Here is a 70,492-nt window from a genome sequence, read left to right on the forward strand (position 1 = left end):
CCCAGCAATTTTAATTCAAGCTTCTCTTTACTGTTTTCAGGGAATGGCCTTGAAAATGATTCTCATTATTAATAACATTTATGTTCAATTATATAAACCTATTTTTCAAGACTCAGAAAAATCTAAATTGCACCTCAACAACATGTGATTATATCCAGGCATTTTCACAACTTGCCTCTCGAAGCACCAGAGGAAAGAGGGTAATTTCTCAGCCTTCTTGGAACAGTGCACTGGTGCCAAGAAGCCTCAAGCAAAAGCTGAGCCCAGCACCCTGCCCCAGTGACAGCCTTATCTGATGCAAGAAGTCACTTGTGTTTTATCAGACTCAGGCTCCTTTAAGTTTAGCCCCTTGCAAATCAAACATGAATTCATTCTTGTGGTTCTTGACTAAAAAGGTTGGATCATGAGTGTTTCCATTTGGCCTTTCATAGATCTTACAAGTCAGTGTGTATTGTTCACAAAATAATGACTTTTCTAAAGACTTTCTGATGTGGGAATGCTATAAAAAGTTAAACTGCCCAAGATGAGCAGGATTGTGCCCTGCTCCTTAAAGGACTCCCAGAGGCCCCCTTTACTGGGGCGGTGCGCTAGGGCAAGAAGTCTTGCAGAAACTTCTGGATGGCCTCAGCTCTGCAGGAGCCCAATCTTCCAATAGAGGCAGATGTGGTTTTACCCCCATTCCTTGGTGGCACAAACATGACTTCCCAGGGCCACGAGAGTACAAACCCAGATTCTACCACTTGACTCATCAGGTCCCCTCAGAGGGGGTATTGAGCCTACCTGAGTTTGTTTTCTTACCTGAATCTGGCTGAAAGGGGAAAAAAAAAATCGCATACCAGCTATTGCTCAAACACTACCACATTCCAGACATAGTCAATCTCTAAGGGAACAGAAACAGTCTTCCTCCCTCAAGTAGCTCATGCTAAAGAAGTAAAACATATAGCTTGCCAGAGAGTAGTATGTGTGAACCAGTGAGGAGCATTTTAGTTAGGAGACCAGTAAATACTTCAAAGAGAAGGTGAGTTGTGAATAAAGATGTGAAGAAGATGAAGGAATGAGTCCTGAGGACATGTGGGGGAAGAGCCTTCCCAGCTGAGGCAACAGTAAGTGCAAAGGCCCTGTGGTGCAAGCAAGCCTATGCAGGAAAAAGAGTATCACTACAGCAGAGAGAAGGAGGGGAAGTAAGAGGAGATGAGATCAGAGAGGCAATAAAGGTGGTAAGACTGTCTAGGAAAAAAGTTATCGAACTATAGCCCAGGGTCACATGTAACCTGCTACCTGTTTTTGTACATAGTTTTATTGGAGCCACAGCCACGCCCTTTGGTTTATATGTGGTCTATGGATGCTTTCAAAATACAAGAGCAGGGCTAAGTAGTTGCAACACAGACCATTTAGCCCACTAGGCCAAAATATTTACTATCTGTCCCTTTATAGAAAATATGAATCTCTGACTTAAATAAATAGGGTTTTTTTTTTTTTTCCATGACAAGTCTAGAGTAGGTAGTACAGGCATGGTACAGGAGCCTCATGATGTAAATAAGACCCAGACTCTTTTTATCTTTATGGTCCACCAGCCTTAGCATATGGACATATTTTACCATGATCTCAACATAGCTGCCAGTGCTCCATAAATTACACATGGTATCCACATTTGAGAGAGAAAGACAAGTGAAAGGGGTATTCTGTTCCTTCCACCAGGAAAGCAAAAGTTGACTTCATCCCCACCCCCAGCACACTTTTCCTTATCTCTTCACTCCAAAGTGGGTCTTCTGGTCCTTCTAGCTTCAAAGGAAACTGGGAAAGCCATGAAAAGGATTAAGATTGACTGTGATGGCGGCTTTCAAACTTTTTTGACCATAGCCCACAGTGACAAACACATTTCATGTCAGCCTAATGCATGTAACTGAAATATAAATAATGCAAACAAAAATTTCATAAGACATAACTTATATTTACTTTGTGTGCTGTAAACTGATATTTTCTCTTCCATTTTTAAAAATACAAGTCGCATCATCTACTAAATTAATTTCATGACCCACTGTTGGGTTGTTCCAAGTGCCCTATGAAAAAAATGCAGCTGGTCATGATCCATCACTAGGGGCTGGCATGGTGCTACTCCAAACAAGTTACTGGCTCTCTCTCTTTCTCAACTTTTTTCCTTTTATTTTTTTCTAAAGATTTTATTTATTTATTTGAGAGAGAATGAGACTGAGCAGGGGAGAGGATCAGAGGGAGATGGAGAAGCAGACTCCCGGCTTAGCAGGGAGCCCAACTCAGGGCGCTATCCCAGGATCCCGAGATCATGACCCAAGCCCAAGGCAGGTGCTTAACTGACTGAGCCACCCAGGCACCCCAGCTTTTTTCCTTTTCTGTTCCTTTCCTTCTTTCCTCTCTTTTTTCCAAAAAAGAAAAATGGATAATGGATTGGAAACAAACAATATCCACAACACCCACTGTAAGTGAACTGGAGACCAAATACAGTCTCATTGAATACTGAAGGAAAAGGTGATCCTCCTTCTGAGGACCCTGATGATGGACACTCATGTTCCACGCAAAATCCCGGTGAAAACACCCATTCCCTGGAGTTGTGGAGGGGATCCTGTGGGGTCTCTGACATGTTGCACTAGCACAGTGCATGACACACAGTAGGAGTGCAAGGCATATCAGGTTGCTTCCTCAAACGCAATCATCACTGCAGGCTAGCCCCAGCCCCGGTCATTCCCTCACCATCAACTAGATCAGAGAGAATGATTCATTCTAAAGTGCTGGAAAGCCCCAGGGAAATAGTATGTTACCCTAGAGCTATGCTTATTTATCCTATTGAGCATAGGCTGAATACTCAGAGGTCAAGGGCTATGTTGAATTTTGCCCGTTGTTTTTTAAAAACTCAAAGAAGAACCAGTTATTGGCTTCCGCTTTGATGACCAGACCCTTGGGTTGTGCAGAAGTGGGGGTCCCTGATCACAGGGAAGCCCGGAGCTGGCCAAGGATGGGGCATTCTCCACAGATTCATGCAAAGTTGAAGAATCTCTGGTCATCTTTAGCGTCCTCATTTTTGCAGGTGGGGAAACTGAGGCCCAGAGCAATTGTACCATGGCAAGGTCATGCAGGAAATAGACAGCAGAGCCCAATCTCTTGACCCCAAATCCTGCAGCCTCGACAGCAACGATTAGCACAGCCCCTCTCCTCTCAAGAGGGCTCCGGAGACCCATAAACTCAAATCCCAGGCTGATTTTACTTGCCATTTTCTAAAAGGTGTGTCTCAGGTTCTAAAATGGCCATCTGTTTCTACAAAGATTAAGAACCACAGATCAAATGACACTAAAATGATTTGTGTTGAGAGTAGAGGAGAAGAGGTCTGGAGGTCAGGACTAGGGATGGTGACGTAAAACAAACTGCAAAGGGTTCCCTCAGCCCCTCCCGCATCCCCCGCGCACCCGTCACCCCCGCGGCCCAGAAATGCTGCACCGTCCTGAGGCCTGGGGACCTCCGTCCTCTCCGTCCGGGCGCAGGGAATCCTCGGCGGGCGGGGAGCGGAGGAGACGTTTACGTCCCTGTACCAGCGGCCCCGATTTCTTAAACGGGGTGGCGCTCCGGGGGCCACGCCAGCCAAACCGCAGCAACACGCGGGTGGCCCCAGAGGGGAAAAGAGGACAAAGCTCCGGCTGCCACCAGCGGTTCTGGCGCCACGCAGGAGCCTCGGTTGGAAAGCCGAGGGTCTTAGGCCCCCACAGGTCCCGGAGACCGCCCACACCCCGGGCCTCGCCGCAGAGTCGGGGCTGCTGGCTGCGAGCGTCCCCGGCGCCCTCGTCGCGGTGCGGGACACCCCTCGCGCGGCCCCGCCCACCGTTCCCGCCGCCCCAGCGCACCCCCAGGCCCACCCTCCGGGGTGCCCGGCGCGGGGCGGGGCGGGGCGGGGCGGGGCGGGATGGAGGGCGGCGCGGTCGGCCGCAGCGACGCGAGGGGCGGGGCGGGGCAGATGGGGCGGGGCGGGGCAGATGGGGCGGGGCGGGGCAGATGGGGCGGGGCGGGGCAGATGGGGCGGGGCAGATGGGGCGGGGCGGGGCAGATGGGGCGGGGCGGGGCGGGGCAGATGGGGCGGGGCGGGGCAGATGGGGCGGGGCGGGGCAGATGGGGCGGGGCAGATGGGGCGGGGCGGGGCAGATGGGGCGGGCCATCGGCCAGCGCCCGGCGAAGGGCGGGACGGGACGGGGCGGGGCGGGCCCCACGCGCCCGCCCCCTGGGACTCGAGGCTCCGGGCGCTGCAGACCCGGCTCGGGTGCCGCGCGGCGAGGGCGCGGCGAGGGCACGGCGCGGGCAGCGGCTTCCGGACTGCGCGATGGGCCGAGGGTGAGTGATGCACAGGCCGGAGTGGGGGGCCACAGAGCACTGCCCCCGAGCCCGCCCGCAGCCGTGGGCTCTGGAGCCTGGGCACCGGTGCCCCTTCCCCGCCCCCCTGCCAGCCTGGCGCAGCCCCGGCCTCAGGCCCATTCCTGAGAGTGGGCGCTGCGCCAGGCACCTTCTCCAGGGAAAAGGCACTACGGGGACTCAAACCCGGGCGCCGTAGGTGGGAGGGGCCGCAGGCTACACCTTGGCTCACCTCGTCTCTTCTCTTAGGCAATATCCTAGGAGCATTGATCTTAGTTGAGGCGGGAGAGGCTCAAAGAGGCTCTGGCACAACTCTCAGATTTCACAGATGGAAGACCGGCGCCCGCCGAGATAATAGCAGAAGGAGGGGCTCGCCTCACCGGCTATTGATAGAAGATTTGCCTGGTTCTCCCACCTGTGCCAAGGGCCTCAGCACAAGATGGCACCCACTTCCCACAGCCCTAATACTTTCATTATCCTCATTTTCAGACGAGAAAACAGGCTTACAGAGTTATAGAGTTGCCCTGTTTCAGCCAGATGAGTCAGTGAGGGAGCCAGGATTTGAACTTAGACTTTCTGGTGCCAGGTCTCATTCATTTCACCCCTTGACTTCAGAGCTCACCCTGCCAGCCATCCTGTTCTCCCCCACCACATGCTCCTGACTGATTCTGGAGAGATGCTACCGTGTTTTTACAGTCTGACACAGGCCTGGGGGAGGGAGGGCCTCCTCCCTCCCAACCCCTCCTTCCCACCGCCCTCAGTGCAAGGCCAGTGCTAGCTGGTGTTTTCTTAAAACACTGTAAGGAGAGCTTTAGTAACCTTGCTTCATAAGCAAATTAAATAAAGTTGCAGTAAATGGGGCTGAGAATCTGGAATTTGAACCCAAGCAGGTTAGACTTCAAAGCCACATGCTTGCACTGGCAGGAGAAACCCTTGCTAGCTTCTCTGTAGTTTGCTAAGGGTACAATCAAGCTTTGTTGCCAGTAGCTGTGATGAAAAAACAAAAACAAGCAAACGAACAAAAAACTGCAATGAATTGGTAGAACTAACAGGTGAATGCAGGTCTGCCTTCCACCTGCTCCCCTGTATAATTCCTGAGCAGCTGCCACCAGGGTCAGAAGTGCTGGAGGAAGGAAGCAGGGAGGAAGAGACTGGGGAAGGGAGAGGAGAGGAAGGAGGAGGAGAACACATTAAAATGGAACACATGAAATTTAGATTAAAAAAAATTCTGGCTGGAAGTTGTTATGGCATGTGTTTCAGTACGTTGTCAGTGGTGAAGTGTATTTCCAGTAGTTCTTGTCATAATTCTCTCTGTGTGTGGTGCGGGTGGTTCCAGACTTGACAGTGAAAGTGAGGTTGAGGCCACCTGTTAGCCCCTGTGAAAATGGGAGGGAAGGCCCTGTTTCCACCCTGAGACTCTAGTGGGTAGCCTGGAGGTGGAGAAACAGTGAAAGTCCAGGGTCCCCCTCGGTCTGGGTCAGCTGGACAGTGACAAACAACGTGAGCAGAACTCAGCCAGTCACAGTGCAGATCCTGTAAATGCAAAGCCTCCCGGGAAGACTCTGACCAGGAGGTCAGCCAGAAGGCACTCTGGCCTAGGCCCCTGGGGACCTGGGCCCTGGCTTTGAGAGTAAACTCAGCCATATGTCCTTGCTCATGGTCACTCCAGCTGGGAAGATGGCCCTTTTCTGTGAGTCTCACATCCCCATATCCCGGTATCCCTTCTGACCTCCCCACCTTGTGACCAATCATGGGAGCTTTGATTTATTTTTTTAAGATGTTATTATTTATTCCCAAGAGACACACAGAGAGAGGCAAGAGACATAGAGGGAGAAGGAGGCTCCTTGCAGGGAGCCCGATGCGGGACTCGACCCTAGGACCCCAGGATCATGACCCGAGCCAGAGACAGACGCTCAACCACTGAGTCACTTAGGCATCCCAGGAGCTCCAGTTTATTGTGGGTGAACTCCATATGAGACCCATGTTACAGCAGCCAGAAATTTACCAAATGAGGAATCTGAGGTTCAGAGAGAGAAAGGGACTTTGCTTAAGGTCACACAGCTGAAGAATCAGGGAGCAGAGCTTTAAGTCCGGAGCTTTGGAGAAGCTGGGTTGTCATCTGGTCACAGAGAACATTGAAGGAAATATTTTGGAACTGTTTTAAAGTAAATTAAGATCAGATAGGAAGTGGCTGCTGCTTTTGTGAAAGGGGAACTTGCAGTTTGCTCAGTTTTCTTTTCTGGCTGTCTGACCTTCTTCCCCAGGAGGCACTACTGAGGGAGAGATTTGGAACCCTTTCCCCTTGCCCTGCCTGTCTTTGGGAGGTGGGAGCAGGGAGGTCGTGCAGCCTCATAGCTACAGAGCCAAGGAGAGACCTAAAGACACTCTGGGCCAGCAGCCAGTACAATCCCCGCTAAATTGAGGCCCAAGGGATGGCACAACATGCTGAAGTCACACACCAGGTGGATGCTGCAACAAAATCCACACCCAGACTTCTCTCTGGGATGCCCTTTTGCCTCCTCCATCTCACTGTGATACGTTCCAGCAGAAATTCTTAACCTGGGATCTGAGGATCCAGGGATATGTGCACAGGAGCTTCCTGAGGCCCCTGCAGTGGTGTGCAGATTTGATATGTACATACTTGCACATTCATGCACATATGTAAATTTTCCTGGGGAGTGTGTGTTACACTTTAAAGAGATTCCAAAGGGCTCTGTGGCCAAAAAGATTTAGAGCCACACTACGTCTCACAGAAAACCACTACCAGCAAGTCAAGCGCTTGGCACACAGGCCTGGTACAGTGGACAGCAGAAGTGGGGGCAGCCACAGAGAGCACCTGGCACAGCTCTGCAGCATCTGGCATGGAGCACCAGGAGGGCTTGCCCCCAGACCACCCCTACCTCAGGATATTGGTCAGTCTGAGCACCTGTTGGGCCCAAAAAGCATGGCTGAGAGGATTCCCCTTTGCACAGATCCCCTCTTCCACAGATGAGAGGTGAGCCTGGTTTGGGCAAGAGGGCCCCCCGGCCCAAGGGGTATCTGAGAGAGGGAGCAGAAGGACAGGAAATGTCTTTCTGGCCTCAGGTTGCCATGCCTTGAAAGCAAGAGCAAAAACCAGAAATCCTCCCACCGGGGCCTGGGTGAGGTGCTGCCTTCGAGCTCAGGCTGAGAAGAAGATGCCAGGAAAGCCAGCCTGCTCCAGTGCAGATGGCCAAGCTCTTCTGAGGACAGGCAACAGTGTTGGGGAGGCCCTGTGGTTAGGACCCCAGGACCACGGAGGTGGGGAGTATGGAGTATGCAGTCTAGGTGAGCTAGGGTCCATGAGCCAGCCCAGAAGGCAGTGAGTGAAGGTGGCTAGCAGCGGTGTGGCCACCTCTCCTGCTTTCCCTCTGCCACCATCACCTCCATCTGGACTGTGCACAGTGTCCTCTGGGTTCTCCTTCCTAGTCGGGCTGAGGCAGGAAGGGGTGTGGCTGACCCAGAGGGCAGATGGTGGTGGCTCTTGGAACTGGAGGGGGGGGGCAGGGACAGCAGTGTGGAGGGGCAGAGGGAACAGCTGTTGAGTCCCTGCCTGCCATCCACATCCCCACAACTAGCTTTCTCAGCGAAAACGTGTTTCTAAGTGTCAGCCTGTTCCAGTCAGGCCTCCTCTCAGAGGCAGCTGGCAGCAGCAGCAGGCACAGCAGGTCCTTCCCTGGCCAGGCTCCTGCCATTTGCTGGCTGACAGGTGCTGGCGGGGGAGGGGCGTTGCTTGTAATGCTCCTTGTTTTCAATGCCTCCCCCCTCCCCGCCCAGCTGCCCTTTGGAGATCGTGGTCCTGGGCTGCTGAACAGGGAACTTAGGCTTCTCAGGAATGCAAGGCAGTGTCCCTCCCTGCACCTGCTGCCTCTCTCTGAGCCTCCTGCCTCCTTTCAGTCTGATTGCAGCCTGGGCCCGATGCTCCCAGCTGCGCCCCACACCTCTGTCCTCCTTTCATTTGCTTCTCTCATCACTTTATTTACACGTTTGATTTTAATCATGCCTAAGGAAGAAGATAGGAATCCTAAAGTATTAGAACAGAGGTTACCAAGCCCTCAAATCTCGCAGACATTCCCAGAACATTTTAATGTGGATATTGATGCATTTGCCAATTTTGCCAAGTTAGGACAATGACCATCTATTTTTGTCATCATTTTATGAAAAAAAAAAAAGACATTTTAAGAGGAAAAAGTAGGCACCACAGCTTCTCAAAAGAAAAGGTTCTCAGATGCGCTCAGTTTGGCTTCTTGAAAATCCCACTTCCCTAGCCTTTTTCTCCTTTCCCCCCAGGGCCAGCAGGAATTGGGCTGGAGTGGTGACTGAAGAGACACAAAGCTGCATTCTTTTGTGATCACGGGCTCCATGACCACGAACAAGGAAAAGATGGGCCAAGCCTAGCAGTTAAAGGCTTCCCTGTCCTTTGTCCCAAATCAAAGGCCAGGAACAATAGCAGGGGCAGGCTACAGTGCCAGCTGTCCTCAGCAGCCCCTCTGCATAGGTGGCAGAGCAGCCACTGACGTGGAAAGCAAAAACAGTTCACTGCCTGTTCATTGGGGACAGGTAACCATGGCTGGCACATCGCCCTGGGGCTCCTTCTCTGGAGACAAGGAGCCCTGGCTGCAGTCTCAGTCCTCTGGTCAGGAACAGAGCCTCCTGCAGCCCTGGGAAAAAAAGTGGAGGCCTGAGCTGTGTGTGCTGGGGCCTGGAGGGAGGGGAGCAGGCCAGGACGGAGGGCTGGCCTCCCAGAGCCAAAGAGCTTGGCCTGCTCAGCTGCATCTGTCCCTCTGGTTGTTCAGCTGCGCCTGGGTAGCTGTCCGGCTTCAGCCTGTCCTCTCCCCAAATCCCGCTTCAACCAAAGTAGCCTTGTTTTAATCTCTGCATTGGGCTTCTGTCTTTAAAAACAAGATTATGATTTTTATTAAAGGTTGAACATCACTCCGTTAGAGATTCTCCAAGGCCCTGTCCAGGGTCCAAGGAGAGTGAAGGTTGAAGGAGCAGTTTCAGGAACGTGGTGTGAACAGAGAGGAATCTATGTTTGCTTTCTTCCTGGGGGCAGGGGGGTGTCTCGCTCTTGTTCTCTCTGTCTCTGTGTCTGTCTCTCTGTCTCTCTCTTTCTCTCATTCAGCAGTTATCTCTAGGGAGCCCCGGAGGTGCCATGTACCTCACTTTAGAACTCTAAAGACATAAGGATTATCAAGATGAATGAAAATGATCTCAGAGTTCAGTCTGGTAAAGGAGGCACGAATACACAATGTTCATACTTGGAATAGAATTCTGTGAGTGACCCCCAAGTGAGCTCTGGAACTCAGAGAGGTAGAGATGTTGTCTACCTGGTGTGGAAGGATGTACATGGGAGAATCAGAGAGGCAGATGATGAACATCAAGAAACATAGGAATATGTGCTTCTCTCAAAGAAGAGGCTGTTTTTCCAGGGGACCCAGCTTCCTACCGCATCGGGCTCAGACCCAGTCCAGCAAGTTGGAAGAGACCCCCTTTTGTGAAGCAGCTTCTTCATTGCCTTCCTGCAGCCTTGCTTACTCACCTCCTGCCCTCCCCAGGGTGATATGCCCCATTATCTGTCCCTGCCAAGCTAAACTGTTTACCCTCTGGGCCACCTTCCCTTTTCTCCTTTCACTTGAACATATATGATTCCAGATTGTTGTTTTCCTCCTGACCCCTTCTCCCAGCTGATGCCATTTAACTCCAGCTGGAGCGACTCAGCATGTTGTTCATGTCCTTCTAAAAAGCAGATTCTGGAAGGTCAGTGCAGGGAAGGTCTCATGTGTTACTTAGTACTGTGATTTGAAAGTAATATTATCCAGAGTCCTAGGCAAAGCCTTGGATGGGGCTCCCCACCACCTATCTCACTGTCAACCCAAGCAGCCCCTTCTAATCTGATTTGCACAGATATTCAATTTGAACAAAGAATTCTACAGCTGAGAAAATTGGAGATCAATATTCCCATTGTACAGATGGGAAAATGAAGGCACAGAGAGGAAAAGGCAGTCAACTGAAGCCATGAGGGTCTGTTTAGCAGCTGAGACACCAGCAGCTTTTCCCAGCATGGGTTTATTTGTCTTTCCCAGTTGGTATCCACAGTGGGTTGGCAGAGGACTCTAGTCCACAGAGGAACCTAGGCTGACTATCTGGAAGCTGCAGCAATTGGGACATGTGCCTTTCTGGATCACCATGGCAGGGAACAAGGTTACACGCTGCCCAAATACACCAACCTGAGAGTGACACCCAACACTTCTTGTGTGTAATATGTGACATATTAGTCATGTGGCCTGACAGGGAGCTAAGTGATGTGAGTGGGGGAACACGGGGTTCCAGGGACAATCAATGTCTCGGCCACAGTGTCCGACTTTAAATAGTGAAATAGAGCTCATACAAACCCAGATTTATGAAATAAATGAAAATAGCAGAAAAGCTGACCGTCCAGAGAAGGAATATGTCCCCCAGTTCCCCAGGGACTCCACTGACCAGTGCCTCAGCTTAGTCACTTCCCTGACCCCCGGAGACTTTTACATGTTTTATTCCAGCTAGATAGGCACAAGTGTGGGAAAGTTGACTTTGGAGGATCCCATGAGGCTTCTCAAATTCATCCAATAACTTAACAGTCATCTATGGACCTCCTGCTGTGTGTAAGGCTCAGGGTTGGGATTGGAAACGAGGTGAGCCGGAAAAGTACTGTTCATCGTGTGGAGGCCTGCAGCTTCACCCTCACACCGCCCGCCTCCCTACTCTCCCACCCTCCTATCAGCTCCCTCATACCCAGGTCAGGTCCTGCAGACCCAGCATAGCCAGGAGCCCAGAGCAGGTGCTGGACTGGAAGGAGCCTCTCCCGATACTGGAGGAGGTAGCTGCTCTGGCAAGGGTTTCCTGGCGGAGCTAGCATCAGAGTATAGGACAAGGAGGAGGCTGTTTTCTGTCCAGAAAACAGCAACCGTAGAGACCCAAAAGGAGGACAAAGCGGCAAGCCTGTTAGGAGAAATAGGGGCAGCTCCGAGAGGCTCGAAGTCAGAGCAGGAAGTGAGGAGGAGTGGGAGAGAAGCTGGCTACAGAGAGAGAGAGAAAAATAACATCTGCTGTTACTTCTGGGTAAATACAGCCCTTCCCACAATGAGTCTGTGTAAAGCCAGACACAGTTGTGCCATGGACGCACAGAAGCAGTGTTGCAAGGGAAACCCAGGTACTTTTCTTGGGCTGAAGCCAGCTCTGCATGGAAGTGTTTGAGGAACTAGCCAAAGAGGGAGTCTGGCAGATCACTTTTTCCCCCTGGAGCCTGAGGAGCTAAGGAACTGAAACTCGATTTTGAAATCCTGCTGCCTGACAGTGAGGCCCCACTCTAGGGCCCCTGTGGCACATAGCCCTGTGCCCTGTAGCTATAGGGCTATATTACTGCAGCTGCATCTGGGGGCCTGACCACCCTCTAGGGCATGTCTTGCCTCACTCTAGACCCAGGCAAAGCGGAGGTATTTATAGGATGATTCTGAGGTCACTGAGAAGCCCACCTCCCTTAGTTCATTCCCCTTTTCCGTGTTTTCCTGCTTCCAGAAGCAAATGCTTATTCAGGCCTGATGCCACCATGGAAGGCAGGCTTGTCTTATTCGTGGGTGGTTTAAGACAAGCTGGAAGAGAGGGTGCTCAGCTGGTCATAGTCAGGGCCCACGGGGATGCTCTGAGGACACTAATACCACAGCAGTTGAATCTGACCTGGAGCCCCCAGGAACATCTGCACACACCTGGTGGTGGGGAAGACCTGACTGGGCCAGGATCATTGTGAATGACAAGCTGTGGATCCTGTCTGTGACAGTTCTCAATGTGATGGAATCCCTCAGAGTCTTAGCCACCACTTGAGAGGAGAGATGAGGCCAAGATTGGGGTAAGGGGTGTGGAGAGAGAGAGAGAGAGAAGCTGTGGCTCACTGCCCAACACACAGCATGCCTCAAGAAGAGAGTTCTTGGCCAGAGTAAGTTGGAGAGAGAGAGAAGCTGAGATCTGTGCAGAAGATGGCCATAGGCACTAGTGCATTTCCCTGGAAGGTTTTGAGAAACTCCACAAAGATTTCCGGGCTGTGAATTCATGGTTTCATGTGTGAATCGAGGGAAGAGACCACCCCATTGCATAGATGAGAAAAAGAAGGCTGGAGGGTTTAAGGCACTGCGCAAGACCAATATAGGGAAGAGGTTCAGAGACCAGAATCTTTTTTTTTTTATTGGAGTTCAATTTGCCAACATTTAGCATAACACCCAGTGCTCATCCCACCAAGTGGCCCCCTCAGTGCCCATCACCCAGTCACCCCAACCCCCTGCCCACCTCCCCTTCCACTACCCCTTGTTCATTTTCCACAGTTAGGTGTCTCTCATGTTCTGTCACCCTCACTGATATTTTCAGTTTCTCTCCTTTCCCTTTATTCCCTTTCACTATTATTTATATTCCCCAAACGAATGAGACCATATAATGTTTGTCCTTCTCCGATTGACTTATTTCACTCAGCATAATACCCTCCAGTTCCATCCATGTCGAAGCAAATGGTGGGTATTTGTCGTTTCTAATGGCTGAGGAATATTCCATTGTATACATAGACCACATCTTCTTTATCCATTCATCTTTCGATGGACACCGAGGCTCCTTCCACAGTTTGGCTATTGTGGACATTGCTGCTAGAAACATCGGGGTGCAGGTGTCCCGGCATTTCATTGCATCTGAATCATTGGGGTTAATCCCCAACAGTGCAATTGCTGGGTCGTAGGGCAGGTCTATTTTTAACTCTTTGAGGAACCTCCACACAGTTTTCCAGAGTGGCTGCACCAGTTCACATTCCCTTTTCTCCGCATCCTCTCCAACATTTTTTGTTTCCTGCCTTGTTAATTTTCCCCATTCTTACTGGTGTGAGGTGGTATCTCATTGTGGTTTTGATTTGTATTTTCCTGATGGCAAGTGATGCGGAGCATTTTCTCACGTGCTTGTTGGCCATGTCTGTGTCTTCCTCTGTGAGATTTCTGTTCATGGCTTTTGCCCATTTCATGATTGGATTGTTTCTTTGCTGTTGAGTTTCATAAGTTCTTTATAGATCTTGGATACTAGCCTTTCATCTGATATGTCATTTAAATATCTTCTCCCATTCTGTAGGTTGTCTTTTAGTTTTGTTGACTGTTTCTTTTGCTGTGCAGAAGCTTTTTATCTTGATGAAGTCCCAATAATTCATTTTTGCTTTTGTTTCTCTTGCCTTCATGGATGTATCTTGCAAGAAGTTGCTGTGGCCAAGTTCAAAAAGGGTGTTGCCTGTGTTCTCCTCTAGGATTTGATGGAATCTTGTCAGAGACCAGAATCTAAGACCTAAATGCTTGTGTTCACATAGCGACTTTGCCGCTGATTCGCTAAGAATCTTGGTCAAAGTACTCAACCTCTGTCCCTGTTTTCTCATCCATAAAATGGGACTAGGATGGTGCTTACCTCGCGCTGATGTTGTTAAGAGGTAATAAGATAATTCAGAGAGAATGCTCAATGCAGTCTCCAGCACATAGTGACCACAGTACCAATGAGCCCATCACTAGGAGCCCATCACTAGTCAGATGCGCCAACTCCAAAGGCACTGATGGGGCCACCAGCCTGGGCTCAGTGGAATTGGTGGAGAAAGGCCCAGGGTGCTTTGGGGGTTGGGAGGCAGAAACCATTACTCAGGGTTTCCTGGCTGGGGGAAGAGAGCCTGTGTCTGAAACATTTACAAGATTGATCCAGATCTCCAGGGCTTATGAGATTCTGAGAGGGGAGCTGATAGGGCTGGTACTGGGTACCAGTTGGCACTTCAGTTCTCACCCTCTCCCCTCCTCCAGGGGAGCTTGACTGCCCCAGGTGGGTATGGGGCCCATTAATTCCTCTGAGCCTGGTCTTTCAGCTGTGGCCACCTTCTGCCAAGGAGTGGAGGGAGAAGGGGCATAGGTGGGTTGGGAGGTGGCAGGTAAGGCTGAAGCCACAGGCGGGCACACCAGGGCTCTGGGTACTGCACTGGCTAGTGCTTCTCCAGGCTCACCTGTCTGTCTGTCTATCCGTCCTCCTCTTCCCAGCAGGTAACTTCCCAGTCTGCAGGCAAGAAGGGAAGATGAAGGAAGATTGTCCACCCAGTTCTCATGTCCCCATCAGTGACAGCAAGTCCATCCTAAAGTAAGCCTTTGTATACAGGGAGGGGATCTTCTTGTGGCACTCCCCGCCATGGACAGACTTTGGGTGGAGGGCTTCAGGACACCTTTTATAGATATGACGATGTGATGGAGGCACTTCTTTTTGAAGCCTGTCTCCTTGGAGATCAAGGATCTCTTTGGGGTGTGGGTTTGACCCCTGCCTCCCCAGGCCCACAAAGACAGGAAAGTATGGCAATGCCTGTTGTGACTCTGCACAGATGGCATTTAATTTATTCAAAAACTAGAGCAATTCTAACATTTTTATTGTGTTAAACAGTTCAGGGTTTCGGGAAAAAAAGAAAAACCTCAAAATAGGGTTGGAGTTTTTACTGAAAAGTATTTTATTGACATAATGATTTTCAGCTTTGCTGAAATTTATTTTGTTAATTTTTCTTAATTCTTAATTACTATTATTAATATTTTAATTTATTTACTCTGTTTTACTATAAAAATGTTTGGAATACTTTTTCAAACTTATTTCTGAACTAAAGAAAAGTATATTTTTTTATTTTATCTTGCTTTTCGAGTCCTGAATCCAAATCTTTTATAAACTTGGCAGCTCCTATCTGCCACCTTGAGGACAAGCCAGCCTCCTACCTTTTGCTGACCTCTTTCCTGGGACCTCCTAGTGGAGACCTGAGAAAACAGACAGCATTCTGTTCACAGTACTGCCCATACCATCATTTTCCTTGTTTAAATTTTATATTAAGAATAATGTTAAACATAACTTTGGAAAAGTCATAATAATAACCATAACATGATTACGTACTTGTAAGTATGTAAATGCTGAACATAAACTTGTTAGGATATATATATATATGTTTATGTTCAGCATTTACATACTTATAAGCACTACAAACATGCAACATTGAGTCATGCTTTGTTAATGCCATAATATTCATGGAATCACAAGTGAACCACTTCCCCTGTCAGTTGCCATCATCCCCACATTGGGCAGCACACCAGAGCACCACCACAGGTTTTGCTCATCTATACCCTGGGTGGCTCCAGTGAAGGCCCTGCCTGAAGAGGTTCTAGAGCAGCACTGTCTAGAAAAGGAGACATGAGTCCCTATGGCTGCCAAGCACATGACTTATGGTTGGAGAAGTGTGGTTAATATATAAATATTTTGAAGAATTTATTTATTTTGAGAGAGAGAGAGAGAGACAGCACAAGCAGTGCAAAGGGGCAGAGAGAGAGGAAGAGCAGACTCCCTGCAGAGCAGGGAGCCCGATTTGGGGCTTGATCCCAAGACCCCAAGACCCTGGGGTCATGACCTGAGCTGAAGACAGATGCTTAATTGATTGAGCCACTCAGGTACCCGAGGTGTACTTAATATAAAAGGAAGGTAGCAAACACTTATTGCAAAATAAAATAATGAACAAGGTCTCATTAATATTTTTTATATTGATTACCTGTGGACATGATAATATTTTAAATATATTGTGCCATAAAACAAAATGCATTGTGAAAACTAATCTCACCTGTTTTGTTTTCCTATGTAAGATGACTGCTATAAGTTTTAAAATTACCCATGTGGCTCAAATTTCTTATCTGTTGGACCATACTTCCCTGCAAAACCCCGCTTGGGTGCAGGGACTGTCTTCTCTTTGCCATGGCCTCCGTTTATTCTGAGAAGAAGGCATCTGGACAGAGTGGCCTCCCTCAGACCTTCAGGATCTTCTCTCATAGCTGTCAACTTCATCTCTTGTTCAGACATCTATAAAGTCGGGATGAGGAAAAGGCAGCACCCCTCAGGGTGCCCCCAGAGCAGCTACACCAGGCCCTTCTAGGAAGTAAGATGGGGGGAAAAGCAATCGTCTTTAAAGTGCTAATAATCCAATCTCAGTGGATTTATTGAGGAAGTGACTCAGAAGTAAAGGGCAGGGAGACTGTCAGGAACTCATCTGTGATAGCGAAAGTGTACAAACACAATTTGCACAATTATGTGGGCCATCTGTGATTTTCTCTTCCTCCTCTTTCCATCCCTAAACCTTCCACAAGGTTTCTCTAGAAACCTTGTTTCTAGAGAAAGTTTCTCTAGAAAACTGAAAAGCATGTGTCTGATGGCAGAGTCTAGGCTGTAAACTGATTATGTGTGGCTGGTAGGACATGTATCCTTATGCTCGAAAGGCCTGCCATGGCCCAAGATTATGTGTGTCTTTATCTTTTTAGGTCGGAGCTCTTAAGCTTGCTAAAAACTTACAACTGCTACCATGAGGGCAGAAGCTTTCAGCTAAGACACCGAGAGGTATGCCTTGTTTCTCTTCTTTATTCACAGGCCACCGTCTATCCTGGTTTGCTGAAGATGGGTCTGGTTTATACATGCTAAGTACTCCAGGGCCACTATTCAGACCATCCCCTTCACTCAGAAATATCCCAGTTTGGATGATGAATCATGAGGTCACTCATCTTCTGAAGTAGGGACCAGGTTACCAGCAGCCAGGATGTCTCCTTGGAGGTCCTAAAAGGGGTGCTGAGGGTCAAAGCATCCCCCCACCCCCAACCCAGCAAGAATTCAGAGCAGGTGGAAATAATCACCTGCAGGTCTTCTCCTTCCACCTAGGACTTTTGCCCAAGTGAACTGCCAGGACATTGGAACTTGAAATCTTTAAGACTGCACAGCCTAGTCCCCTCTCTGCCCAGCCTACCGCATGAATAAGGAATTCAGCACAAGGCCCTGGTCTGCCCAGGTTCACAGGGCAATGAGAAGTGAAAGCAGTGTCTGTGTTTGCCAGTCAGAATAAATATCAGAGGGAAGCCTTGAAATGGAAGGGAGCTCCCCAAAGGATGCTCACAGGGGCAGGCAGGTCAGGATGTGAGAGGCAGGGCAGGCTTGGGGAGCAGAGGATGTGGGAGAGCATGTCCTGTCTGCAGATGCTGCTGCCTTTTGGGTGGAATCCATCCCTGCTGTGCAGGAACCTGGGCTCCAAACAGCCTGACTCTCTAATTTTTCAAAAGAAGTTAGATATCTGGAATTTCATGTGGAATTTCCCAAACCTCGAAACACCATGGTGGCTAACCAAAACATGTCTGTGGGTAAAACAAAGCCCAGGCTCAACTCTAGTCACACAGCTCAGGAGGCTGGATGCGGGGGATGCTGCTGGCTGGCGATCCAGGCTGCACTGGGCTGCCAGGATGACCTGGAACAGCACACACCTCGTACTCCACCTCCCCCAGACTTGCTCAGCCCTCTCAGGCGCATAGGCCGACCCCAACAAATTGTCCCCGCCACCCCTGCCCTGCCACACATTTCTTTCTTCAGAGCAGCTCTCTGACGCCTGCTTAGCAGCCAGCTACAGCCCTGCTACTTACTGTTGCTGGCAGGGTTCTGATGCCACCGCCCTGCTACCTCTGGTTTCGCTGTTACTTTTCTTACTTGAGTGATGGGCTGGTTCCACGTCCCCAAGACAGGCACAGCACGGCACCTGAGCATAGGCGTTGGGTGACTAACCAGCAGGCCCGGACCCAGGGCAGGTTGAGATTGGTCCTGAGTGCCAGCTGGACAATTTTGACCTCTGCTGAGTTGAGGAGTTGGACTCTCTTAGGTGGTGCTGGAGGCATGCGGTGGGGTCTTCTGCCTAGACCCTGTTCCTCAGCCCTGGGCCATTCAGTGACTGACCTAAGACTTGGCAGCTCTCGACCTGTGGTCCCTGCACCAGCAGCCTCAAGGTCACCTGGGAACTGGGGAGAAATGCAAATTCTCATCGCCGTCCTGCCCCCAGGCCTGCTGAATCAGAAACTATGTTCCCAACTGTGTTTTAACAAGCCCTCCATAGGGTTGTAATGAGGGCCAAGTTTGAGAACTGCTACTCTAAGAGTTGGCTTTGGCCTTTGGGATTCCCCAAGACAGTCCCCTCTGTAGGAACAGTTGTATGGGGAGTAGGGCTGGGAAGCCCCCAAACCCGTGCTCCCTGTGTTTGTATGTGGTGGGACAGTCCTTGTGGCAAAGTAAGAGACTCCAGAAAGGAGAAGAGGTATTCTTGACAGCCCCCTGTGGTAAGAGGTTAACACCCCACAGATGGGGATTTTCTGGTTTCTAAGCTAAAGAAGGCGTAAGGATCTGACTTCATCTCCCTGGAGCCAGAAAGGCCCTTTCAGGAACCTACTGCAGTCTTAACAGCCAAGGGGCACCAGCCTGAGGGACTTGGCATCTTCAGGAGGTGACTGCCACCACAAAGACATTGTAGGCCTGGGCAGCACAGAGTTCTGATGCTGAGATGCATGAACGATTCCTGGACACCAAGTACCTCCGTGACCCACCCACCACCAGGTGTTCAGGCCTCTGCAGTTCCTCCCATGCAGACCCCGGACCCCACAGTTCAGGCTGGCCTCTCCTTGGGCATGGGAGGCCCTGAGAGCAGGGCAGCCAGGCACCAGCACTTTGCCCCTATATTATTTATTGTAATATAGGAGCTTTGTGATGTCGAAGTGGCCATTTTCCAGACAAAGAGATTGAGGCTTTCAGAGTTTAAGTCTCTCCTACACTGCAGTGAGTGGAAGATGCCAGCGTGGCTCCAAGGCCTAAGCACACAAGTTTATAATACAGCAACAGCATTAAGCTCTGACAGCCATCAGGGATGCAGGGAGCTGCTTGTCACCTTCAATCACCAAGTAGAGGTGGCTTCCAGCGCTGTGCCCTCACAGAGCCATGTGGGGATCCAGAAGAGACCCTGCTCCCTGCTGTCACTGGGCTTCCCCCTGAGCAACTGTGGCCTGACTACTATGGTTTGGGGACACCTTCTCTACCATCTCTTCCGGGATCCATAGAATGTGGAGAGATGAAGTGCGTCAGGGAGCAGGGGCCGTGCCCTGGGGCCAGGGTTTTCCTGTGAATTCTCCCCCAGCTTCCAGAGGGTGAAGGATTCCCCACACCCCACGGGGCTTCCTCTTCTGAGGAGGCCCAGTCACTGCTTCCTCTGTCATGACCTTTGCCTTTGGGATACTTTCGCTTATATTACAATGAAGAGCATGAGCAACCTGGAGCCATCTGTGCCTTTGGAAGATAGCAAAGCATTTTAATGAGACTGGCTTCTCGAGAGAAAAATGACCACCCGGAAATACCAGTGGGTAAATATATCACAGTGATGAAAAGTAGGCCCTTCGCGTGGTGCGCCAGTGTGTGGCCACTCCGGGAGCCGACCTCCGCTCCTCCCCTGGTGGCCAAGAGTGCGCACCACACCCAGTCCCCATCCTTGGTCCCAGCCTCCTGCACCTCTGGTCCTCTCTGGGTGGAGAAAGTCAGGATACCCTTCCCTCTTATAATGATCCCCTTCTTTTAACATCTGAAGGCAGGAACGACAGGCAGTTGACAGACTGCTGGCACCTAGGTGACTATTCCACAGTGGCTATGTTCCCTTGAGAGTTCCCAAGGGCTTCCGGGCTGCCCCCTGGTCAGGGCATTGTGTTGCTTCCCTACTCCAGTGGTGAGTGAGGAGGAGACTGCTCTGCAGGACCCCCATCACGAGGACTTTCTGCTAGGCTGTATTGTCCCGTGGGAAGCTTGGGATAATGCCAGAAGCCCCTTCTTCATGCCCTTTATTCAGGTGCTGTTTTGTTTTGTTTTGTTTGTTTTCGTTTTTGCCACCTTCTGAAGTTGCCATTAGCTTCTTTCACATCAGGGGATATTAGCAGAGGAATCCAGAGCCCTGTCTGACCTCCCAAATGCAGCCGTGTGGGTATTGAGCTTGGGGGGAATTAGCCAACCTCATCCTAGTTGCCTCCTCTGACCTGGTTTCACACAGCTTCACAGAAGAGGCGACAGTGAGGCGAGCCCAGCCCACGTGGTCACCAGCCAGCACTCCCTCCCAGGTCAGCTCTCCTTACCACCTTCTAAGGATATTCTGGCTAAAGGCTGCCCCACACTTATTTGCCAGCAAAGGTCAGGGACCAGCAGGTTTGAGCAGACCAGAGACCCAGCAGGTTGTGGCAGACACAGGCATTCCTATGCCGTGTCTCTACTCCATCTCCAAGGCCACGTGCCCATTCCTCAACCCCTGCAGGGTGTGAAGGGCATGTCCCCATTTTCCAGATAAGGAAAGTGAGTAATTACTTGTTTGAAAATGTTAAATGTATGGTTTATATTCTGCCTTCCCACAAGACACACATATAAGAGGGCAGATCAACATTTTTAAAGTGCAAAGCAATTTTAAAATAGAAAAAATAAAGAAGGAAAGGAAGAAGAAAGGAAGAAAATAGTTTGATAATTCACAGAGCAAAGAGATGAAGGAAACTGAAGCAGGCTGTGAGCTTGGCCAGGGCCCCAGCTCTGTCCTCCTCCTCTCCCCTCTGTCCCTTCCACCTTGACCAGGGTCAGCCAGCTCTGATCTGGCCCAGGAAACATGGTGATGGGTCCTCAGGCCTGATTCTTTTGCATTCTCTGATGTCTCACCTGCCTCATTAAGAAGACCATGTCTCTTCCCTATGCCTCACCTTCATCTCCTTCCTTGCCAGACACCTCCAGGCCCTGGGGTTGGAGGACCCAGGGCTGGCCCAAACCTTAGCACATGGGAAGTGAGGCCCTGGCCACTGGACTTGCCTGAGAGCAGGGCAGCTGGAGAACAGCCCGCACTTTGCCCACAGCTGAGAAGCACCCCTTGGATGGAGGAAGGGATGGGATGCTGGGGACAGGGCCACCTGGTCCAGTGGTTTGGCACCCTGCAAGCTGAGCTGGTGCAGGTTCTGTTTTGGTCCTCAGCATGGGAAAAAACTCTCCCAATGACACAATAGGGCTTGTGAGTTGGAGCCACTGAGATACCCCTGGTATCCTAGTAATAGGTTCCCCCCCAAACTTAGCAGGTACATTTGGGGAAACCCTGTGTTTCCTCTTGGGCTGCATGAAGCACAGGCTCTGAGAGTGGAGGCCAGGAGGCTGACTTAGGAGTGCCCAGGGCCTCACTCTGAAATCCCTGTGTGGCTAAGAGCTTTGCTTCTCACCTGCCACCAATGTCATGTCCCTCCCTGCCTGTAAAGCAACCATATAAATGTGCGTATAAGCATGTCTATGGGCTTATAACATGCACCCCATGATGCGTGTGGGTTTTATCCCATTTACTGATCAGAATAGCCTTAGAAAGCAGGTCTGTTTAATTACCTCCATTTTACCCATGAGAAACCCAACAAGCAGAAATGTTAAGTAACTTGCCCAAGGTGATCAGCCAGCAAGGAACAGTAACACCACATCATGCCAGATAGGCTGTTCTCACTCTTCAGAGGAGGGATCTTGCTATGAAATGCCCAGGCAGGCAGCCTCTGCAGAAAAGTGTTTCCATCTCAGAGACCTGCCGGGGATGGTGCCTACCTCAGGGGAGGAGGGGGAGGAGGTGACACAGACCAGTATGCTCTGTACAGAAGGTTTTATTGGGGAGAGGTCAGAGTTCATGAATCACCGGGAGGTGCACATAGAGAGTTCTGAGGGTGCTGCTGGGGCGAGGGGCTGGGGGAGAGGCTGCAGCCCCACTGAATTGCCTGGAAGCCCAGGAGCACTGATGCCAATCCCTTGAGGGTCTCACCAGAGAGTGCTCCTGCACGCTGGCATCACAGAATCTCCCTCTGGAAGTCCCTTGGGCCTTGCCACCATCCATCTGTCTGTGTGGACCCCAGGGGTCCGCAGAGGAGCCAGTCGTCCTTGGTGGGTCCCTCCTACTTGGCTGCTTTTCTTGGGAATCCCCAAAGAGCCAGTCCAGGGGGTCAGCAGTGCAATCCCTGGTTGGTGCAGGTTGCTGACCACTGAAGTGGGTAGTGATGTCTTGCAGGGACTCAGTAGGGCAGTTCTTCTTGAAGGCTTGGGCTGGCCGGAGGGTTCTGCTGGGCTGGGCCCTGGCTGTGGCCATGTCCAGCACTGAAGTGGGCTGTGCCAGCTGACAAATAGATTTCACATAGTCATCCAGGCTGGGGGAGGCTGGGGGCTCCTGCCCAGGGCCCCCGGGCAGCATCTCCTCCGAGGTCTCCTGAATCGTGGGCAGATGGGCCACAGGAAGCAGTAGCCGGGACCTCATGGCCGTCAACAAGGGGGGAGCAGCAACCTGACGATCAGCAAGAGGACCAGGGATGAGGGTCTGCCATTCTGTCACTCCTCCTGTGTTCCCTCTCTCATCTGAGGCTGCTTAGGTGAGTCGAGGGCCTGAGAGTGGAGTGAAGTCTGCAGACCCCAGCCCAGTCCTAGACTCCTGGGCCCTTCCTTCCTGCTAACACTGAAAGCCTTGTGCTCAAGAGTCTATCCTCACTGTTATTGAAGAGCCTGTATAAGGAAGAGAACCCGGTCCAACAGTTCTCTCCAGAGTCCGAGAGAACCTGGCTGTAAAGCCAGCCTCTGCTGGGCATCTGACCTGCAGACCTTTGGCAAGGTCACCTCTCAGCCTCCCCTGACCCATCCATAAAATGGGGTTCTAAGTGCCCACTGGAAAGGGTGTTGTAGGAAATGCATCAAATACAACTCACGTGAAATTCCTCCATGAATACAAAGCCCTCAGCTGCTACTAGCACTGCTGTCAACCACACACCCTGCTCTCTAACCCCACTGAGGCCCAGTATGTCCCCACCCTCGAAGATAAACAGAACCTTTCTGTTGGATCTCTAACCAGAGGAAGGCTGCTCTCTCTCACCTGGGGATCACACTGCTGCTGGATGAGCAAAGACAGTCCTTGGGAAGACCCAGAAAGCTCAGGGTGGAGGGTGCGGAGTCCAGCAGGTGGAGCCCCGCATCCAGCGTGGATATGGCTGGGAGGTGGCTAGTGAGCACTCTGGTGGGGATGACAGGCCACTGTCCGGACTGCAAGCCTCCCCGTGCTGTCTGACGAACTTAGAGGCTTGGCAGCTTCTTTTATGCTTTCCCACCAGCCATCAGTTACTGTCACGAGGGCCAAAAATAGCAGTGAACAGGAAGGCTCTCAGAGGAAAACAGTTTGGCGGGCGGGGTTTGGCCCAGCTGCCAGCCTGGAGCTGTGGGAGGCTCTGGGGATGTTTACTCTACAGGGCAGGCGTGGCACCCCTCCTGTCACCTCAGGCCAAGGGGGAGGTCAGGGGCTCCAACAAGGAGGGACACGGTCACTGGTAGCCAGAATCAGAGGGCCCAGAATGACTTCCTGACTTCTGGAAATGTGAGGCCGTGGGACCCACATTCAAGTCCTGCCTCTGCCTGCATGTGCTTCCCCCACCTGTATGGCGAGGGCCGCCCAGTAGCCTGGACGTCCTTCTGCTCTGCCCTCAGTTTCTTCTGATTTGACTAGAGACAGCTGCAGCCTGACAGGGCTCTCCCTCCAACCTGATGGGTCCAGGCTGAGGGACAGTGGAACAGTGGTCAGAGGGCAGCTCGGAGGCACATATGCTGCCTCTGCAGGGACACTGGGCCTGAGTGACATCAGGCCAGCAGTCCCCCCAGCAGAGCTGATCCCTGAACTCAGAGGCAGCAGGTCTGCTTCAGCCCCTTGCTCCAGTCCCAGAGCAATTCCTCCTGCCTCCTTCATGGAGTCTTCCTATTTTTTGAATGAACCTGCCTCAGTGTGTCTGGCCCCACTGCGCCGTGCTCCAGCTGTGGTCTCTTTTCCTGCCCCTCACAGCACTAGATGATCTCCTGACTCTCAGACACAGAACCATGGCTGCTTGATCTCCCTGCACAGGGTCCGATGTGGGGCTGGCAGGCAGCGGGGCTCTGTGAATGAACATGCTGAGGTGTTTCGGGTGGGCGGAGGGGGGTAGTTCTCCCAGCAGACTGTTGACATATGACTGGCATCTGAGGCCAAGACAGGAAACAGACCGAACCCCACTTTGGGGTTTCTTCCTACCCCCTTTAACTCCGGTAAGTCAATCCAGTCTTTCCTTTGCAGGGAGTGTTAGTCACATGTCTGTGACTGTGTAACATCAGTGATTAGCAAAAATTGCTCTGTTTTGATTGTTGCTGTTGTTTTCTTTTTTAACAGATAGTGCAAGGTCATTCCAGAAAGCTATGTGTATTTTGATAACCTTGAACACAGAACTATTTTCTCTGTGGATAGCAGGGTGTTTTAAGCAATTACTAACTTACCATGAAATCAACTCTGCAGGACACCTGTGTAAGCCCCTCCAGGGTTACAAGGATGTTTCCATGAGGTCCCTTATCCTCAGAAGGCTTTCAATGCCAATAAGGAGAAAGAAATGGAATTTGTGAATCTAAAGTGGTATTTGAGATAGCAGTGGGAGAATGGTGTTTAGCATTCATTGTCAAAAGGCTAGTATCAAAGCAGTTTAGGGGCAGGTAGCTGGGAGGGCCACAGCTCTGGGGTGGTCCCAGATGCTGAGAAGATTTTAGGCAGATGCTCTGAAAGCAGCCTGGCCAGTCACACGCCTGGGGACAATTTGTCCAGGCACAGAGAGCGTAGAGGTGGTCACACAAAGATAGGAGCCTGAAAGAGGTCAGAAACAGAATTAAAGACCCGAGGGGAGTGAGGGGAAACTGGCTGAGCGTACCTCTGGAAGGTTCTGTCAATTAGGAAGGTTCTATCAATTTGGCAGGAGGGCAATAGCTATGCCATTCACAGACCCTGGGGGAGAAACCAAGGCTGGCTGGGGACGCAGAATGAAAGCTGCTGTAGATATTCTGGGTATTTGTGCCAGTAGTGGAACATGGGGGCTGGCAATGTCCAGGTGCTGAGAAGAGCAACACAGGCCCTCAGGAAAGAGGGCAGCTTAGAAATCTTGGGGTGGGTCCAGCCCACTTGAATGGTTACTGCAGCAATTGGGAGCAGTGTGGGGAAAAGGGCAAGACTGAGACACAGCTCCAAGGAGCAGTCACCCCTGCTCTGGTGGGCATGGAATCCAGTGCCCATAGCATGTTCCTGGTGACCACAGGACCCCCTACCCAGGTGCAGTGGGGAGAGGGATATGGGAAGGCACCCTGCATGACACGAGTGTTAACGTGGCCATGCTTCTCTGGGACATGTTTCTTCCCTCCCCGTGTAGACGTGCTTGCTGGATAGCAGCTGGGTTCCTGTGGGACGCCTGACTCAGCTGCTCCATCCCAGGCCATGCCCTGGCCAGACATGAACTGAACAGTGGAAGGGCACGCCTCAGGCTTCCTCTAGTCAGCCCCATGGCCTCATACCTTGGAGCATGTAGAGGCTTGTGTGCCTTCCCTCAGGGCAGGACAGGACCCCAAGGAGGAGAGGGCATGTTTGGGGGTGAGAGTGTTCAGGGAGTTCCATGGATGAAGGTCTGGGCCTTACAGAGGCTCAGGGAAGGTGGGGAGTGATCCCTGAGGAGAGTTGCTCTGGGAAAAGAGGCTAACCTGTGTGGGTTCCCCACAGGAAGAAGGAGCTTTGATCATCGAGGGGCTTCTCAACATTGCCTGGGGACTGAGGCGGCCTATCCGGCTCCAGATACAGGATGACCGGGAGCGAGTCCACCTCTCCTCAGGCTCCTGGACACCCGGACAGCCCGGCTGCCACCTGTGAGTGCTGGGATGGCTGAGGCAGGGCCAGGTGGCCTCCCTGACACCTGTTCAACCCGAGCTTACTGTTTGGAATGTCCAGGGGGTGGTGTCCTCAGTCTCAGGGCAAAAGTCCCATTCCCAAATGGGGCACAGGAGAGCACAAGCTAGCCTTACCCTTGTCACCCTGTGACTGCCTAAGGCCGTGGCTCCACCTGCCAACAGTGGTCTTTCTAGATGCTGACCAAGTCATGTCACTCTTGGAGAATTTTCCAGACTATCACCCCCAGTTGTTTCTCATACATTCACAGGAGTGACCTTATCTGCAAGGAAAGGAGCTGTAGCCAGGGGGCTTCCCAGTCTCCCGGGCAAAATAAACATTTCTTGGCATCTCCTGTTCTATCTTAAAAACTCACACAAATTTAATCTCCTACTGCTCTACTTTTATTTCATGTAAGAATTTGTTTTTATAAATTTGTTAGAACTGAAAAGACAGCTTCTTCTCTGTGATTTGAGCTACTTTTTTCTATGAACATCTCTCTGAGCACCATGACTGTATTTTCAGAAAGGAGCCACTCCTTCAGGATGGCAGGGTCACTGCCCAGGAGCCAAGCTCACAGACAGTACACAGGGCCGAGAGTTCCAGAGAGAGCTCAGGTAAGTGAGGCTTCAAACTACCTCTCTCAACAGAGGTAGGAGAGGAGGGGTTCGGCTCATGACCACCATCTCTGAAGAACAGCTTTGTGTTGGAACACCTGGGTGACACAGTTGGTTAAAGTGCCCAGCTCTTGATTTTGGCTTGGGTCATGATCTCAGGGTTGTAAGATTTAGCCCTGAGTTGGGCTCCATGCTGGGCGCAGAGCCTGTTTGGGATTTTTTTCTCTCTCCTCCCTCTTCCCCTCTCCTGCCTTTTCTGTTTGTCTCTGTCTCTGTTTCTGTCTCTGTCTCTCTCCCTCTCTCTCTCCCTTTCTAAGAAAAAAAAAAAAAAAGACCAGCAATTTGGAGGAGCACAGATTGGCTTTATTTGTCTTCAGGAGCACACTTGCTAAATACCTCCTCAGTACAAGGCATTCCCATCAGCTTCTCAGCTATAGAAAAGGAAGTAGGGGCTTGCAGGGTGACATTGCTTCATGTAATTTGTCTGAGTCCCCTGCCTTAGAGAAAGGTGAGGATAGCAGCAGCCAGCATGGCCCTCTCCTGGCCCTGTGGGCCTCTAGGATGTCTTCCCCCCACACTGGGAGCCAGACTGCTCATCTGTCCTCTTTGTGTACTCCCCTTGCATTCAGTGGGGGCTCAGAGGACAGGGTGTGTGGCTGCCAAAGACCATACGGCATGGTGATACAGCTTATCTGTCTGGGGGTCACCTTTCCTGTCTGAGAAGCAGGCATCACCCGAGCTGGACCCCAGGCTCTGTCACAGAAACAGCACTCACATAACTGTCTGCTGCAGCATGGCATGACCACAGATCTCCCGGGAACAAAGCCCCACACACTGCATGACCGCTGGAGCACAGCAATTCTCTGGTACCTTGGCTCCATCCAGGACTAACCTTCTCATCTGTCCCTCCCTACAGAGCCCCTGGAGGAAGATGAAGAGACCCCACAGCTTATGCGGACCAAGAGTGATGCAGCCTGTGTGATCCAGAGGAGGCCCCGGTCCCGCACACCTGGCGAGGCCCAGAGGATCCGGCGACATCGGTTCTCTATCAATGGACACTTTTACAACCACAAGGTGATGTCCCAGCCTAGCCTCTCCCTTGGGCCTTGAAGCTGAGGCCACAGGCAACCAGCCCCAAGCAGGCCTCATGATAGTGTTGTCAGAGCTCACCCTCACCATGGCCCCATGTACTGGCGGGGTCACATCTGTGTCCTCATGGATAAACGGGCTCAGGAGGAGAAATAGCTTGTCCAAAGTCCCATCAAAATTACATTAAAAAAAAAACACATTCCAGCTGGTGACCCCCAAAGCCTGTATTTTTTTTTCTTTTTACCACATACTCACTGTCAATCCATTTACATAAGTTACATGGATTTTTAGAAAGTCATGCCAAGTTTATGTCTCATGAGACAGTTTTCTTTGAGCTCGACTGATAGTTTCATGGGAACATGACATGCTGCTGGCATTCTCCCTGGGTAGATTAAGTCCTGCTAGGTGGAGGTGTGTCCAGGGGCATGTGTTTCTGTGTCCCAGAGAACCTGCCCTGCTCCTGGTTCCCAGCACTTAGCCTTTTGTCCGAGTATGTATTGTACTGACCTTAGGAAAAGATCTCCTTCCCCAGATGACATCAGTCCCTAAACAAACCAAACTGTAGAAAGAGAAGTTAATTGTTTCTATAAATGGCATGATTGGCAGCTTGGGTGAGGCCTTGGATGGAGTGTCCTATAACAGGGCCACATCCTGTACCGATGGGAAATGGAAGCAGAGGTTTCCAGCTGAAGCAGCTGCCTGCCTTGATAGGCAATGACTCATAGGAGGGGTGATGGGAAAGGGGGGGGAGGGGTGAGTGGGGGGCCTGGCAGAGGCAGGTCTCAGGGTCAGACCTAAAGAACAGTTGCACAGGTTAGGCCTGCCAGAGGCCTTTCATTCAAGTGCTCTGAGAGCACCCTGGACTTTGGGGTAAAGATTTCAGCAAGGAAAGCTGAAGGGACCCTGCCTTATTCACAGGACATCCCCAGCCCCTGGCCCACTTCTGCTTCCAGCTTCCAATCTGTGCTGGGTTCGCAATGAGTGCTCATGGGTGACACTAGGTTTTCTTTGCTAAGTGCAGGGAAACCCAGGACTATTTGAGAGTAGTTTCCTGAGAGGGTGCAGGGGAGGCAGGGTTGAAGTTAAGCAGAGATTAAGAATGGTTTAGATTAGCCAAAGGACCTACAATCTGACCTTGGGTATTCTTTAAATCTTGTTCAAACAGATTTAGTCTGTAAAGTGTTAGGTAAGCATATTAGATATTTATATGCTATTTTGAGGGATTATTCAAAAATTTTAAAAGAATATTTGCATGGGTTTGAGCTCTTTGGATTTCTACATTCCTAAAAAAGGAAGCTTTTGATCCATGACTCAAGATGCCATACAGTGGAGTTTATCTCCAGTACATTCCCCCTCTCCTCTAAGGGAATCATTCATCTCTAAGAAGTGTGTCTGGTGCATTAACCCTTATGTTAGTCATTGCAAATGTCCCAGAGAACATGGAGATGTCTGAGCCTTTGAAATGAATAAAAATGAAAGTGAGGGCTTTTGTCACAGCTTTTCGTGTCCATTGAAGGACTCCTTTTTTCTTTTTTTTTTTCATTGAAGGACTCCTTAGCCAACTTGATACTCAATCCACTAGCCTGTAATCCAGTCAGGGCAGGTCTTTCTCCCAGTAACAGATTTACCTACAGAAGGTGGGTTCATTTTTCCAGGCAAACTAACTTCCAGGATGTGAGCTAGTATCTTGGGCATGTTGGACAGTTGATTCCCATCTCCTGGCTGAGTAAGGGGCTCCTTCTCTCTCCCTTACTTGCAATCCATTCAGAATCAGTGTCCTTAGAAATCAGGAGACAAAGTACTTGAATCACAGGCAACAATTTAAAAAAAGAGATACCTAGAATTGACTTCCTGAGGTTGTTATTCTGGATTTTATTTCTTAGAACTGCACACTATTACTTCACTCAATCATTTTCCAAAACTATTCTGATTCACAGTAGTGTTGGTGTGATTTCCACACTCAGTAATACTTGGTACCTGTCCCTTTGCTTTGTCCTGGGCTGTTTGATTCAAATGTGTTCTATCAGAGAGAAACCACTGTGGTTAGAGTTGGCAAAGCAGCCTTGGGATCTTTGTTCCTACTTGGTCAGTATCATCTTGAGAAAAGGCTTCAGGCAGAAGAAACACTAATAATGTCTTGTTGACAAGACCTTTCTTCTTGAAATAGCCTGCCTCCTCTATTCCATATTTCTTAGGGACTGGAAGCCTAGTCTGGCTTTCTCTATAACCCAAATCACTCTGCATGTCACCTTTGAAGGAGGCAGGCCTGGATTTGAGTCTGACTCCGGTACTTGGGAAACTGAGCAAGTCTTTAATATACCTGTGCCCTGGTTACATCCCGGAGAAAGCAGAGATAGGACCACAGAGGAGGAATGTGTACATTTGAATTTGGTTTTAGAAAGCAAGGAAGAGCTCACTTTAGGGGGTGAGACTCACAGGGAGGCCCCAGTGCCATGGGGGTAAAGCATAGGGTTTCCAATGGCTCTGCCCTCTCTAGATGGGTGACCATGATAAGCTACTTGATCTCTCCAAGACTCTGTGTCCTTTCTTAAAAGGAAGACTAGTGATAGGTACTTTAAAAGCTGTAATAAGGATTAAATCAAAGATTTTAGGTAAAATGCTTAGCAGGTCTATAACCTGGCTACTCACTGAGAACATATTAAACCGGGTGATTCCCTAGTTGACTGTATATATGGTGTCCCATAGGCAAAGGCAAGATATCTGCAGGAATAAATGGGCCCCTCAAACTGTGAAGAGCTTATGTGGGGGGACTACAGGGCACTGGGGACAGAATCATTGTATTACATGTGCAAACAGTGAGAGGAGCTCTGAATGGTATTATTTAGGTTATGAGAAACCTTCAGATCCTTTTAACTAGAACTATTGCCAAAAGGCAGTTCTTCTCAAATTGTACTCTATGGAGAGCATCACCTGGTGGTTTCCTCAAAATGCAGATTCTGATTCAGGAATCTGGGGCTGGGAGCCAAGACTCTATGCTAATACAGCTGGTCCAGAACACACTTTGAGCTGCAAGGTTTTTGAAAGGTTGTTCATTTGGTCAGCAGTGTGGAGGATGGACAGAAAGCACTGAGATTGGAAGGGGAGAAGTGAGACACTGATGCAGTACAAACTCAGCCTCTACCTCTGGGAGAATGGGGAGGAGCAGACAGATTCCAGAACATTTGGTCTTAGAATCAACAGACCTCTGGGAATTTGACCCAAAGAAAGAGTGAGAAGGAGACTGGTACCCCCACCCACTGTGAAGTACTTCCATGGGACTGGCTGCTAGGATCAGAGAGCTGGCCCTGGTAGCTTTGGAGGCATCTTTCTCACAGGCCTCTGTAAGACAGGAATTGCTACAGCTTCCCCAAGTGCACCAGATGTGGGCACAGCTCTGTGTGGATCTGTGACTGGACAAAGCCCAGAGACGAGGTTCACCTGTCACCCCGGACCCTTTGGCTGACAGTGCCCAGCCCCCGTGTGGTGTCAGCTCCATGTCCCTCTGGCCCCGCCCTGAAGTGCCCACCTCCCTCTACAGACCTCGGTGTTTACTCCTGCCTACGGGTCTGTGACCAATGTGAGGGTCAACAGCACCATGACAACCCTGCACGTGCTCACCCTGCTGCTGAACAAGTTCCGAGTAAGTCTGGCCATGCACGGCCTTGACTTGGGATGCTGGTGGTTTGCTGTCTTGCTGGGAGAGGGAGAGAGGGGGCTGGCAAAGGCTGGGGACACTGCCTGAGGTTCCTGGGTAGAAGGTCTAGTAAAGTTCCCTCTGCTAATGCAACGTCTCTGGGATTTTAAGCAAAGAGAGGGAAGGATCCTTGGGGACTTATGTGTGTGTGTGTGGCACTGGGGGTGTGGTTACTGCCAGGGATCGCTCTCTGTCCTGTTTCATCAAGCCCTGCTCTGACTTCCTGTCACTGCCTGCACAGGTGGAAAATGGCCCCAGTGAGTTTGCACTCTACATTGTTCACGAGTCTGGGGGTAAGTGTCTGCCTGTGCTTTGAGATCAGAAAAACAAAAGTCTCTGTGCGTTTGGCAAGCTCATGGACCATGCTCCTTCTCTGAGGGCCATGCTGGCTTGTGCAGTGGGCCTCCATGAATGTCTCTGCCAGGCCCAAACCCAGGCACACTCACTGCCCCTTTCAGAATCCCACCAAAACCACAAGGGAAGCCACTGTCTTCAACCTCACTCAGTTGGGAGGGGTAGGGGTGCATGTCAGGTTCTGTGAGCTGGAGCTGAAGCCCCTCGCCCCCTGAGAACTGGTACAGAACCTACATGTCATTCTGTGCAGGGTTCTGCCCCATGGTAACTGAGCAGCCGGGCCTCCCCATGTCCCCTGTCCCCTCTCCTACTCTCTGGGCTCCTGTTCCTCTCTGATCTGTCTTTGCTGAATGCCACCATCATGCATCATTCAGGGCAACCTTCTCTTTGGGGTCTAGAGAAGGTTCCCAGGCCCCCTGGACATCCATCTTTTGCCACATTCCCATCCTGCAATGAAGAGGGGCAATCCTAATGCCCCATGAATTTTGTAAATTGCCTTCTTTTTCAGAGCGAACAAAATTAAAAGACTGCGAGTACCCACTGATTTCCAGAATCCTTCATGGGCCATGTGAGAAGATCGCCAGGATATTCCTGATGGAAGCAGACCTGGGCGAGGAAGTTCCCCATGATGTGAGTCAGGGCTGAGGCTCAGGGAGGCCCGCTCCTGAGGAAGGGGCTAGATGATAGCATGGGGGATCTCCCAAGGGCTCTGAAGATGACCTTGGCTAGAGCCCTCTTGAGCAACCTCTCACACAGCTGTCCTAAAGGGCCCCAAGCCCAGCATAGTGATGGCTCCAGCCTTCCCTCCTCCTGCCAGTGGCCACCAGCTCTATCAGCTGTCCTAGGGAAGGAAGGAAACTGGGTCATAAAAAACCTTTGCCTCTGCCTTTCCCCTCAGGCAGGTAGAAACTTTTCCTTTGTTAGAGTGTGTTTAGTTGTCATTACATCAAAGACCCATACAAGGGCTCCTTAACTAGGGCCCCTGCCACAAGGCCAGTGGAAGGGAACAGGTGGCTAAGTCTTAGCACAGCTGAGTCCTAGGCTAGGAAGGAGCATGTTGCTGAGCTCCCTTGCACAGAAAAAGCCAGTAAGGTTTGGACCCAAGGTGAAGACTAGTTACTCTGCCTGTATCCCTTGCACCACTCACAGATTGGTGTGGCTTCATTCCACTGTCAGAAACAATGGTGTTCCCAGCACTCCACACCCCCACCCCGGAGAACACCCAGTGTGGTTCTGCTTTCTATTGAATACATTTCCTAACATTCAACTTAATCTTTCCTCCCAGGGATATTTATTGCCTGTGAGGTAAGAATGGGCTTCTCTGTCCTCCATCCTAGTACAGATAGGTTGTTGGGGGTGGGTGAGGAGCAGGGCAGCCACTTCCTCAGCTCTAAAACATTGCTGAGTCGGCTGCTGTGGAAGCCATGAGGAAAAGAAAACACATTTTTGGCATCTAATTTAAAGCACATTAAAATGTTCTTGGATTTTCTAGGTCGCTCAGTACATTAAATTTGAAATGCCGGTGCTGGACAGTTTTGTTGAAAAATTAAAAGAAGAGGAGGAAAGAGAAATAATCAAACTGACCATGAAGTAAGCAGCACATAAAGAGCCAGTCGTGGGTGCTGAACATCAGGGCAAGTGTTCAGGGGGCAGAGCACCCAGGCCGGGGCTGGGAGAGCTGTCCCTTCTGGGGGCATCAGGTGCGCTTGCTTGACTCAGGGAGACCTGCGGACCCTGGCTACCCAGCACCGCCCTCTGGCCCCCTGCTCACTATTGACATCAAGCTGGGGTGACAGCCTGTGAACATGGCAGGACACAGTGCAAACCACCCATCTGGCTTCAGCACCTCACCAGCATGGGAGGGGCGCAGCTGCTGAAACTGAGCAGGAGAGTCAGACAGGAGTGCGGGTGGGTGCTGGACCAGGGTAACAAGTTCTACTGATAATAGAGCCCTGGAAGAGTGACTGAGGAGAGGGCCTGCTCAGGGCACATTCAGCCTGGTCTGGGCCTTTTGTGCTAGAGGGAATTCTGAGCCTGCCAAAAAACAGTGGCCATTGGAACTTTCTGTATCAACTGATGCTTTTAGGTGCAAGGGACCCGTTAGGTGGAAAGGTGAGCATGAGCAGTGTCACCTGCTGGCTCCTGGGAAAGATAAATCAAAGCTCAGCTGGGTGAGGCTAGCCAAGTTGCACTGGCCAGTGACTGCTCTGTCCTTTTGCAGAGTGAAGGATGGGGCAGGGAGAGCACATGGGGCACTCAGTCAGGGCCAGGGTTGGAGTCCCCCTTAAGGAAGGGAAGGAAGTAGTCTGTTCACGGTGAGAGGGCCTGTAGTAGGCGGACTGGTTTGGATTCCAGTTTTTGGCTGAATGATTTTTGAAAAGCCACAGCCCTGCCCTAAGCCCCCACCCCCACCCCTCGCCTCTGTGCAGTGAGGTCCCATTTGGGAAGTCAGCAGAGACCCCCAATCAGAGGGGACCGTCCACCATGCAGTCTGCTGCATTGCTGTCGGGTCTGGGAGCTGGAAGGGGACCTGGGGGTCACCTGGCCAGTCTATTCAGGGCACAGAGAGGAAACCGAGGCCTGAGGCAAGGAAGGTTGCAGCCTGGGTCACTGATGAGCCTGGGCCTAAATTCAGGCTTCCCAATCCATGCTCTGCCACCCTGTCCTCTCCAGCATGCTCCTTTCTATACCGGAGAATCTTTAGATAGAAACAGCACATTCTGCTTTTGAAGCTTGGCGGGGTCTGCAGCCCTGTCTGACTGTTCCTCTAAGCCACTGGCCTTACAGGGTGTGGGCCTGGCTCTTCCCTCTCCTTGGCGGAGAAGAGATGGTAGCCACTAATCAGCCTTGGGTCTCCTGGCCCAGTCATCTGTGCAGTCCCTCACTCTGTTGCCCTGTCCCTGTGTGTTCCAGTGTCAGTGAGTCTTCTTGGCTGTGTCTTCATCTAGGTTCCAAGCCCTGCGTCTGACGATGCTGCAGCGTCTGAAGCAGCTGGTAGAGACCAAGTAGCCAGCCAGTGCCAGCCTCTCCGGAAGCCTCCCACAGCCAATGCACACTGAGTGTGGGTGGCCAGGCCCTGATTGGTCACACTGACCAAGAGCCACCTGCTGAAGAATCTAGCACCTGTGTTTCTACATGTCTACCTGCCTAAGTACCATGAGTCGCACGTCCCTGGCTCTCTGAGCACTCACAGGGCCCAGAGCCAGGACTGCGGAGCCACGAATTTGCTCTTTGGGGTCTATGTGTGTGAGGCTTACCTGTGCAGTAAGCGGCCCTGGAGTTGGGGCACTGGCCACATTATGTGGCTGGATGGTGTGGCCAGTCCTATTCATGCTACACCTCTCTTGCTCAGGAGAGCAGTACCTGATTGAGCCCATCGGGTGTGTGCTCTATCTGCTTTCCAAGTGCCTGGCCCAGAGTTTCTGCATGGCCACAAGCCCCTGACCTCCTCATCCACATGAACCATGAGATCCCTGTCTGCCTTCACCTCATGCTGCTGCTCAGGACTCTGCTGGGAAAAGCTGGAGATGCCAGTAGATATGGGATGTGCCCTGCTTCTGGCCGTCACTTCCCCATGGCATCCCTGGCCTCCAAGCCTCAATGCCACTCAAGGAGCATTGCATAGCCTAGCACTCTGGCAGCAGAGGTCAGACCAGGAATAAGACCATGAGCATCCCATCCTTTCTCTGCAGCCCTGGCTTTTAACTACCTCTATGAGACCTGAAGGAATTCTTATAAGGAGCTTACTGCGGGTAACATGGCACTTTGATCACAGAGAGGAGGTGGTCCACATGACATTGGAAGGATGCCAGCCCATGTGCAGTGGAGTCCAGGGCTCAGGCAGTGGCTCAGGAAGGCAATGTTCAGTCCTCATCCCCACTGCCCCATGGATGGGTGCCTCCTGCCCTTTCTGGGCTTTTTCCTCCACTCTCTACACTTCCTGTCAAAGGGGCACAATGAGGAGAAAGGGCTTTAAATTCCCTGGGCCAGAACAATTTGGATTTATCAGCTGATGGAGAATTTCTGGAAAGAATGGGAAAGCCTTTGCAAAACTATGCAACAGTTTACATCAGTCATGTGAAGTGTTTGTCCAGAACAGAGCAAGTTGAAGCCCAAATTCTTTTCCCACTGGGGACTGTGGATAGCAGATTTAAAGATTTAAAGAGAAGAACTATAAAATCCTCCAAATATAAGAGACATTCATTCCAGCTTTGTTCCATGCAATGGCTCCTTACTGGCCCCCATAAAGAGCAGAGCTTGGGAGCAGCCATGCTGTGTGGACCCACCGTTCAGGGTGAACTTCATGCCAGGATTTCCCAGACCTAGCTCCATTGTCGCAGAGACATGCAGAGATGCCCCAGGGAGATCCCCTATGGTATCTGTAATCTCTGTGCTCCTTTCCTTTCTAGTTTCCTAGGTACTCAATAAAGGTGTGCTCTATTCAACTGAAGGAGTTAGGACCAAGACTTCTTTTTGCTTTTACGTGTCAACCTTGACTCCCAGCTCTAACCTCTGAAACTTTTATCCTACAATATATGTGGCCAGATTTGGCAACAGAGCCAAAGCTGAGCCACAGCCTGCTGCTGTAGATCCCAAAGTGACTCCTTCATTTCAGTGCATTTCAGACTAGTGTGGGGCCTGAGGACAAAGGTAGCCAAAGGGCACAGGGGAAGAATCACTGGTGGGAGTCTGTGAGCAGCCTGGATGATGAGCAATAGGATCAGCATCTCAGAGGACCATAGGAATCTTCCACGCAGGGGCTCGGATGGGACGGCAGTAGTACCTAAGAGAGGGTAGAAAACAAATCAAACAGCCTTCCCAGGTCGTTCTACTCCCCAGCACATATTTACAAGCTCAGGTCTAGGACAACTGCCAATCCATTGTTCAGCAGTAATTGTGCCAGGCTAGTGCTCACTCCTGGAGGGACAAAGAGCCACGGTTCACCTTAATAGGAGGTGTTCAGGGTTATCCTCAGTTGGAGAAGCAAAGTAGATGCCCAGGAGGGCCAGGGGGCCCACAGAGGATAGAGCTGGTATAGAGCCCTGGAAGGGGCCCTGGAGGCTGAGCCCAGATTGGAACAGTTGGCATTCCAGCCTGAGAAACACCTGCCAGGTTAGGAGCAGGATAGGGCCCTGTACACGGCAAACCATCAGATCAGGACCCCCTCTGAAAGTACTTGCTGGTTTTGCTTCATAGTTTTTTCATGTTTAGGATGTTCCTTTTTTTTTTTTTTTTTTTTTTGCAATTGTTAAAATACTATTTAAGGCCTATCTAGATAAGACCACTTTTGAAATAGACATTATCAAAACTAACTTCTGAATATCACAGCTAAGAAAAAAAACACTAGCAGGTTGCACAGGAAAGGGAAAAATGTAGGCCTCTACAGTCAGCTGAGGGGTTAGCCAATCTTTCTATCAACAGTGTATTTGCTTTTCAGAGGCAATTTAAAAAGCTGCTAATTCAGCTCACCATGACACCACAATTGCAGACTTTCTCTGCTAGGTTCTGTGGCTTCCCACTGGTTAATGCAGGAGCTCTATTTTCCTCTCCAAAGAGCTTACAGTATTTCTCATGTGCTCCCTCACTAACTAGTATCTCAGGCAATAAAAGTAGCCAAAACAAAGTACAGATTCCGGTGAGTGAATGTCCTCTCCTAAAACAGGACTATCTTCCCAGTCTCAGGAACCAGAGAAAATAATAAACAAAGGATGAAATCAACATGATTGCAAAAGTACTGGACGCAGGAAAAACAGGGTAGTTTGCCCAGAACAAATTATCAGAAGGAACCAAAAAACAGCTTGTTTTTCTCATGTGATACCATATGCCACCTGCAGGTATGTTTACCAGAAAATGGATTAAAGGCCTTTCCACTATCACAAAAAAGCCATGTGTTCACCCAGGATACATCTGGACCTTTTAGTCCCATGGAAACAAAGCACATCCAGTCTGACCAGGTGATTTGTGGAGGAGCCAGCAATGCACAATCTGTCCCCTGGTGGGCAGGGCACAGGTACCCTGCAGCTGTGGAGAAAGGAGAGAGATAACTCTTCTCAGGTGCCCAGATGGACAGCAGCCCCCCTGCCTCTCAGTCCCTCAACTGTGATCAAGCAGGAAGTACAGTCAGAGCCAATTTGTTCTAAGTATGAAAACAACAAATGTGCACGTGCTGTATTTAGACCCCACAAGCTGAGATTGTCTGGAAGAAAGCCAGCTGTTGACCTGCCCCTGGACTCACAACATGCAGGGTGGGGCTCTGCTCCCCTCTGGCCATGCTTTTAATAGAGATGTTTTCTGCAAACCCAGGAATGGGAATCCCTAGAGTTTCCTTTCCCAGGGAACCCAAAGGAAACAAAGTCTCAAGCTTGGTGGACAGAACCATTGTTCAGGGTCCCTTTGTAGGAGATGGATCACTCCTGTTACTGCACTTGTGCCATACATGTGACCATCCTCCCTTACATTATTGCCAAATGCAGCCGTGCTCCCTGCTGAGACAGGGCTTTTCTGTACATGTGTGTACTCCCTTCCTAGAATGAGCTCTTCAAATACAACCAGGCTCAAGGGCACACCGGTCCCTGCCAGGTGGTTTCCCAGAGAAGCCCAGCCAACAAGGAGATGACAGCAGCTTGGTGGAGGATAGAGCAGTGAAGATGTGGAAAGTGGCTTGATCCTGGATATATTTTGAAGACAGAGATACCAGAATTCAGGATTTCATTGAGTTTGGGTTGGGGGTGAAAAAAGAGACAACAATGGCATCAAGATTTTCGGCCTGAGCAACTAGAAAAAAGGAGTTGCCAATTGCTAGGATGAAGACTGTTGAAGAAACGGGTTGGTTGAATGTCAGAAGTTCCTTTGGGACATATGTTAGGTTCAAGATGTCCGTCACATACGCAAATGGCCCCAGAATGAGCAATTGGATATACAGGTCTGGAGTTTAATAATATTTGCATCCCAGGGTCGGACTACTAGAGTTATAGGTCAGGAGTCTTTAGCATATAAGATGGTATTTGAAGCTATCAGACTGAAGCAGCTCTACAGGGGAATGAGGGCACAGAGAAAGGAAGAGAGGTCAGATAACCCAGCACTTGCCAGGCTGTCAGAGAAGGAGGAGGAGCTTTTAAGAGAGGAGAACCGGGAGAGATCATTCTCAGAGAGAAACGAGGGGGCAGGCTGAAAGTCAGGAGACTGTGGTGCCGAAAAGACTCCTCCCAATCCTTGATCTTCCACTAAACACCCTGTGTGAACCTGAGTAAACTTCTCTAAGCCTTGGTGTCCTATCTGTGGAGTGTGATCATTCCCATCTTCCAGACACTTTTTGGTGATAATTGAGGTGTTAAGCTCGAAATGGAGTCATTTGCCCCTGCTCCCCTCCCCTAAAGAAACCAAGACTTAGTTACAGTTTCAACTTATGCCAGGAATGTGGTCTTGTAACATCTGAAATTTTCTGATGATCATTAGTGAGGGCATCCATATGACAAAGACTCTGCCTTTCCATCCCTCTCCACCAAAATATAACAATCTTTCTTTTTTCCTCTTGCTAATACTGTTTCCCACCCTCCTTCCTATAAAAAAAAAAAAAAAAAACTTTCCATTTTGTACAACTCCTTGGAGCATCTCTCTACTTCCTGGATGCTGCCCATTCATAGTGGCTTAACAAAGCGGACTAAGATCTTAAAATTTACCTGAAACTAGTAGAACATTGTAAGTTAACTACAGTAGAAACTACAGCAGAATTAAAGATTTTTAAATTTTTTTTTATTCATGAGAGGCAGAGACACATGCATACTTCCTGCGGGGAGCCGTCTGGGGTATTCGATCCCATGACCGCGGGATCACGACCTGGGCCGAAGGCAGAAGCTTAACCGCTGAGCCATGCAGGTGCACCTACACCTGAAATTAAAAAAAAAAAAAAAAAAAAAAAAGTTGACATTTCCTTCGTTAAGAAAACATCTTTAAAAAACCACAGGCGACTATAGCAGTAACAGTTGCAGCTCTCCCCAGAGTACCTCTTTTTTCTCTTTTTCATTGTTTTTACTGGAGTTGGATTTGCCAACGTGCAGTCATGACACCCAGTGCTCATCGCATCCAGCGTCCTCCTCAGTGCCCTCACCCCTCCCCGAGCTGGGAGCACCCCTTTGTAGCTAAGCGCTCGGCCCTTAGAGGGAGGACGAGGTCCCGCGGCCGGGCGGGCGGCCGCCGCCTTTCAAGGCCCCGACTGATGGGGCTGCAGTGAGCCCCGGGCGGGAGGCCAGTTCGCACCCACCAAGGGACGCGGCCATAGGTCTGGCGTCCCGCAGCCCCTGCGATGCCTTCGGGGCGGCGGGCGGGGGAACAAAGCGGGGAGAAACTCCGGGCGCCTTCTTTCCGGCGGGCCCCGCGCCCGCGCCCGCGCCCGCGCCGCACCAGCACCAGCACCAGCACCATAGAGGGCCGCCCCGCCACGTTCCTAGAGCGGCCGCCGGCGCCGACAGACGGCGCGGCCCGCACTTCCGGCGGCGCGAGGGGCGCCCAGCAGCGAGCGAGCCAGGGCGGCGGCGGCGGCGGCGGCGGCGGCCCGCGGCGCGGTGAGTGGGCCGGGGGCGCGCGGCGCGGTGGTGGAGGCCGCTCGGGCGCCGCGGACCCGGGCCCCTCTCCGGGAGCCGCGGGGAAGGCCGGGCGCGGGGCGCGGGGCGGGGGCGCGGGGCGGGCGGGCCGGGCCTGCGGGGCGAGGCGGGCGGAGGCCGGGCCGGGGCGGGCGGAGGCCGGGGCGGGCGGAGGCCTGCGCGGGCCGCTCTCCTCTGCCGCCGCCCCTAGGCCGGCCGTCGCCCGGCGCTCCGCAGGACTGAATAGTTTGAACCAGCGCTGGGGTAGCGCGGGGCTGTGAGGGGAGCCCCGGACCCGGACTCGGCGCACCTCCGACATCCCGAGGACGTAGCGGCGTTATTGTCCTCCCGGTGTCACGTAGCGGAAGGCGGGTCCAGCCCATTCCGGGGACGCGTGTTGGCGCGACGGCGGCCCCGTCACCCAGGGCTGCGGCGATACCGCACCTGCCGGGTACCGAGCCGGGCCGGGCCGGGCCGAGCCGAGCCGAGCCGGGCCGGGCCGAGCCGGGCCGCAGCAGCGCCGCACCTGGCGCGGGAAGCCGTGGCCGCCCCTCGGTTCTGCCATCAAGAGGACGGGCTCTGGGATCAGGCTGGGGGCCCGGCACCTGGCCGGAGTAGGCCTGCCTGTCCTTAGCTGTAGAATGGACATCACCGCGTGAAGCTTCTCTGCGAGTCAAGTCTCCTAGAATAGTGTCTGGCACACGTGATTGTCACGGGTAGCGGCCTCGGTGGGTTACGTGGTCTCAGAGCTTCCTACCACATCTGATTTCCATAGTATTAAAAATGATTTTTTCAATGTATGATTGCTATTATGGCTGTTTGTTTCACCATCAACACCAAGTGCCTAGCAAATGCCTCCTTGAAATAGGCGTTCTGTAAACAGCTATTCTGTAATAGATGCGCTGCAAATACTGACTAAAGTTAATGAGTAATGCTCCCTCGGTGATCGGTATTGTATGCACTTTGCTCTTTCTGATACTTAACCATAATTTTAACACAGAGAATTATTAAATATCCAGATAGAGTCCTCAGCATTACCAGGCCTGGAGTCTGAATTATACAAACAGATGAAGGAAAGGCAAGAACAATGATATAATTGGTATTTTCCATCATTTGCTTTATAAGCTTTATAAGCTTGATGCAGAGACCCAGGGTAATTATTCCCATTTTAAAGTCTACTTCCTGACATAAGATGTGGAAAATAGTTCCAATAATCTTATTACTTTTGCAGCCTAGCTTATTCCACATTGTCACCTATTTGGAGTTTGTGGCTTGTAGGTTTGTTTATAGCCATTATTTTAAACGACCTTCTAAGTGAATAAATGAAATTAATTTGAGTGTTTGCAGCATTTGGGTATTTTAAAACTTCTATTTTTGCATGTAAACTACTTTTTTCCTCCTCCGTTTCTTGAGTTCTACTCACCACTCTTTGTTTCTACTCAGTTTCATTCCACTATCCAGTAAAAGTTCTGAATTTCTTTTCTTCTCCAGAAACAATTCCTTTGTTTCATTTGGGTCATTAGAATCTAGGGAAAACAAACCTCCTATAAAGCATCTCTTCGTTTACATTTTCTCATTCAGGATTACTGAATTGACTTCCAGAAACTATAGGGTAGTTCCTACTTTCAAAACAATTCATGCTGCAAAGTTAGAGCCAAGTTGTATCCATGCTGTGAAAGTAGAATGGCGAAACAAGCATAAACAAAAATATTTAATAAAGTGCAATGATTTGTCATTTCTTTCTAATCTGGATGCCTAACATAGTCACCGGTAAGTAGAACTTTAACGTAGGAGTAAATATTAAAATGTAATAATAGTCTATTACCTGAATTTAGGTTGTCTTTCGGAGTTATTCTGTTCCCATTAATATACTATGTTGTCTCCACCTGTTAATCCTTCAGAGTTATATAGTCACTTGATAATGCCTAATAAAAACTTACTTGATAATGCCTTAATAAAAACTTACTTCATTTCACATTATCATTTTTATTTTGTCCTATCCCAACAGACAAAAACTCCATAGGTAAATTTGGTCAAAATTTGGGGATATTTATTAAGTTGAAACCCTGGGAATTATTAGAATTATTTTCCAAGTGTTTTTCCCCCCAAATTGTCTTTGTTTTCTTATGTATTGAATACATTTTTTATTTAAACATGGATGCAATTTCAGTGGGTTGAAGATTAAATAATATGGGTTCAATTTGAATAATAACAACAATGATCTACCTTGGCTCTTATTTTTTTTTCTTCTACACAGAAAATTCTGAGCTGTGTAGCACTAGGAAGTGAAACTTCAGAAGAGAGCAGACTCTTAAGAATACATTTGGCTCATCACCATGCGGTTAGGAAAACCAAAGGGAAGTATTTCTCGGAGCTCGAGCCAAGGAAAAGCCTGTGAAAACCCACGCAAAACAGGCAGGCAGCGGCAAAAATGGGGAATGACTGTTCGATTTGACTCAAGCTTGAGTAGACTGCGAAGAAGCTTGGATGAGAAACCTTATAAATGTACTGAATGTGAAAAGAGTTTTAGTCAGAGCTCAACCCTTTTTCAACACCAGAAGATTCACACTGGAAAGAAATCCCATAAATGTGCCGATTGCGGAAAAAGTTTCTTTCAGAGCTCTAACCTCATTCAGCATCGGCGGATCCATACCGGGGAAAAACCCTATAAATGTGATGAGTGTGGAGAAAGGTTTAAACAGAGCTCAAATCTCATTCAGCACCAGAGAATTCATACTGGAGAAAAACCCTATCAGTGTGATGAGTGTGGCCGATGTTTCAGCCAGAGTTCCCACCTTATTCAACATCAGAGAACCCACACAGGGGAGAAGCCCTACCAATGCAGTGAATGTGGCAAATGCTTCAGCCAGAGCTCTCATCTTAGGCAGCACACGAAGGTGCACAAAGAAGAAAAACCTCGTAAAACCCGAGGCAAAAATATTAGGTCAAAAACTCACTTAGTGTCATCCTGGAAAGCTGGTACAGGTAGGAAGTCAGTGGCTGGTCTCCGCTAAACTAAGTAAAGGGCACTGCTTCAACCTTCTTTTAAAAATGAATAAATACAAGCTATCTCTTTTAGAACTGGAGATATTTTGTAATAGACCACTTAAATACTGTATCCTTTCCTAGCATGGAGACATTGGATATTTGCTGACATTGGGCTGAAAGAAACTATGAGTCCACCTGTTCTCTTTCTCTCTCTCTCTCTCTCTCTCTTTTTTTTTTTTTTATGTAACTTGGAGTACAAAAAACAAACTATGTTTTGAGAGACTTTAAGATCTTGAACTCCTGTGATATTGCTTCCTGCATCATTTTGACAAAAACAACCATGTTTTTGATGACACATGTAAAAGTGCAGGTATTCTGGTGACTCCTCAGTTTTAGGATTTTCTGTGAAAGGAGTAATTAAAAGGGAGAAGAAATTAATTCCATTAGTTTGGAAGTTCTGCGACCGATGAGGAGATTTTATGTTTGTAAAGTTTTGTAGTATATTAACCGTTGGTTTGTAAGTATGACTCCAGATTGAACATAACAACATGTATTCATGTTCAGATTTTTAATCAACAATACCCATCACTTTGTTAGCTTTTTTTGTTGTTTTTTTCCCTACTGCTTATGGACAGTTATTAAAGGAATTTCCCTCTTTTTCACCAAATTCTTAGTAAGAGATACTCTAGAAGCCAAAGTGAAAACAATTAGACCACAAGTCTCCTATTCCTAGGAGCACAATTCTTTGAGGTGGTGTTATACTGTTATCACTTGTTTTCCAGAAATTGGGGTGGATTTATGTTGATCTATCCCCATGCCTCTGTCTTTTGGCATTCTTTTATGCTCTGACAAATGGAGCTAGCCTTTTAGATCTACATGAATAAGAATCAAACCATATTATACCAACACCTCTCCACTTGTTAATTAGAAATCTACAATTTACACACTTCCCTGTGTACCCCCTTTGAGAGTTTTAGATAACACTGGTTATCTTAAATGTTTGTCAACAGTGAAAATCATTTAAAGTGTTGATGCATTGTAGCTCAATGTGTAGATTTTGAAATGTAAGCTAACTTTCTCTGATTTAATATGAATTATTTATGAAGTCAAGCATACATGTTTCTTAACTTTCATCAGAACAGTGCCAAGAGTCAGACTTTCTGATCAGCCTTCAGCTCAGGTTTTAATTTCTATTGAATGCTAACATTCTTCTGATTTTTTTTGTATCTTTTATAATCATACCAGTTCCTGCTGTATTAATGACAGTTATCCGTAAAAATAAAACAAAATGGAATATTTTGCATACTACTACCTCCTGATTATTTTGCCCTTGGGAAATTGTTTTAATGATATAGACAACACCTAAAATCACAGGTTTTGGAAAAATCACTTGCTTTGTGTGTTATTGATTTCCTGAAGCTTGAACTTTGCCCCCCTCCTGGCCTTGCATTTGAGTCCAAGTCATAGAAGATGGTCTTGTTGATAAGTTTCATCCAACAGAATATCCACAAAGTGTTTTGTGAGTATGAGGTGATTATAGTTATCTTTTACAAAAAGATAACTTGATCTTTGACCACTTAGCAGGTGTCCTATTAATCACAACCAAGTCACTTTGTAGCAGGGGCATGGCTATAGGGCCATTTTTTAGGATCTGCCCTCAGTATTATAGCAGTTTTGTGTCTGGAGTAACTTCTGATTGGGACCAACACCACCTTAATAATTTGCAAATTTTGACAGCAACCTGCAACAGAAAAACCTCTGTATATTGCTAGATTTCAAAATTTATATTTTTACCCTGAATACCCTTACATTCTGTATAGAAGTAAAGCAAATACTCTTCAGGTTTTTTATTCCCAGTTTGGTATGCATGTCTTCTCAGAGCCCTAAAACTAGGAGCAAACAGGTCAGTAATAGGGTAGCCTCCTGTAGTAATTAATGTGCACTGTGGCAGTCTTCATCTCCTTTTATAAGCATCTTACAAGAGACTAATATCATTGCTGCTTTAAGTTAATGAATTAAAGGATGTGTTCCACTACTAGGAATTGAGTTACAGGAGAATGTGAATCTGATAGGCTCTGCTTCTGAATACAGTTTTGTATGAAAGTATGCTCCCCTTCAATATCCTGTGGAATTTCCATCAACACTCAGGTTTACTAGACTGAATTCTTTTATTCCTCTGGCAGGCTCCTTTCTTACCCCATCTCTGGATGTTTAGGGAAGAGAAAAAACAAAACAAAACAAAACTCCAAGGTTATTATTTAAGTATTGCTGAAATTTCATTCACCCTACACTAATGAGTAAGGAGTGTTGTTAAATATCTTGGCCTGCCACAGTCATCTATTCAGTCATTTTGTAAGTGTGGTAGAAATAAGTCAGTCTTAAAGAACTTTAAATGAGTAGTCAAGTGGAGGAACTGAGAAACTAGGAAAGCAAGAACAAGGTGCCCTGCAAGCACAGAGGAGGGACCTCTGCCCAGTGTTTCTTAATTTCAAGGTGCATCAGAATCACCTGAAAGGCTTGTTAACACATTTCTGGGACCATTCACAGAATTGCTAATTCATCAGGTCTGGGCTGTAGCCAGATAATTTACATTTCTAACAAGCTCCTAAGTGATGCCGATATGGTGGTCCAGGACACACTTGAGAATTGCTGCTATAATCCATTACTTGGTGGGGTGGGGGGGTGGGAGGTAGGTAGTGATGTGCTTGCATAAAATGGGGTCTCTGTGAGAATACTAGTCCTTGGTAAGGGTGGGCAGGATTTAATGATGAAGACTGCCCTGGGGTCAGCCTATTTAGGTTTACATCTTAATTACCTAGCAACTAGTCAATTTGAATAATTGCTCTTGAGTAAATTAAAGAAGATACTTAAGGTTGAGTTGTGGAAGGAATTAAATGCAGGTAGAGAGCTTAGCATGAAGCCTGGGACGTTTAGAATTTACTGATTAGGTTGCCAGAGACAGAGAAACTATTATATGGAATCTGAAATTGTCAGTGACAAAAGTATTACTCCCATAAATTTAAAGATAGGTTCTCTCTTACTTTAAACGAGTCAATACTTTTTTTTATTGGAGTTCAATTTGCCAACATATAATACCCAGGGCTCATCCTGCCAAGTGCACCCCTCAGTGTCCGTCACCCAGTCACCCCACCCCCGCACCCACCTCCCTTTCCACTACCCCTTGTTCGTTTCCCAGAGTTAGGAGTCTTTATGTTCTGTCTCCCTTTCTGATATTTCCCACACACTTCTTTTCCCTTCCCTTATATTCCCTTTCACTATTATTTATATTCCCCAAATGAATGAGAACATATAATGTTTGTCCTTCTCCGATTGACTTCACTCAGCATAATACCCTCCAGTTCTATAATACCCTCCAGGTCCATCCACGTTGAAGCAAATGGTGGGTATTTGTCGTTTCTAATGGCTGAGGAATATTCCATTGTATACATAAACCACAGCTTCTTTATCCATTCATCTTTCGATGGACACCGAGGCTCCTTCCGGACAGTTTGGCTATTGTGGACATTGCTGCTAGAAATATCGGGGTGCAGGTGTCCCAGCGTTTCACTGCATCTGAATCTTTGGGGTAAATCCCCAGTAGTGCAATTGCTGGATCTGGGTCGTAGGGCAGATCTATTTTTAACTTTGAGGAACCTCCACACAGTTTTCCAGAGTGGCTGCACCAGTTCACATTCCCACCAACAGTGCAAGAGGTTTCCGCTTTCTCCACATCCTCTCCAACATTTGTTATTTCCCGTCTTGTTAATTTTGACCATTCTCACCTGTGTGAGGTGGTATCTCATTGTGGTTTTGATTTGTATTTCCCTGATGGCCAGTGATGCGGAGCATTTTCTCATGTGCTTGTTGGCCATGTCTATGTCTTCCTCTGTGAGATTTCTGTTAAATGAGTCAAGACTTACAGAGAAAAGGATGCCTATAAAGGGCAAGAACCATCTAATACGTTTTTAAAGGAAATTTAAGAACCTATGATTTTTTTGACAGATAATATGAGTCCCTCTTCAAAATACATGTACATAGCCACAAACACAGTATTTATACTCCATATTAGGGAGGCAGAGTGCTTTCATTTTGTTGAGGAAATAAAAATGTGTTGGGCACTGGCCATATATAAAAGACCGGAAGCAAAGGTAAGTTATATTTTTCTAAAGTAATATTAAAACAGGTGATGAGTATATGGTATGATTGTCATTCAAATTGGGAGAATTTATTGTGAAAGGGATGACATTTATCAGGTTAGGGAATGGAAACCAAAAAGGTGGTAGAGGCCAGGCAGCTAAGCTAAAAAGACCTGTGCTGTAAACTGCAGCACATGTGCCCCTCTAAAGGATAACCCAACTCCATTTTAGCCACTTGTTGCCATGCAGACATTCAGGCCCACACATACCAGCTCTTGATTTTCCAAGAGAAACCAAAAATTCAGATTTTTAGTCACTACTCTTCTAACCAGTTTGCCACACTTGGAGTAGAATTTTAAGAATGTAAAGCTTGCATGTATGACAGGGTGAGAGGAGCAAGAAGGGGAGAGACAGAGCTATATGATGGAGTGGAAGCTGTAAAGCACAGAAGAATGCTCAGAGAACAGCAAGTAGCTGCTTTATTGACAATTCAGTTTCATCTAGAGTGTGGGAGATACAGCTAGAATGGGCCTCCACAAGAGCCTTAAATATTACCTTAAGAGTGAAACAGTTTGTTAAGGTGAGTTGCATAAAGATTTTTAGAGCATAGGTTGAAAGGCGATGATCCCGTGAAGTAGAACAACCATGTTGTTAAATGAAAAAGTCCCCCAGAAGAAACCGAGTTGGCCTATTCGGACCTACATGGCTTCACTTCCTACCTTGGGCCTCACATCTCATTTCCTTTCATTCCCTGCTCCACACTGAGTGACAGCAACTCCAAACTGCTCTATAACTTTGCTTATCTTGCTTTGCCCAATACCTACTCAGAGTCAGACCTCCAGGAAGTCAGTCTTGAATCTTTCTTAGATGTTCTTCCTGTAAACTGAATTGTAATGATCCATGTTTCAAGCTCTCTCATTCTTCCTCTCTCTTACTAGACTGTGAGCTCCTGGCTTATAGTAGTCATTCAAGCCACAGTTTTAATGAAGAATGTCCAAGACAGAAGCACACAAAGAAGGATAAAGAAAGAGGTAAGGAGAGTTCTGGGGACTTTTTAGCCTAGCTGTCAACTACCATACCTACCTTGCTGGAGATCCCACCTAGAACTTGATTCTTCCCCCATCTGCTGTCCTTCTATCTCTTCTTCAGTCTTTCTATTCCCTTGGAGGTCCTTGCTCATTGTGTAATTCATTCTTTAGCCCTCCACAAGGCACACACTTCTATTTGTTGAGTGAATGAAAAAAACAAATGTAAAAAATGGCATCAACCTTTAAAGAATCAGAGATTCTCAGGTCTGAAGGGTCCTGGAAGGCCACTTACCTCACCTTCCCCTATATTGGATGATTATTTTTTTTAATGACCTAATTCTTCTCTTACACTCTTTGAATTATAAAATACACACACATAGAGTCTATATCATTTTTAGAAGACAGCCATTTCCAATTTTTAAATAACCCAACACTGTGTTTTTCAACTTAAAGCCAGATTTAGAGCATCTTAAGGACTTTGCAGACTTTAAAACACACACACACACACACACACACACACACACACACACAGTTTCTTAATATCATTTTCATGTCCAAGCAATACCAGACCCTCAAAAATTAGAAAATGAAAAGTTGTTGGAAGAGATTTTAAGTTGGTAATTTGGAGAGAATATTTTTTCTAGATGATTTGAAAGATAGAGATGTGGATCCAGGAGACTACTTGCTATCACTGAGAGTCAAGAGGATTCTTAGAATAGTCCATCTGGGAGGAAATTAAAGTGGGTTCCTGGAGTGGAAAGTGCTGAGGAAGAGAGAATTAAGAGATATTGTGATAGAATGGACAAGCCTGGAGACACATCAGATTTGAGATGTGAGCAAAAGAGGAAACACAGTGGTAGTTTCCAGCCCAGGTAACTAGGAGTTTAGGGGGGAGAAGATAAATTTGTTTTAAGAAATGCTGATCTTGAGATGTTTGTGATAGTATCTGGGTGAAAAAGTATAATAGGAAATTGAATATCGAAGTCTAAGCATGTAAGATATTCAAGAAGGAAATTATTATTTGCAGCATCCTGTGCTAACATTAGATATTATATTAGTGTGCTTGAGCTGCTATAATGGGATACCAGACTAGGTGTCTTAAACAATAAACATTTTCTCATTCTTTTGGAGGCCAGAAACCCATGATCAAGGTCTTGACAGGGCTGTTTTCTGTTTTCTCTTCTTTGCTTCCAAGCAGCCATCTTCTCACTGTGTTCTTGCATGGCTTATTCCTTATCCATACAGAGAGAAAGAGAGAGAGAGAAAGAAGGAAGAAGAAGAAGAAGAAGAAGAAGAAGAAGAAGACGACGACGACAATGGCTGACGAGGTCTCTTCCTCTTCTTTTAAGGACACTAGTCCTATTGAATTAGTGTCGCCCTTATGATTTCATTTAACTTTAACTTCCTCCTTAAAAGCCCTATCTACTAATACATTCACACAAGGGGTTAGGGCTTCAACATCTGAGTTTTCACAACAGATATTATTCCCACTGTCTAGATAAAGAAACAGACTCAGAGAGTTCAAGTAACTTACTCAAGGTCGAATATGACAAAAAGGTTCATGGCCTTTTGGATGTCTCTTTTAGAAATCTTGTTACCCCATCCTAGATCATGTGAGATGAATGCATTTATATGGCTATCAAAAATAAAAGTAACAGTCCCAACCTCCTTGACCTCAAAGAGAGAGGAGACTTGCCAGGATAGAGTATGACAGAATGAGTGTTGACTCTACTACACACAGCCTCCAGCTCTTCTGGTTCCATGCCTGGGTCTACCTTAGTTCCATAGACACCCACAAATTTGGATTTATTTGCCCTTTGAGAACCAAAGAGATCTAAACATAGGTTCTGTTTTACATGTAGATCTTGGTTGTTCAACTCTGCTACTCCTAGGACAATTTTGCAAGTCTTGATCTATAGTTTTTCCTGAAAACTCGATAAAAATGAATGGAGGAGAAGCAAAGGGATGCTCACAAGTGGGAAGAGCATGGTGACGTCCTCTGTAGGGAAGAATTTCAGTGGGACCAAAGGTCTAATCAGATCTCGCCTCACTCAGCAGTAGACACAGCTTTCACTTTGGAAGTGAGCATAAACCAAAATGCTGTTGCTGCCCCCTGTTGGCTGGTTCTCCTCATAACCAACTGGAGACCAGCCAGCAAAGGGATAGGATTATACAAACCAATCCTCTTTCCTCATTTCTTTCTTAAAGATTTTATTTATTTATTTATTTATTTATTTATTTATTTATTTATTTATTTGTTTGAGACAGAGAGAGAGAGGCAGAGACATAGGCAGAGGGAGAAGCAGGCTCCATGCAGAGAGCCCAATGCGGGACTCAGTCCCAAGACCCTGGGTGGGGATCACACCCTGAGCCAGACAGTCGCTCAACCACCGAGCCACCCAGGCATCCGTCTTTCCTCATTTCATTCACTGAACCCTCCCTTGCTTTCTCTGATGTTGAAAGCTGTTTAGTTTATTGATGCAGGTTAAAGCTGTGTGCCATGGAGACTGTTCTGGAACAAAAGGGGAGAGGGTGGGTATTATTTATGATAGCTAAGAGATAGAAGCAACCCAAGTATTCAATGATGGGCTTATTTCTCATGATGCCCTCATGGCTTTTTGTTTGAGCTAGAGATGGACCACATGTCATTTTCAGGGGTCTGTTTTCCTTGCTTTGTACAGGACCCAGAAACATGTTTAGTAAGTGCTCTCGAGGACATTAAGTGTCACCACTGATGCAAATCAGCAGATTAAATCCCTAGGCTCAGAAATATCCCCACCTAATGAAAGTACCTCATGGGCAAAGAACATTGTACTCAGTCACAGAAGTTTTCATTGTTCTAGGACATTGGGATTCTTGTATTTCCTAGAACCGTCACTGCATGGCAGCAAAGGAGATATAATAGAAACCAGACTGTAGTTGATCCACATTCAACTACATTCAACTTGTATTTTCCTTTGAAAATGCTATACTCAAAATGTTGAAAATTTGGGGAACCTGGGTGGCTCAGTTGGTTACATGTCTGCTTTTGCTTAGGTCATGATCTCAGGGTTCTGGGATCAAGCCCCATGTAGAGCTTCCCCGCAGGGAGCCTGCTTCTTCTTCTGCCTGAGTCTCTGTGTCTCTCTGTGTGTATCTCATGAATCAATAAATAAAATCTTTTAAAAATAAATAAAATAAAATATAAATGTAAAGCCAATTACATTCCTGTAGCAAAAGATTGACTTAAATAGCCTGGGGCGGGGGGAGGGAGGAGAGGAGGGATCCCAGAGTAATGCCTAGGTGCTTTGTCACCTTTGCCTGGTAGGTAAGATATCCTAAGTAGCATTGCATTTCATAAACTCACCATCTTATGTGGTACTTATTCTTCCAGTCCTTTTCCTGGTGCTTCTCTTTCCCCCACTTCAAAAAGGCTGAATTATATCAAAGAGCCATATATGAGAACATCTTTGTGTTCAGGGGTTGGGTACACTTAGGGTGAAGGTAGAGGGGAAGAAGGGTGTTGAATGTGAGAAGTAGTGCATATAAGAGATATATCTCTGAGTTGGAATGATTAGTCTTGAGTTTCGGATCCATTTCTTATTTTTCTTAAGATTTTATTTATTTATTTATTTATTTATTTATTTACTTACTTACTTACTTACTTACTTACTTACTTATTTACTTATTTATTTATTTGTTTGATAGAGGGAGAAAGAGAGAACAGGCAGGGGGAGCAGCAGAGGGAGAAGGAGAGGCAGGCTCTCTACTGAGCAGGGAGCCCAACTCAGGGCTCCATCCTAGGACCCTGGGATCATGAGCTGAAAGCAGACGCTTAACCAACTGAGCCATCCAGGTGCCCCTTCAGATCCACTTCTGCTGTGGAAAATCTATATGCCCTCAGGCAATTCATTTTTCCTCTCTGATTGTAGGTCTTCTCATCTGTCAAATGAAGTCAAAACTGACAGGTAAACCAGTTGTCTCAATTATGTTCTATAGCCGTAAGCTGCTGAAGCCAACTTTTGCTAACTAAAACAATACAAAGAGAAGTAAAGAAAGATGGTTAAAGAAAGAATTGAACCACTAGATCTTAGGAAGGAAGGTCAGCCAGGGCAGCCCTAGGGATGTCAGGGTCATGCGCGGATCTTTAAAAAGCTGTCATTGGAAGTTCTCAGTTCTAGCCACCATCTGCTTGCTAGCTGTGATGACAGGGCTCCCATGGATATGTTTTGCAAGGGGAAGGAGTATTGCCATTTCTAACAGTTGGAGGGAGGGAAGGAGAAAAGGAATTGAGAGGAGAGAGAAAAAAAATGAGTAAAGGGATAGGACTTATATTCTTAAAACTTATAAATTAGCTCTGAAAATAATCTCCAAATATCTAAATTAGTGATCTGACAATAGTTTAAGTAATGGGAATATTACAATGAACACATACTTTCTGATGCGACTATTTTAAAAGAAACAATAATTCATCTCTGTGTATGTTTTTGTATTATGTTTATATCCATTCTCACAGAAAAATGCTACTAAATATTCACATTTATTGACTCAGGTCTTCTGAGGACTTCCAGTAAGTAAATCATATCTACTCAGAAGTAATAAGAATAAATTTATTTAAATTTGTTTTTAACCTCACACTTAGACTGAGAAATGTTCATCATGGGCAGTTTTCCCTTAAAACATCTGAAGCTAAGTCAAGTACCAGTTTTAAACTTTATTCTTTGTGGCAGAATTGTTAAAGATATCTTTTGTAACTTGCCCTTCAGATTGTATATTACTACACTGAACACATTATTTTGTTCTTTCACATTTACTTAGATTAAAAAATACATATTTGTATATTTTTATATGTCTCTCTCTCTCTCTCTCTCTCTATATATATATATATACAAAAAAAACCCTTTTACTAATGTATAATTAGGAAAAAATTACTTTCATTTCATGGCATTTCCCTGGATTAACTTGTTCTAATTCATCACAATTATTATTCTGATTGTTCATCCTCCCTAGTGGGAGCCTCTCCCCCTGATATCTTTTTTTTTAATATATCAGCTCAACTCCTTTTTTAAAAAATTTTTATTTATTTATTCATAATAGACATAGAGAGATAGAGGGGGAGGGGGCAGAGAGAGAAGCAGGCTCCATGCCAGGAGCCTGATGTGGGACTCAATCCGGGGACTCCAGGACCACGCCCTGGGCCAAAGGCAGGTGTTAAACCACTGAGCCACCCAAGGATCCTCTCCCCTTGATATCTTAAAAGCATCCTCATCTTATGTTATCAGTAAGTCCAGACCCACTGATCTTTTTTTCTAAGCCATGGAATCAGTTTTCCTCTAAGGGATCTTGGCTCCTTTTACTGGAAAATAATGCTGGAGATAGAATCTGGTTACTGTGGTGCACATGAGTCACAATGATGGAAAAGGCATGCCTTTTAAGGCTGTGTGCTCTTTTGGCTTAAAAAGTTATGTAGCCTACTCAACATATATTAGGAGGTTTTATCTGCCTCAGTGGGCTTTCTACTACATAGACACCAAGCTACTGCTCACCTCTGATGTGACTCTAAAAGTGTAGTCAGTGCTCCACTCAGTGATCTTTTAATCAGCCAACACTGATGGGCACAGTAGCAGTACTGCCAGGATGGAGTTCACCAGGCCATAGCACCTGCCTAGGAGCTCTCTGCATAATAGAATAGTAGAAAAGTCAACCATGAGATGAAGTACTGCATAGAATGGAGATGTGTGCAAAACAGAGACCTGTGCTGGCTCCAGCAGGTTCTAGGGGTTGGAGGGTCCACCTGCATTGAGGGGACCAGGGAAGGATTCGTCAGTATAGTGGGAGAGGGATGGAGGAGGAGAAGGCATGCCCATGTGGAAATACATGCAAAGGCAGAGGGGTTAAAGACCATGGAATATTCAGGCAGGTGTGCATAGCCCAGTGTGGCTGCTGCTAAAAGCATATGCTGGAAGTAGAGGAGATAAATGCAGGGAAGTAGGGAGGGCACAGAGTATGGAGATGCTTGAATGCCTAGCTAAGAAGTGTGGCATGATGTCCTGAAGGCAGTGTGGTACCATCAGAGTGGTGTTAAGTAGGGACAAGCCCAAACCAGATCTGCATTTTGATGGTTTTTTTCTGGCAGCAGTGTAGAAGAATGTCTCAAGGACATAGCCTGATGTATGTTTCAGAGTCTTTTCAGTTTCCTCTCCTTAACCACTTTCTAATGCTGAAGGTGTGTTATTCCAAATGATACCACTTGAGAATCATAAATGCTTTTATTGCCTTTCTGAGCCTGAAGAGAAATTGACTGGTTTATGTCTTTCCTTTCTGGAGCTGGCCTTTTAAACCTTCAAAGCCCCATAGCCAAGGCAAAGTTTATGTAATGGATTGAAGTGCTCTGTTACCTTCTAGCAATATTTATTATCTTCATAATTAATTAATTAATACCTCACCTGATTCCAGAAAAGATTCATGGTAGTTTTAAAAAGCCTGTTACATCAACAACAGTCAGAATAGTTGTGCTGCATAGCAGTGTCTAGTAGCTTCCTATAACCTCCCACTGATATTTTCATGAGCACACAGGTGAGGATAAAAACCCATAGTCTTGGGGCACCTGGGTGACTCCATGATTGAGTGTCTGCCTTTGGCTCAGGTCGTGCATGACCCTGGGGTCCTGGGATTAAGTCCCACATTAGGCAGGGAGCCTGTTTCTCCCTCTGCCTACCTCTCTGCCTCTCTCTGTGTGTCTCCCATGAATAAATAAAATCTTTTTTTTTTTTTTAATCCACAGTCTCACTAAAACCTGAGAGTGATAGACAACCTATTAGCTAACAAATAAGGCTGGATTAAGGAAATTATAGCACAGGCTTTATTTCCACCTAAAAGAGCAGGAAGACACGTATGTCCTATCCAAGTTTCCCAGGACTGCTGTAACAAAATAGCACAAACTAGGTGACTTTCCACCACATAACTATATTCTTTCATATTTCTGGAGGCGAGATGTCTGAAATTTGGATGTAGACAGGGCCATGCCCTCACTCAGAGAACTCTTTGCCCCATGCCTTCCTCTCAGGTTCCAGTGTTGCTAGCATTCCTTGGTGCTCTTTAGTGCCACCCCAAACACTGCCTTTACCTTCACATGGCCTTCTCCCTTTTTTGTTCATGTCTATGTCTCTTTTTCTCTTCTTGTAGGGATACCAGTCATAATGGATTAAGGGGCCACTTTGCTTCAGCATGACCTCATTGAAACTAGTTATATACCCAGAGTGACTCTATTTCCAAATAAGGTCACATTCTGAAGTTCCGAGAAGGATGTGAATTTTATAAGGACCCTAAAAGAACATAGGTTCTATCATTCAAGGTGCTCCTTGACTCAAGATCAGTGATAAAACGAGGTGCCACAAATTTAGTAGCTTTGGTCAGAAGTCTGGGTGGGCTTGACTGGGTTTTTTGCTTAGGGTCTCACAAAGTGAAAATCAAAGTTTCATCCAGTCAGTTATTATCTGGAGGCTCTGGACAAGAATCTGCTTCCAAGTCATTAGATTGTTGGCACATAATACAGAATAAAGAAAAGGAAATACTCTTCTGGAATTAAACAGGAAAAATAAACTTACTTTGGTTTCAGATACTACCAAAAACAGAGCCTGAGCAAAAACATGTTTATAGGGAATTTACTGAAGGAAATCTCAGAAAGTAGAAGGCAGGCCCTTGGGAGAGTTGCTATAGAATGAATTAATGTGTTCCCCCAAAATTCATATAGTGAAGCTTAAACCCCAGTGTGATGTCTCAATCTACTAGAGGAGATTTAACAAAGGCTTCCAGAGTCTCCTATGGCTAGAAGTGGCCCCTGAGAACTTGCCCCAGAGCCTCCAAGCTCTCTGGAAGTACCCACTGGGAGACTTACTTCCATGGGATAATAAAACCATCAGAGACAAGGTGATAATGGTCAGACTCCAGGACCTGCAGACATGACCAGGGCTCAACTGCTGCCTCCAAGATGCAGAGACTTCTTTTCACCCTTACCCCAAACTTTCTGAGACTAACTAATACTTTAAAGAAACATCAATAGACTAATGAGCTAGAGTTCCAGGAGGTGGTCCTCCAGGGTATCTCCATCCTGGGCTGAGGAAGCATGGGCTTCTCTCCTTGACTGTTGAATTTATTTCTGCTATTCCTTGCTGTTATTTCCTTCTGTTCTTCCCTTGCTGCTCCTGCTGAGTGCTGTGTTATGGGAAACACCAAGTACAGAGAATGATGTATGAGGAGACAGACTAAGGAAAGGTGGGGTCCTCCTTGGGAAATCCCACACTGTTTCCATATTGTCATGTATTTTAATACTGATAGCTAATTTGCAAGATACAATTCCTACATATTATCTTTAATCCCCTCAATGGCCTCAAAAAACACACATCTGTTGCAATTCTCTTAAGTGTTGGCCAATATGATAGATAAAATGTTATTTCACTATTGACTATTATTTTACTTCTCATTTTCTTGATTATTATTATATTTGATATGTGCATTTACTCTTCTGAGAATTATCCTTTATATTGTTTGTTAATTTGTCCATAGAATTGTTTGTCTTTCTCTTAGGAGTGATTAGTGTATTAAGGATACTGAACAAAAAAGGATACTAACCTTTATCTGTCAGGTATGATGTAAATATTTTCTTCCAATCAATTAATCATTTTATACCTGATTTGTTTATATATATAAATATATTTTGTTATATGGAGTCTTAATAATCTTTTATGTTGTTGAATATGAAGGTTTTAGTTTTGTTCTTTCCTAATTAACTTTATGGCTTCAGTTAATAATTAATATTATGACACAGTCATATGATGGGATATTATACAGCAAATCACATTTGTTTCAAACCTAAACAACTTTACTTCAAGATTCTTGCTTGGGCAAAGGAGAAACCATGTGTGGTATTGACTTTTTTCACTTTTTAAGATAAAACCTATCAAAAAAAAAAAAAAAACCTATCAGCAAATAATATCACACCAAGATTTTGGAGGTGGTATTCAGACAACCAGCTTTGGGCTTAGATTATCCTATTAAAAACACAACATAGCCCAGTTAGTGGGTAAGGAGAAAAGAGTGGCCAGCTTCACTAGTAGAAAAATTTAGCTGAAGCTACAATTGTTCAGAGGCAAGAAAGATAAACCTCAGCTATTGGGTTAAGGGAGAGGCTATATACAATGTGTCCTTAATGAGTATATTCACATTCATGCCTCTAGACCATGACCTGAATTTTCCTGGACATACAGGAAGAAAACTTTATCATCATCTGGAAGACTGAGCAAAAGTGGTTGCTGAAGAGGGACATTCTGATACTACTAAAAGTGATATTTTTATTACTAAAAGCATCTTTAACTTCTGAGTTCCACAGGAGTGAAGCTCATGTAAAGGCCTTAATTGTTCAGAAAAACTGGGACCCCATCATCTGCAATAAACAGTAAATCCAAGAAATTCTCTTGATTGTCTTTTAGAAAATAGTTTTGGATAATTTTGAATAGTCAGCAATCTTTCCCCAATCGACTCCTACATTTGGCTGACACAATCTTTTACTTAAAAACTTTGCATCCTTTTTAAACCAATTTAATCAGTAAGTATTTAGAATCAGTTTTAGAAGAATCAGTTAAGTCAAGCGCAGAAGGAGATCAGTGACATGCTGTATCAAGGTATATTAATATAGATACTTTTTAGATATCCTGACCTAAAAGTCAGGAGATACAAGATGGAGCCTCAATAACACATCCTGGAGTCATCATGATCCAAGTGTTTTGTAACTTTCCCCCCAGTGAAGCAAATAAACATTGACTGTCTTTATCTACTGGGATAGTAAAGATTGCTGAGCACAAGTCTGTTACAGAAGCTTTATCCTTAAGTAGGACTAAGGAAAGAAACTATGCTGTTTGGACTAGGCTGTGTCAAAAAACAAAGTATACTATTGCATTAATTGCATAAAATATTGAACAGAGCTACAGTCTTATCTATTTGGTCCTTGTAGATGAAACAGAAGTATTACAATGACCAGTGAAAGGAATGATTAGTTTTTCTTTTAAATAAGGAAAGGCATCCTGCCTTGTTAATTTTCCCCATTCTCACTGATGTGAGGTGGTAACTCATTGTGGTTTTGATGTGTATTTCCCTGATGGCAAGTGATGTAGAGCATTTTCTCATGTGCTTGTTGGCCATGTCTATGTCTTCCTCTGTGAGATTTCTGTTCATGTCTTTTGCCCACTTCATGACTGGATTGTTTGTTTCTTTGGTGTTGAGTTTAATAAGTTCTTTATAGATCTTGGAAACTAGCCCTTTATCTGATAGGTCATTTGCAAATATCTTCTCCCATTCTGTAGGTTGTCTTTTAGTTTTGTTGACTGTACCTTTGCTGTGCAAAAGCTTCTTATTTTGATGAAGTCCCAATAGTTCATTTTTGCTTTTGTTTCTCTTGCCTTCGTGGATGTATCTTGCAAGAAGTTACTGTGGCCGAGTTCAAAAAGGGTGTTGCCTGTGTTCTCCTCTAGGATTTGATGGAATCTTGTCTCACATTTAGATCTTTCACCCATTTTTAGTTTATCTTTGTGTATGGAGCAAGAGAGTGGTCTAGTTTCATTCTTCTCATGAAATTCTAAATAGAATTTTAAACCCATGGCAATATTTTGGTTTTCTGTGGTTTTGAAAGTCTTTTATTATGGCTCTAATATGACTCAGCTTATATTAATCTTCCACTGATTTACCTTCTGGCAATCTGAAGTGAGGAAAGAATGAATGACCCATTAAATCAATAGTCTTCTGGGTAAAATCTTGAGGAAAGTAGTCTAAGTTGTGAAATCACAGCAAGTAAAACATAAGAAGCCACAATGAGGACCGGTGTATGATGATATGAATAAAGGTAAGAACCTTTAGCTTTTCCCAGAGAATTTTTGGAGAAGGCTTATGGAGTCAAAATTTTGTTTTGAGCCCTCAGCATAACAATAAAAAATATCCCTTCTGAATATTTGGTATGGTTCCTTCTTTCCAGAAGCTACTCCAAAATGCTTTGTCTTTAGCATTTGAAAAGTTCCCCATAATGGCCTTTGCAATTCTAAATCATGTTTAGTGAAATTGTGCTATTTTAGAATGCAAGCACAAAATTATGGTTATACTGAGAATACATATGAGTTTTCCTTGAAGAAGGCTTGATGTACGCATGAAGGGACCCATTGTGGCACAAAAAAAAGAGTAAGTCTCAAGATCCAACATCCAGCCTTTCTTATGAAATGGCATATCAAGCATTTGACTACAAAACTATACAGTTAATAGCTTAGAAACCATTAGCTCTGAAGTAGGAAAACTAAGAATGAAGACCTCCTATGTTAAAGTGCTTTCTCTTTTAAACAGACAAGACAGAATCTTCTCACTGAGTGTTTTTGAGAAGGATTTATTGTTCTAGCAATAAACAAAAGCAAAAACTTGCGTAACAGCATCTGTATACCAATTAGTCCCCAAAGCTAGCTGAATGGTGGGTAAGAAAAACTATCAATCCCCTGTCCTTTAGGAAGCTTCCTTTTTAACACTCAAGCTAGTGTCAAACAAAATAGGCAAGAAAAAGGAGAGATAACTTCAGAATTTGGTTAATAACAGTGAATGAAAATGATGGCATGGAAAGGCATTACTCCTCCCAGGAGGAGAGTTTCTATCACAAATTTCTATCTATTTATAATTTTCAAAAACTAAGTAATCTAATAAAGAATGTGGGAGTGTATGAGTACTTACACACCCCCAGTCCTACAAAAACAAAATAAATGCAATTCTGTTCAGTATAAGTTCTATTAAAGAACTGAAAGCTTCAGATGACCAATGCGGACATGCATCAATCATAATTGGGTTAAAATCTGCTAATTACAATGTTGCTACAAGAAAGAACAAGGGCCTGGAGCTCCTTAATGGTGGTTGGAAAATAATGGAGACATGTCAAAAGGCAAAGGAGCTAACTTGAAGAGGCTCCTTTTGGCCATATATGGAACAATTTGAGCAACACAATGAACAGTGTACTAATCGATATAGACATAATCAATCATTCAAATACTCATGAGTCCATCCATACTTATATGAGTAAAGAATTGATTTTTTAAAAGATTTTATTTATTTATTCATGAGAGACACAGGGAGAGGCAGAGAGAGACGCAGAGACAGGAGAAGCAGGCTCCGTGCAAGGGGCCTGATATGGGACTCGATCCCGGGACTCCAGGATCACACCCTAAGCAGAAGGCAGACCCTCAACCACTGAGCAACCCAAGCGTCCCAGGAATTGATTGAATAAACAGTGGGAGATGGAGAAACCACTTCTCTACAGTAGAAGTCTAATTAGCATAGATGGAATGATGGAAATAGAACATCACTATTTAAAAAATACCACAGTATTAATTGCTTCAGGCAAGATTCATCACTGGATACTAAATGAGTGGACAAAAGTGTAAGGATGGAATATTTACATAGTCTCAAAGCATCTTTCAATAAAATACTAATTACAAAGGGAAAAATAGTAACTTTACTCATTTTAAACAGACACCACAGAAAAAAACAAACAGACACCACTTTTAACCTACAACTAACAGTTAACTAGCATTACCAGCAATAAGATATGGTGGCATCATATGCCTGAGAAAGGCACAATATCATTTCTATAGTATTTTGGACAAAATTCCACAAACTAACTTTAATCAGACAAACCCACATTGAGCATCATTGTATAGAATAAATAGCACTCTTCAAGTGTATCAAAGTCCTGAAAGGCAATGAAATATGGAAGAAACAATCCCAGATCAGAGAAGATCTAGGAAACAAGTAACTATGCACAGAGGCAGCATTTGCCCAGATTGGAGCTTGGACCAGAAGAAGGACATTTAGGAGGATAACTGACAAAATATGAATAAGATCTGCAAATTAAATGTTAATTTCCTGGTTTTGATTATTACTCTCTGGTTATGTGTTAATATTTGAGGACACTGTATGAAGGGTATATGAGAATTCCTTGGGTTCATTTTGCAACTTTTTTTTTTCATTTTGCAACTTTTTAAGGTAAGTTCGAAGTTATTTCAAAGTGAAAAGCTAAATAAGTTTAAAAGGAAAAAACAAGTTTAAAATAATGTAATCAATATGATCTGACTTCTATAGAGAGGAAATACCCACTAAACATACTTAAGTATAGTTAATATATGGATGTTCAAGCACAAGTATTTAAGGAAGACAACAAACTCCACAAACACTGGCTGCATGAAGCGACTGTGTAGGGATGGAGATGGAGAGAGGATATGGGAAGGGAAAGGAGAAATTAGTCACTTTTTCTCTAAACACTTTCTGAGTAAAGGACTAATAAAATCCATTTTCGTCTAAGGATAGATTGCCATAGACTATCTTTCCAACGTTGTGCCAATGAAAATCCTATAAAGGTGGTGTGGCATTTAAATTCTCAGGTGGCCTCCAATAATCCCCACCTCCTGGTATTCACACCCTTGTGCACTCTCCTTCCACTGAATATGGGCAAGACTTTTGACTTACTTATAGCCATGTAGCACTACAAATTTCCCTGGAAACCCTGCTTTAGCTCCATCCCACAAATTTTGATGTTATGTTTTCATTTTTCATTCAACTCAAAATATGAAAATACTTTCCTTCATACATCCCATCTTCCTATTCATAACAAATAAAAGATTAGAAAAAATAAGTAACTCCTTTTTAGCCAAAAATTATTTTTAATTTATAAGTATTTTAAAAACTTTTAGTACTTAAATAATTTAAGTACTTTTATTTTATATGTATTTTTAATTTCTAAGTACCTGAAGATTTTCTGTTTATCTTTCTGTTATTAATTTCTAGTTTTATGTAATTATGGCCAGAGAATATGTATGATTTGTATGATTTAAAGTATTGTAAATTTGTTAAAATTTATGTTATGCAGGAAAAGTCTTTATTGGCTAATGCTTCATGCACTTGAAAATAATGTAGATCTTGCTATTGTTCAGTAAAGGCATTCTGTGTCAATTATATCTGTTTAGTTAAAGGTAGTATTCAGTTCTTCCACGTACTTGCTAATTTTCTTTTCTCCAGTTAAATCCATTACCAATAAGGAGTGTTAAAGTCTCCAGTGATTTTTGTGGATTTATTTCTCCTAATTCTGCCATATTTTTTCCAAGTATTTTGAAATTCTTTTTAAAGTACATATATATTTAGGAATTTTGCAACTTATTGGTGAAATGACTATTTTTTTTATCATGTAGTCTTTCTCTTTAATTCATCGTAATTCTCTTTTCTCTGAAGTGTATTTTATCTATATGAATATAGCTTCTCTAGCATTATTTTGATTAGTGTTTGTATCCTATGTCATTTTCCATCCTTTTACTTGTGACTAACTGTATCATTGTGTCTCTTGGGGGGGGTGCTCTTTTTTCTTTTTTTTTTTAAGAGAGAGAATATGAGAGTGATGGGAGGGGCAGAGAGAGAGAGAGAGAGAGGGAGAATCTTAAGCAGGCTGTACACCCAGCAGGAGCCTCATGTGGGACTTGATCTCACCACCCTGAGATTATAACCTGAGTCAAGATCAAGAGTTGAATGCTTAGCTGACTGAGCCACCCAGGCACCCCCTGTATATCTCAAATTAGCTTCTTGTAAACCACATGAAGTTCAATCATGTATTATTTGTTCAATTTTATGGTTTTAATCTGACAAGTCTCTGTCTTTTTACTGTGGTAAAAAAGCACATAACATAAAATTTACCATCTGAACCATTTTTCAGTGTACAGTACAGTAGCATTAGATATATCCACATTGTTGTGTAACAGATCTCTTCAGCTTTCTCACCTTGCAAACCTCGAACTCTACATCCATAAGACAACTCCCATTTTCCCCTTCTCCCATCCCTGTCAACCACCATTCTTTCTATTTCTAAGAGTGTGACTACTTTAGATACCCCATATAAATGGAATCTTGCAGAATTTCTTATGCCAATCTCTGTCTTTTAGTTGGATGAGTTTAGGTTGTTTCCAACTTCATGAAATTATTGGTATGTTTGGATTTAAGTGTGCCATTTTGTTATTTGTTTTATGTGTTTTTTCTTGTTTTTCTTTCCTTCACGTCCCCAAATCCTGTCTTCATTTGAGTTCTTTGAATATTGCTGTTATTCCATTTTAAGTCTCAGGTTTTTAGAAATAGTGTCTATTTGTATAGATTGCTTTAGTGGTTACTAGGGAAATTACAATTTACATATTTAACTTTCCATAATCTAATTAGAATCAACACTTCACATTTAAGTAGAATACAGAAATCTTTCCACCATGTAGATCCCATTACCCTCCTCCTGTTTATGTTATAATTATCTTATATATTATATCCGTACACATTGAAAAACCCCAGTAGATAATGTTATTATTTTTCTTTTCAACCATCAAATATATTTTTTCAAGAACTCAAAAACAGAATATACCAAGATATTTACCATTTCTCTTGCTCATTATCCCTGATGTACTGTTTTCTTCTGTTATCATTTCTCTTGTATCATTAAGTACTTCCTTTAGCTAAAACAAAATACAATTAGATTTAAATTAAAATTAGTGATTAAATAAATAAGCTTTTAAAAATGAAAGAACTTACTTTACCAAGTTCTTTTACAGCAGGTCTGGTGGCAACAAATTCTCTTAGCTTTCTTTCATCTTGGAACACCTGTCCTTTACCTTCATTCCTAAAGTTATTTTTTGCTCAATATAGGATTTCAAGTTGATAATACTTTTCTTTCAGCAATGAAAACTATCATGCCACTTCTTGTAGTTTCTGGTTAGAAATCCACAGTCATTAAAATTGCTCTCCTCCTACAGGTAATACGCCTTTATTTTTCTGGTTGATTTCAATATTTTCTTTTGTCTTTAGTTTTTAACAGTTTAATTTTGTTTTGGCTGAGCATAGAATTTCTTTGGATTCATCCTGTTTAGGGTTTGTTCCGCTTCTTGAATCTGTAGGTTTATGTAGTTTGAATTTAGGAAAATTCAAGTCTAGGAAACCACAAATTTAGGAGATTTTCAGCCATTATTTCTTGAAATATATTTTTCATCACTGTATTCTTTGTTCTTGTCTCTCTGGTAACAAGAAGTTTTAGTTTTTATACTTCCACAGGGTCCTGAGGTTCTCTGTTCATTTATTTTAAGTCTTTTTTTTTTTTTTTTTTTTGTCTTTCCTTTCCAGGTGGGATCATTTCTACTGGTCTATTTTCTGTTTCATGGAGAATTTTATGTCATCGCCACCTATGCTTTTGAGCTCAGTCAGCGAATGTTATATTTTAGTCACTTATTTTTCAGTTCTAAATTCCATTGGCTTCTTCTTTAAACATCATTGCAGAGTCCTATTTTTCTATTCATTTTACAAGTGCTTTTAATTGCTGGTTAGAATATTTTTAAATAATTGATACAAAGTCTTTGTCAGACAATTCCAACTTCGATGTCATGTGAGATTGATGTCTCTTGACTTTCTTTTCCCAAGAAAATTGAGATGTTCCTGGTTCATCTGAGTAATTTTGAACTGGAATATCATTTTTTCAGACTCTGAGTCTTTTCAAACATCCTTTTGGAAATGCTGATTTCTTTATTCTGGCAAGAAATGGATCTGATTCGGTTCAAGCCATACATTCCATCTCATCCTCTTCAGGCTGCTGTTTCACTGTCAGTACACTTTTCAAAACTTTTGCAAAGCTATTTAGATCTTTCCCACGTGTGCACCTCTCAGTGCCAGTCTGGGTTCTGGCCAGAAATCTTTCTGGTAATTCAGTTTTCAGAGTCTTGATTATGCTGATGAAGATCAGATCCAGTCATGCACCGTGTGGGAGTACATCTTTGAGTTATTGGACAACTTAACGGGATCTCCTTCCTCTGGTTCCCCCTCATCATTTTCTCCCCAGTACACACACGTCCCTGAAGTGCCTCTTTGAGGTTCTGTGGCCAGAAGCATGGGGCGTTAGTTACTCTTCTCTGCTGCTTACTTTTGCGACTGGACCAAGAAGTGAGAGAACCAGAGAATTAAAAACACGGTAAACTCACCACTGATTTGTTAGTACTTCAATTCTGGTCTCCTTTCCAGTTGTCCTGCTGGGATCCATAGTGCAGAATCCTCTAATGGCTGCCCCATCCATTCTATCTTATGGCCATTTTCAATGAGGGATACAAGGTAGAACATGTTTTCCCCACCTTACCTGGAACCACTTCCTACAGTTATATACTTCTTTATTTCTGCATATCACCTATATCCAATCTTGGACCTTTAGTTTTAGTCAACACCTTCTGGTCTTGACTCCTTTTTCTTCTTCCCCAGGCAAAACCCAATACTCAGTCACTCTATTAATAAATTACTTGCATAGCTTTTGTGTTGTAACTGCCTTGCCTAGTCCCATTCTGAATTCAAAGTGCAGATTCACTGAGGTCTTGGGATGGGGAGATGCCTGATAACTACTTTCCTTCATTAATCACTTAAAGCATCAGGAAGATAATGGAAGCAATATTTTATAACTTCCCACAGGCATGTAAGGTTCACAGAAAAATATGTTCAAGTTGAACTAAACAATGAAATAGTTCTCCCTGGAGAATTAATTATCTGCTAATTTATCCCCACTGGAGTCACTGGTAGGCTAGGAAATAAATTGGTTACTTCTTATTATAAGCCCAAGTGGACAAAGAATTTTTCTTGCTGTTCAGGGAAGGCAAGGCCTGGCGAATTTGCTCATAATGCTCTATCATAATTACCACTAACAAACTCTGAAGCCACTTCTGCTCATGGTTCTCAGAGACAGTTGACACACAAAGTAAGAAAAAAAATAATAAATTTCCTCTTGCCAGTTACCGCTGTGTCTTTATTCTTTCTACTGCTGGTTCCTACAAACAGTTCAATTTTAATAAGCCCCTCACTTGAGCCTACTATTCCCACACTGTATTGATTTGCTTATACTCCACTTTGTTCCTGGATATATTATTTCCTCAGCTTTATTTGCCTCACTAATGATCTTCATGAAAGACGAACTCACACTTACTGAAGAGAAGTGGAATGATATCAATGGAGTGAAATACTTCATTGGGTCTCAAAGTGTTTCCCAAAGCATTAGCAGGAGGGAGGGGCAAGATGGCGGAAGAGTAGGGTCCCCAAGTCACCTGTCCCCACCAAATTACCTAGATAACCTTCAAATCATCCTGAAAATCTACGAATTCGGCCTGAGATTTAAAGAGAGAACAGCTGGAATGCTACAGTGAGAAGAGTTCGCGCTTCTATCAAGGTAGGAAGATGAGGGAAAAAGAAATAAAGAAACAAAAGGCCTCCAAGGGGGAGGGGCCCCACGCGGAGCCGGGCTGAGGTCGGGGCGAGTGTCCCCAGGACAGGAGAGCCCCGACCCGGAGGAGCAGGAGCTGCACCAACCTTCCCGGGGGAAAGGGGCTCGCAGGGAGTTAGAGCAGGACCCAGGAGGGCGGGGATGCCCTTGGGCTCCCGGGGGCACTAACAGACACCTGTGCCCCGGGAGATGGGCCAAGCTCCCTAAGGGCTGCAGCGCGGGCGGCGGGACCCGGAGCAGCTCGGGGGGGCTCGGGGGCGGCTCCGCGGAGGGGGCTGCGGGGCGGGAGCGAGAATCCAACAGCGCAGGCCCCGGAGCACAGGGCGCCGGGACACAGCCCAGGATCCGGCCTCCCCCGGGACAGGCAGAGGCCGGGAGGGCCCAGGACAGCGAGGACGCTCCTGCCCCAGCTGAGCAGATCAGCGGCCCCGCCCGGAGCCTCCAGGCCCTGCAGACCGAGAGCCCCGGAGTTACTGCGGGGGCTGACTCCAGGGCTCCAGGGCTGGCCCCGCCACTGCGGTTGTTCCTCCTGGGGCCTCACGGGGTAAACAACCCCCACTGAGCCCTGCACCAGGCAGGGGCTGAGCAGCTCCCCCAAGTGCTAACACCTGAAAATCAGCACAACAGGCCCCTGCCCCAGAAGACCAGCTAGACGGACAAGTTCCAGGGGAAGTCAAGGGACTTAAAGTGTACAGAATCAGAAGATACTCCCCCGTGGTTTGTTTTGTTTTGTTTTGTTTTGCTTTTAGGTTTCTGTTTGCTTTCCCCACCCTTTTTTCCCTTTCTTTCTTTTTCTTTCTCTTTTTCTTCTTCCTTTTTTCTTTTTTCTTTTTCTCTTTTCTATCCTTCATTCTCTCCTCTCTTTTTCTCCTTTTCCCAACTTGTTTTTGGCCACTCTGCACTGAGCAAAATGACTAGAAGGAAAACCTCACCTAAAAAGAAAGAATCAGAAACAGTCCTCTCTCCCACAGAGTTACAAAATTTGGATTACAGTTCAGTGTCAGAAAGCTAATTCAGGGGATCCCTGGGTGGCTCAGCGGTTTAGTGCCTGCCTTCGGCCCAGGGTGTGATCCTGGGGTCTCGGGATCGAGTCCTATGTTGGGCTCTTTGCATGGAGCCTGCTTCTCCCTCTGCCTGTGTTTCTGCCTCTCTCTCTCTCTCTCTCTTTCTCATGAATAAATAAATAAAATCCTAAAAAAAAGAAACCAAATTCAGAAGCACTAATATAAAGCTACTGGTGGCTCTAGAAAAAAGCATAAAGGACTCAAGAGACTTCATGACTGCAGAATTTAGATCTAATCAGGCAGAAATTAAAAATCAATTGAATGAGATGCAATCCAAAGCAGTAGCAGTACATGATGTAGTAACTTGTTATAAATGCATTTTGGGGGCACCACCTACAGTATCAGAAACCCTTGGGATGGGGCCCCAAATCTCTGCTTTAACAAACTCTCCAAGTGACACTGATACATGCCAAAGTTTGGGAACCATTGGAAAAAGGGACGTAATAATCTCCTGGCAGTGGCATAATGAGGGAGAACAGTGTTATAGATGTGGACTGTCTGTCAAATTGGAAGGTTTTACTGAACTGGTTTTCTTTTATTATTGTTATCTTTTAATTGGAGTTCAATTTGCCAATATATAGCATAACACCCAGTGCTCATCCCACCAAGTGCCCCCCTCAGTGCCCATCACCCAGTCACCTCAACCCCCTGGCCACCTCCCTTTCCACTACCCCTTGTTCATTTCCCAGAGTTAGGTGTCTCTGATGTTATGTCACCCTCACTAATATTTTCACTCATTTTCTCTCCTTTCCCTATATTACCTTTCACTAATTTTTATATTCCCCAAATGAATGAGACCATATAATGTTTGTCCTTTTCCAAATGACTTATTTCACTCAGCATGATACCCTCCAGTTCCATCCACATCGAAGAAAATGGTGGGTATTTTTCGTTTCTAATGGCTGGTAATATTCCATTGTATACATAGACCAAACCTTGTTTATCCATTCGTCTTTTGATGGACACCGAGGCTCCTTCCACAGTTTGGCTATTGTGGATATTGTGGCTATAAAAATTGGGGTGCAGGTGTACCAGCGTTTCACTGCATCTGTATCTTTGGGGTAAATCCCCAACAGTGCAATTGGTGGGTCATAGGGCAGATCTATTTTTAATTCTTTGAGGAACCTCCACACAGTTTTCCAGAGTGGCTGCACCAGTTCACATTCCCACCAACAGTATAAGAGGGTTCCCCTTTCTCCACATCCTCTCCAAGATTTGTTGTTTCCTGTCTTGTTAATTTTCCCATTCTCACTGGTGTGAGGTGATATCTCATTGTGGTTTTGATTTGTATTTCCCTGATGGCCAGTGATGCAGAACATTTTCTTATGTGCGTGTTGGCCATGTCTATGTCTTCCTCTGTGAGATTTCTGTTCATGTCTTTTGCCCATTTCATGATTGGATTGTTTGTTTCTTTGCTTTTGAGTTTAATAAGTTCTTTATAGATCTTAGATACCAGCCCTTTATATGATAGGTCATTTGCAAATATCTCCTCCCATTTGGTAGGTTGTCTTTTACTTTTGTTGACTGTTTCTCTTCCTGTGCAGAAGCTTTTTATTTTGATAAAGTGCCAATAATTCATTTTTGCGTTTGTTTTTCTTGCCTTCATAGATGTATCTTGCAATAAGTTGCTGTGGCCAAGTTCAACAAGGGTGTTGCCTGTCTTCTCCTCTAGGGTTTTGATGAATTCTTCTCTCATATGTAGATCTTTCATCCATTTTGAGTTTATCTTAGTTTATCGTGTAAGGGAATGGTGCAGTTTCATTCTTCTGAACGTGGCTATCCAATTTTCCCAGCACCATTTATTGAAGAGACTGTCCTTTTTTCCAGTGAATAGTCTTTCCTGCTTTGTTGATAGTAGTTGACCATAGAGTTGGGGGTCCACTTCTGGATTCTCTATTCAGTTCCATTGATCTATGTGTCTGTTTTTCTGCCAGTAGCACACTGTCTTGTTGACCACAGCTTTGTGGTACAAACTGAAATCTGGCATTGTGATGCCCCCAACTATGGTTTTCTTTTTTAAAATTCCCCTGGCTATTTGGGGTCTTTTCTGATTCCATACAAATCTCAAGATGATTTGTTCCAACTCGCTGAAGGAAGTCCATGGTATTTTGATAGGGATTGCATTAAATGTGTACAATGCCCTGGGTAGCATTGGCATTTTCACAATATTAATTCTTGCAATCCATGAGCATGGAATATTTTTCCATCTCTTTGTGTCTTCCTCAATTTCTTTCAGAAGTTTAGGGTATAGATCCTTTACCTCTTTGGTTAGCTTTATTCCTAGGTATCTTATGCTTTTGGGTGCAATTGTAAATGGTATTGACTCCTTAATTTCTCTTTCTTGAGTCTCATTGTTAGTGTATAGAAATGCCACTGACTTCTGGGCATTGATTTTTGTATCCTGCCACACTGCCAAATTGCTGTATGAATTCTAGCCATCTTAGGGTGGAGTCTTTTGGGTTTTCTGCGTACAGTATCATGTCATCTGTGAAGAGGGAGAGTTTGACTTCTTCTTTGCCAATTTGAATGCCATTTATTTCTTTCTGTTGTCTGATTGCTGAGGCTAGGACTTCTAGTACTCTGTTGAATAGCAGTGGTGACAGTGGACATCCC

At 46.0% G+C, this 70,492-nt stretch overlaps 3 protein-coding genes and 1 long non-coding RNA gene across 7 annotated transcripts; 3 read left to right on the forward strand and 1 right to left on the reverse strand.

The window, feature by feature from the left end:
* The first annotated feature begins 4,227 nt into the window (after window positions 1–4,227).
* Window positions 4,228–44,640, forward strand: RASSF4 (Ras association domain family member 4). Of its 3 annotated transcripts, none has more exons than XM_072806258.1 (12): window positions 4,228–4,350; window positions 14,457–14,553; window positions 16,746–16,821; window positions 25,850–25,992; window positions 26,537–26,628; window positions 27,545–27,702; window positions 31,256–31,357; window positions 31,653–31,704; window positions 32,274–32,395; window positions 33,258–33,355; window positions 34,714–40,326; window positions 42,602–44,640. In XM_072806258.1, the coding sequence occupies exons 2-11, from the start codon at window positions 14,492–14,494 to the stop codon at window positions 34,772–34,774; spliced, it is 966 nt and encodes a 321-aa protein (XP_072662359.1). In that variant the 5' UTR covers window positions 4,228–4,350; window positions 14,457–14,491; the 3' UTR covers window positions 34,775–40,326; window positions 42,602–44,640. The 3 variants fall into 3 exon arrangements, with proteins under 3 accessions (XP_072662359.1, XP_072662358.1, XP_072662357.1); XM_072806257.1 differs by having other exon boundaries at window positions 4,233–4,350; window positions 14,460–14,553; XM_072806256.1 differs by lacking the exon at window positions 4,228–4,350 and adding an exon at window positions 13,709–13,867.
* On the reverse strand, window positions 21,911–23,405 carry DEPP1 (DEPP autophagy regulator 1). Of its 2 annotated transcripts, none has more exons than XM_072806264.1 (2): window positions 23,174–23,405; window positions 21,911–22,594 (listed from the first exon to the last, which is right to left on the reverse strand). In XM_072806264.1, exon 2 carries the CDS (start codon window positions 22,565–22,567, stop codon window positions 21,941–21,943), a length of 627 nt encoding a protein of 208 aa, XP_072662365.1. In that variant the 5' UTR covers window positions 22,568–22,594; window positions 23,174–23,405; the 3' UTR covers window positions 21,911–21,940. The 2 variants fall into 2 exon arrangements, with proteins under 2 accessions (XP_072662365.1, XP_072662366.1); XM_072806265.1 differs by having other exon boundaries at window positions 21,911–22,809; window positions 23,174–23,386.
* ZNF22 (zinc finger protein 22) lies at window positions 42,681–44,640 on the forward strand. The gene has a single exon (XM_072806263.1). It carries the CDS (start codon window positions 42,681–42,683, stop codon window positions 43,356–43,358), a length of 678 nt encoding a protein of 225 aa, XP_072662364.1. The 3' UTR covers window positions 43,359–44,640.
* Window positions 44,641–46,472: 1,832 nt separating this feature from the next.
* On the forward strand, window positions 46,473–59,472 carry LOC140621209 (uncharacterized). The gene is made up of 2 exons (XR_012020952.1): window positions 46,473–48,499; window positions 49,742–59,472. It is a non-coding gene; the product is annotated as an uncharacterized lncRNA (long non-coding RNA).
* The last annotated feature ends 11,020 nt before the right edge of the window (window positions 59,473–70,492 follow it).

Source organism: Canis lupus, chromosome 29 (assembly GCF_048164855.1).
Source record: "Canis lupus baileyi chromosome 29, mCanLup2.hap1, whole genome shotgun sequence".
Lineage (NCBI taxonomy): Eukaryota > Metazoa > Chordata > Mammalia > Carnivora > Canidae > Canis > Canis lupus.

Excerpts from the sequence above, each read along its gene's own strand:
- RASSF4 (XM_072806256.1), top strand. Across the intron at positions 16,822-25,849 it reads TTCAGCTAAGACACCGAGAG|GAAGAAGGAGCTTTGATCAT; the intron begins GTATGCCTTGTT and ends GGTTCCCCACAG. Across the intron at positions 25,993-26,536 it reads GGACAGCCCGGCTGCCACCT|AAAGGAGCCACTCCTTCAGG; the intron begins GTGAGTGCTGGG and ends CTGTATTTTCAG.
- DEPP1 (XM_072806264.1), bottom strand. The coding sequence starts at position 22,567 with ATGAGGTCCCGGCTACTGCTTCCTGTGGCCCATCTGCCCACGATTCAG.
- ZNF22 (XM_072806263.1), top strand. The coding sequence starts at position 42,681 with ATGCGGTTAGGAAAACCAAAGGGAAGTATTTCTCGGAGCTCGAGCCAA.